The sequence below is a fragment of the Lagopus muta genome, chromosome 6, assembly GCF_023343835.1.
Source record: "Lagopus muta isolate bLagMut1 chromosome 6, bLagMut1 primary, whole genome shotgun sequence".
NCBI classification, from domain to species: Eukaryota; Metazoa; Chordata; class Aves; order Galliformes; family Phasianidae; genus Lagopus; species Lagopus muta.
Genome location: NC_064438.1, coordinates 59,378,899 through 59,446,428, shown reverse-complemented (window position 1 = coordinate 59,446,428; position 67,530 = coordinate 59,378,899). Strand labels below are relative to the sequence as shown.

At 44.8% G+C, this 67,530-nt stretch overlaps 2 long non-coding RNA genes across 4 annotated transcripts; one reads left to right on the top strand and one right to left on the bottom strand.

Annotated features, from left to right (window-relative positions):
- The first annotated feature begins 27,529 nt into the window (after nt 1-27,529).
- On the top strand, nt 27,530-33,376 carry LOC125695195 (uncharacterized). 2 transcript variants are annotated; one of them, XR_007377863.1, is made up of 5 exons: nt 27,572-27,595; nt 27,711-27,800; nt 28,335-28,431; nt 30,829-30,980; nt 31,136-33,376. It is a non-coding gene; the product is annotated as an uncharacterized LOC125695195 (long non-coding RNA). The 2 variants fall into 2 exon arrangements; XR_007377862.1 differs by lacking the exon at nt 27,711-27,800 and having other exon boundaries at nt 27,530-27,595.
- An 8,336-nt stretch (nt 33,377-41,712) lies between these two features.
- On the bottom strand, nt 41,713-45,786 carry LOC125695194 (uncharacterized). Of its 2 annotated transcripts, XR_007377861.1 has the most exons (4): nt 45,714-45,786; nt 45,052-45,241; nt 42,780-43,020; nt 41,713-42,158 (listed from the first exon to the last, which is right to left on the bottom strand). It is a non-coding gene; the product is annotated as an uncharacterized LOC125695194 (long non-coding RNA). The 2 variants fall into 2 exon arrangements; XR_007377860.1 differs by lacking the exon at nt 42,780-43,020.
- Nucleotides 45,787-67,530: the final 21,744 nt, after the last annotated feature.

Here is a 67,530-nt window from a genome sequence, read left to right as displayed (position 1 = left end):
CTAATTATAACAAGTAAACACAGAGGAGAGATTTGAAAATGACCAATCCAAAGGCTACACTGTTTTGTTCTTAGGATTTTGTGTATGGAGGAATATATTTTCCTGTACGCAGTATGAATTAACAACTGCAGATCCTCCCTGAGTTTCAGATTTTTCTCCCATCAGAGCATTTGGTTTTGCTGAATAGCATTTGGTTTTGTGGATACAGCTTAAGCTTTTTCCTAGCTTTTTACCAAATAAACATTTTAAAGAGACTCACTGTGTTCGCATACTCAGATGCTTTATGCTCCCTTTTCACTGCATTCAAGTTCTTAATGTTTCACTGACATGCATCTTTGGGAAACAGCAGGTGGTACAACTCTGAACTTCATACCCAGCTCTACATACTCCTCTAACATGAGAGCATTACAATATTTTAAACTTAAATGTTTGATGCAAATTCCACCAGACATGGAAAGAAAAACAACTTTCTCTGTTTTTATGGGCCCTTTACGGCAAGGCAAGATGGTTTTTAAACTACAGCATGTCTCTGTCAGACTCCATGGAAACAACAGAATCTTCCAGAGAGCCCCTGGAAGCACCACAGGGCACAGGGTCTTCCCAGGACACAGCCCCATGCTCTGCACTTCCTGCCCAGTCCACCTCCTGCAACTTCTGCCCCAGTCAAACCAGGCACGTGGGCATAGGAACAGCGCTCGGTCCTTTGGGCACCTCAAAGGAGGTGGTGCTTAGGACAGACCCCAGGCAGGACGTGGCATTCAGGCACTGTTCTGGGCACACTGTGACGTGGTGCTGAGAGGGCACTGAATGTGACCACCACTGTTGGAACGCGAGATACTCTCAGACAGTGTGATGGTGAGCTGGGCATTAATTTCATTAACATCTGCCATAAACGCGCCCCATTCCTACGCCTGGTATTTAACCAGATCCCTGTAAAAACCGTGGTGTCCCAGATCAGTGGAAAGTAGTCCTTCTTAGGGGTTACTTTAAACTAGCATTTCAGGGGGTGTCTGCAACTTCAGGGATCTCAGCTTTTGTTTGTGAAGGAAGCAATTTTCTCCAGAATGCACTCTTGCCCGATCAGCAAACATCACAAGCCTGTTTCACCACCAGCTGCCAACAGCACCTATGACAAATGATGTTCCTGCAGTTCATGTGGAATATTTTGAGAAAATGTTTAAAATAAAGGTCAAAAGATACTCACAAGAGGCAGTTTTTCGTTTTTGTTTTTTTAAGGTTTTTTTTTTGGGGGGGGGGGGGGGAAGGGAGTACTTTTGTGAAACTATGTGACACTAGTTATCATGTCATGGTGTAATTCTTATGACAATAGTGTGGAACTCAGCAAAGAGGTGCCAGAGGGAATGGGCCAGACATCCCCATTAGTATCTTAAAAACCATCAGCACAAGTGATATAACTTGGAGATTCAGTCACAGAGCAAAAAGCTCTGACAATTCTGATATCCCTAAGCAAATTAAAATGCTTCTGTAAACAGCAGCTTTACTCTTTGGGAAAAAACAGAGAAGTACTTTCAAAGTATAATGGTTTCAAGTTGCATTAAAGGAGGTTTAGATTGCACATTAGGCAGAACTTCTTTGTGGAGAAGGTGTTCAAGCATTCAAACTGTTGCCTAGAAGAGTGGTGGGGACCTCATCCCTGAAGGTACTTAAGAGACCAGTGGCCATAGCATAAGGGACAGGATTTAGTGACACATCAGGTTAAAGGTTGGACTCAGTGATCTTGAGGCTTGTCCAACCTAAACAATTCTATGATTTTTTAGCACTGTAAGTAATCAAACCTACAGCTCAGCTTATAAGCTTAGGCTTCGCCTAAGGAAAAGCAGACAGGCATTGCTGTCAACATCTCAGTATTCCCAGTTCTGTGTTACAGGCAGAATCCAGCCCCTCTCCAATGCAGGAGTGCTCCAGTGTCACTGACACTAACTGCTACAGGGGATCCCCTGGTCACAGCATCCCATACCTGGGTGAAGTGCTGCTGCACATAAATCAGCTCTGACTCCTGCAGTCTGTTCATAGTAAAGGTGTTTTTAAATGTCCAAATTAACAGCTTAGCAACACTGAACAAGTTGCCTTCCTCTACTTTCTCCTGCCCTGTTAACAGCTGCTTTCCTGTTTCTTCCACCCTCCGCTATGTTTAATATCTTACTGCTTTCCTTATGTAATGCAATGGAAAAACACAATAGCAGAGCATCAAGATCCCAGGCTACAGCAGAAGAGGGTTTTGCTCAAATGCATCAGCAACAGAGTACCAAAAACAAACAAACAAACAAACAAACAAACAAACAAACAAACAAACAAACAAACAAACAAACAAACAAACAAACAAACAAACAGCTTACCTTCAGAAGGCCTTAGATAGACAGGAATCTTGAGAAAGTTAACCTTACCTCCACTGCCAATCCTTAAATGAGGTCTGGGAAGAGGTGCATCCTGGCTCCACCCCTTCCATCACTCAGGTACATTGCACGCACCTGAGCTCCCCTGGGCTGGCCCTGCCTTCCCACTGTGTGCTCAATCTCTATTTCTAGCTGTGGCTTAGCATTTCTACTACAACTCCCCCTTCCCAGTGTATTCAATTAAAAGCAAATTAGAGTAATAAATCAGGAAAATGTACTGGGCTGGTGTTTCAAAGATGAGCTAGCTCTGCAGACATCACCAACCTGAAGCTATTGGCTTTCTCTATCAGGGAAGATTCTTCTATACATGCAAAATCAATGTAATTACTAACTAATTTTGAAAGCTAAAATGAAAGTTCATTTGTGGTCTGGAAGCTACAAAACTCCACAGAGATCCCTGACAAATCTGGATTTATTTTTAGTGCTAATAGCTATTTGGGCTTTGGGTTGTTTGTTATCAACTTGCAGTTCTCAGTTTTCTTATTGGTGTTTGAAGCCTTATTACATGGTTTTCTGCATTAATGCCCACAGAAACAACAGCTGTATTTTGGAAATTTTGTGTTTATAGAGCTTTTAAAACATACAATCTGCCTCAGAGAAAATTATTGTTTCATTCCTTATCATGAATTACTAAGAATGTAGCAGAATGTATTTCAATAACAGGTATAGAAGAAGAAAGTATTTTTAATTTCTGAACAAACCTGAACAAAATATTATGATTAGTTTTGTTCCCAGGTACCTGTTTATTTTCCAGATATATGTGAGCACAAGACTTCCCCCTGTGGCACTGTGCTGCTGTTTAACAAAGCAGTGGCTCAGCACCACACAACCATGCACTCATTTCCCCCCCTCAGTGGGATGGGGGAGAGAACTGGGGGGGAGGGAGTAGAACATGTAGGTTGAGAGGTTTAGACAACAACAACTTACTAGGAAATAGAAGACAGAAATAACAGAAATGGTAATAATATATATATTGGTGTACAATACAACATTCATCACAATTGTGAATACAAATACAAATATGAATTGGTTTGTGATTAATACAATTCGTCACAAACCAATGCCCAGATAGTCCCTGCAGAGCAGCTGCTTTCCCTGGGCAGCTCCCCTCAGTTCTGTGGTTATCTCACAGGACATCATATGCTATGGAATATCCCTTTGGCTGTCCAGGTTCAGTTCCCTCCCAGCTCCTTGCTCTCTCAAAAGATTGCTGACAGGTCAGTATGAGAAGCTGAAAAACTGAAACATCCTTGGCTCTGTGCAGCACTGCTCAGCAAAAATTAAAACATCGGTGTTTTAGTTTTTATCTATATTGTTTTTCTCTAAAGCCACAACACAGCATCACAGCAGACACTATGAAGAAAACCAACTCCGTCCCAGCTGAAACCAGGACACACCATCCGTTTGAATGACTCTTCTATGACTGTTTTAAAAGACTTAAAGATCATTTGTCATCCCTACTCTTTGCAGTTGGGTAGCAAAAGTGGCTGTGGAATAAAAATGGAACACCGCTTTTGAGGGAACAAAACATTTTGGATTAGTATGTTAATGAAAAGGACTCAGAGTGAAAGTTGGGCAGTGGCACTAAGAAGTAATAAGGTCAGTAGGCTGGGTTCCCAGGACGATCCTCAACACAGCCAGGATAAGAAAGCTGCTCATTCAGGTAAGAAGCTTGTCATTATGCATTTCATAGATGCAAATATTCTGACCTCTTTCAGCTCCTGAAAGCAGGCTGAAAACCAGACCTAACCCTTCAGAGCAGCCTTGTGCTGGTGCCACTGACAAAACCTGATGTGCTTTAAACAGAGATTATTTTAATTGTGGTGATGTTTGCAAGGCTTCCGTATGCAAGGGCACCGCAATGCCCCAGAGCTTGCTATCTAGGGGCAAAGTTGCTTTCTGATGACTTTTGTTCAAATGACAGGTGAGGTGTCTGAGCCCCGTCCTCTGGTAGGGATGGCCAAGGCACCTTGGGGAGATCAGTAGCTCCGCTGACACTGCTCCTGGTGCTCCATCTGCCCTATTTGTTCAGGGATGAATGAACATACAGAGCATGAGTCTTGTCATATAGCTCAGTCAAGTTGGTAGAAATAAATTTTACACTTGCAGTGAGTTCCATAGAAAGTGGTGACTGGGAGTGCTAGGTGCCCTGGTATCCAACACACGTGTTCAGATTGTTTCCTTTCAGAAGGCTATAATGCTTTGCTAAGTGCTTGCCATGCCAGCTACCCCAACAGTATCTCTGTAGGATGCAAACTTTTCTTCAGAACAGAAGTTGCCACTGTTACAGCTTTAAGTGTTAAAATATCTTCACACATTCTCAAGGGACAAACTGATTGAATTGACTGTGTAAATGGGGGAAAAAAGGCTGAAACCATTGAATGATGTGTGTTTGGTGAATATTTCTACCAAACAGACACTGAATGCACAGAATTCTAAAAACTAAAGCACCTGATGCCCGTATCCAGGCAACTGGGGATGCTGAGCTGCATAGTTCTGGGCCTTTCCCACTGTAGCTATGCAATTCTTCATGTAACGTTGCAAATCCTTAATATTAACACTATGAGAAAAATGTGGACCAAAAGAATGCATTAAGATACAGCAGACATCCATAAAACGTAGTTAGCAATTTCTTGTTCTAGATGGGAAAGTACATATTTTAGTTTTCATTTATCAAGAACTACTCAGAGAATACTTGTTTTTACTCATTATTCTGACCAGCTTGGTTCAGAAAAAAAGGTGTTTTCTGTGAATTTATAATTAGGTATGAGCTAAATTCTTTGATTTACTGAACAGTGATATTTTCATGGAAAAGATCATTCCATGAGGAATGACATCGAGGAATGATGAGGGCACATGTCGTAGCTGGCCAAAGCAGAGCCATCGCCGTGAGCGGTCAGAGCAAACTGCATGAGCGCCTCGGCTCCGAGACATTGCTGCAAGTCCTGAGAGGAAGAAACGCCTTGCAAATAACACCTGTTCTCTCAGTATTCATGTTCATCGATGCAAAGAGAACAATGTTCCGTGTGAACATCAGCTTCACATTTTAAAAAGTTAAGACTGATAATAACTTTGTCTCCTGCTTCCCTGAAGATTTTGTGGTAATGAAGACTGTGCTTATAATAAAAAGGCAGTGTTTGAAATTGGCAGTTTCATGGTATCCGGATACATGGCATTTATTTTCTGTTTGATGGGCCTGCACAGGTCATGGTTATTCTGCCATGTGTTTGATAACTCTACCTGGCCAAGGGCTGCCAGCAGGGAGGAATGATGCTGACTGAGCAAAGCTTGTTGGGGAGAATGTCCTGGGGAAAATGAAGCACTTACTGGAGGAGGGCAAATCAGCCACTTTATTACACAGTTCAGGGCTTAACACTGCTAATATAATGGATAGTGCTAGAAAAGGAAGATACAAAATGCACTTGACAAAATGTCTTGACTTTCAGTTGCAAAATGCTAATAGGGTGCACTGGACTTTTCTTCAATCACAAGCTTATTTTTATGAGATCTTGAATTATAATTAAATGTAGAATGCATTTGTTCTGAGTAAATATGATAATTTGTTATAAATGTTTAATGCTGCTAATTAGTGTGTGATCTCTTGTAACATGGAAATGTGTGTTCTGTCTCCTGAGCCCTGAAGATAGAATAATGTATCCCAGAAGTCAGCATTCTTGTGGTACCTGGGAGGAAAAGAGCATTGTTCCCTGAGATCATGCAGTTTGGAAAATCTGACAGCAAAGTAAGGAAGAAAAGAACAGCCTTCGCATGACTACATCTTTATCACTGAAAAGCTAATTATCATATAGTGATGAGATAAAATCTTTTTAAAATAATCTTTCTGTTCTTAGCATTTTTACCCCTTGTTGCATTCAGTGTTGCAAAAATATGAGCAAGGAGCATTCCTGCTTTGTATTCTGCCACAAAAGCTGTCATATATTTCAAGCTGACAATAATACTGAAGAAGCAGGAATATGCACTAACACATGCATATGTACACAAACACATTTAACGTTAGTTCAGCAATACAGAGTAAGTCACATTGGAAGCACAAATTTATGGGCTAAGAACAACAACTCTGCCTAACACCTGTAATACTTGGTATAGTATTATTAATTATTCATTCAGCTGTTCATTTTGTTTATTTTCAAGATTTGTTTGAACAGTAATTTTCACTTGACAGACATCCTCAGAAGCAACATTGAACAGTTGGAGACCATCAGCATTTTGTTCTGAATCAACGTTTTTCTGTAGCAAACCATCCTGAAGACACAGAAGATTTCACTCTGCTTGACATTAAGACATCAGTTTAAAGTGGATTTTATCCACTGTTACCTGGTCTAAGAAAAGGTGCCTTATCTCTTTCTTAATGAGTCAGATTTTGCTTTCCTTTCAATAGTCATTGATGCAACCAAAGATATCAACGGGAAAATATAGAGAACAACTTGATTTGAAGGAAATGTAGCTTTACACAAACCCAGAGTATATTAGCTCTCAGCTTGGAGTAAACAAGTTGTGTTTGATACACGAATGTGTGCAAAGTCTTGAGCTGGCTATCTGGAAACCAACAGGGTGGAAGGTTATCATTCCCACAGTGTGGAGAGTGCCCTGTGAAAGGTTCACGTGGCAAGCAATGGCAATAGTTGGGGCACCACACGAAGCTGCTGTAAAGAGACACATTGTGACAGTGAAGCTGCACAGCCATGCAGAAATATTCATCTTCGAATCCCACATAAGTTGTGGCACAGTTACAGAGCTCACCATGGAAAACCACTTGGGATTTTTCTTTAATGGATGAATAGTGGGCATGGTGTCTAGTTCTTCCTCTAACAATGGCACTCTTGTTGGAAGAAGCTGCAGAAATGATAAATAATACACTTCCTTTGGTAGCAAGCCAAAGACCTCTTCCTGGCTGCTGTCACTCTCTATTGCCACTTGCCTGTAGGCTTTCTCCTTCCGCTTCCCCACGCTCCTCAACAGCTGTGTTCTGCTGTGCTGCAGCACAGTGGACTTGTCAAACCACCACCTGCAAAGCATGGGCCACATTGGCAGGGCCCACTTATGTGTGCTTTCTGACTGGAGAAGCAATGAGCTACGTGGCCGGAGCGGGAAAGATATGTGGAGATGGGATGGAATGTTTTATGCTGACTTCTCTGCATAAAGATCTGCGCTGCATCACCTAAAGAGAGGTCGGTTTTAAGGAACAGACTGTTGGGTTACTGTTTCTGGGTAGTCACAGAAATGAGTAGCAGGTGGGACCTTTCCACTTCTAATAGTCAATGTAGAAAAATGAGCACTTGGATATATGGGTATCTTTAGATTGTCATTTAAAGTTTTTGTACTAAGACTCAGGAGCGGCATCATAAGAAAGCACTGGGAGCAAACCACACACTTGCTCTTTCATGAGAGTGTGGCAGAGCTGCAGAGGACTATATGGAGAGACTGCCAGGGTGGTTGAGCATTGATGCCGACTGTCCAGAGAGACATGGGAGCCTTTGTCTTTGGAGACAATCTATATCTGACTGCACACAGCCAAAGGCTGTGAGCTCTAGATGGCCCAGCTTGAGCAGGGGTTTGTATCTGGTGAATTCAGAGGTGCCTCCAGACTCAATTATTCTGTAATCTGGAAGCTTTGTGGGAGAGAGGGAAACAAATCTTGGCGGTAGTAATGAAAAGGTCGGTGATGCCATTTCAGGCACAAAGGTGAGAACACTGCAATTACCCAGCTGGCTGGAATAAAGGGGGAACTGTGGGAGCACCGAAATGAACTGCAGTGCTGCAGGAAAATTCAGTTCTGCATACAAAATGCAATACCTGCAGATTCTTGGATGCATGTGTGGATCTGGTACTTCTGGGCACAGGGAGCACCGTGATCCATTAAGAGAAAGACCTCTGCTGTTCTGCAGAACTCCAACCTCACAGGGAGTGCCAACAGCAGCGGGGCTGAGCCGGAGCCTCAGCTCCTCCGTGGAATGGTCCTAGTGCAACACAACAAAGCTCACAAGGTTGCACTGTGATGTTATGCCTTCCCAGAGCCCTGCCACACTGCCCACGTTGCACAGCACTCTGAAGTGATCTCCTGCATGTGCTGCTCCTGAAAAGCCCAGGTCAGAGGCACCATCAGGCTGCGAGCGCAAGGCAGACAGAGACAGAGGCATGGTGCAGGGAGTGCATTATCCATCAATACTTGCCCATTCAGCTTCATCACTTAAGAACAGCTTTAGAAGCAAATACTGTAGAGCATTGCTTTGCCAGTGTAGCATTTTTTTCTGCAGTACATTGTAAATCTGTGCATGTTTCCACCTCTGTTGCTCTCTCCCTTTCTCTTTTTTCTTAGTGTAATACGCTTCCTAAGGTAGATTTTTCTGTGAATTAGATTTTAATGCCTCCTTATAAGAGGCAGTTTTTCATATTTTATGTCCCCATCAATAAAGATTTCTTCCTTATCACCAGTAAAATTGGGGCTTTGATTAAATATGATCCAGCAGCACTAAGCACATAGTCTGTATTAATTTCAGTACCTCATTACATGCCAGTGGTATTTATGTGGGTTTATATATCAAATATACCGCGTGTATATAAGCAGAGACTTTCAGAACAAATACCAGTTATATGAACCATAAAAAATAAAACAGAAGAAAGCCTCTCACTGAGACCAGCCACAGGGCATGCGCTGCTCTTTCTGTGGAGGTCATGGAGACAGCAGATGGGAAAGGAGCTTTTCAGGCAGCAGGAGAGAGAGGGAGCAGCAGCAGCAGTGAGACAAATGCTCCTCACCCCAAGGACCAGAAGGTGCAGGAACCTGCGGCACTGTGCTCCCTGCGGTCAGTCCTCTGTGCTTCCAGAAAGTCGTGAGTGGCAAACATGACAGAGAAATATCCCTAGAAGCCATCTGTCCATTTAACACAAATGGTGCAATGTTACCATGTTACGCTTAGGTCTGAGGGAATCCTAGTTCTGTGAGCACTACCTAATGCGAGGCAGTGCCTGTCAGGGACCAGTAAGACCACTGGCACCTCTGTCCCAGAACTCTGCACAGATGTTCTTGTGGGTCTGACTGAATATTCTTTCCTGCTGAGAAAATATTGTTTCTTTATCACTGGAGTCCAACTGCACAAACATTATAAAAAGGTGTGTGAGTGGCCCTGGTGAAGTGTGCAGCTCCTTGGTTTGGAGAGATATTCCATGAGAGTATTAAGAGAGAGAGAGGGACCAGAGGAGATGCTCTGTGCCTGGTGTGGGAATACAAGAAAGAATATTCAGAGCAGAAGCTCTGGAATGACATAAACAGCTTGAGAAAGCAAGGCTGAGAGCCAAGGACATATCCAGAAGAGGAAAAAACAAAGTCAAGTAAGCAGCATGATGCTGTGTGACAGTGACCCTAATTGGAGGAAGAGAGTGTGGCCAGGAACTACTCACAGCTCTGGATAAGCGTCTCATGCGTGGTTAAAGAGCATTTGTGGAATGCTTTGTTGACATGTAAAGGCAGGTGGGAAAGTTAAAAGAGAAAATCTGTGAATGTACGTAAGGGATGTTAGAACCTGCAATAAATGGGAGTGCTTCCCATTCACACCTCTGCAATCTGTTCACGATTAAAATTTGCTTTTAGTTAAGATTGACAAGAAAAATCCAGACGATTAGAGGAGAAAGAGATTGAATTCTGCTCTTCCTGATACAGTTCCTGTCTTCTTGTATAAACCTTCCTTAACCATGTGTGAATTGGTCTGACTAGGAGCAACAAGGTGCTGCTGCCTTCAAACAATTTGCATCTGGAAATGCTGCTGGAATTTGTAGGGACTCTGTTCTCCTCTCCCTTTGTGTTTGATGCAGCTTAGGTGAGGTGCAGCCCCTGGCTCACATGGAGCTCATTGAGGTGAGCAGGGCAGAGAGACAGAGCTCTTCCACCTGTGGGTCTGGACTAGGGCAAGGATGGGTGGAGTGGAGGTGTGCAGGGTTACTGCCAGCTGCGCTTCCTGTAGGGCCTCCAGAGATGCTGCTCATCTGTGCCTGAGCTCCAGTACGGAGCTTGCAGTCACCGCATCTCCTTTTTCTTTCCACTTCATCTCCAGGAAGCATTGTCTCAGCTGTGCCATCGGACAGCAACTGTGAAATACCACAGTCAGAGAACAGAGGGATGCTTTTCCTGCCATTTCGCATTCCCATTAATAATGAAGTCGCTAAATCAGACAAAACTTCTCACAACTGTTTGAAAAAATGTGCAGCGTCCCTGAAAATGTTAAATGAATATGTTAAGATTTACTGTTCCCCATTTTATAACGACCAATGGTTATAATGGGTTATTTCTGTGGGGCATTCTGCAATTTTTACTTTCCATGAATCACCTTATGCTTATCCTCATGTTTATAACCAATATATCCGAAGAACAGAAAGGAAAGCAGAAAAATCAACCCCGTTTGAAACACATTTATGGCTCAGGTGAAGAGAAATGTACAAATTGCAGATTATTTACATCACAGGTTATAAGCGCATGCACAGTAATGAAAATTTCCCTTATCTGAGTTTTTATATTCAGTATCTTTTTATTTCTCCGCTTGCCATTATCAGAGAAGAGCAGAAAACAATTAACTTCCAGCAGTCCTTGAACCGTCTCTCTGAGACGTCTCTGCTTTACTTCTTTAAAACAAAAGGTGGAGGCACGGCACAGCCTCGGCGGGGCTCCTCCACGCCTCCAGGAGCGCAGCCTGCACGCAGCCGGGTGCAGACACCACGAGGCCGAAAATCTGCTCGGCGTGGAATTGCCGTAAATCCGTCCCGGAGATAAAAGCTCGCAGTGGCTGCAGAGTTGCTAGGGCTACCCCTGCCGTGGATTTTTTTTCCTGCTTTCCAGCGGGTACAGCTCTGCTGTGGTGGGATTGGAGCCGGGATGCACAGAGAGCCGAGGGAACGCTCCCTCCCTCGGCGGTTCCCACTGCGGAACTCACTCAGGGGCTACCGCTGTCCCTGCTGCCTTCGACCCAGAGAAGGGCCGGCTGCCCGCAGTGCCGCGGGCCGGGCTGCAGACCCCCCTCTGGGGACGCACAGGGCAGCCCCGGGCCGCCACAGCGAAGGCGGCTCTGCCCGCTCCCTTCTGCGTTTTCGATCACCCACTCGCCGTGGACGGCTGCCTCCCCTCCTCGTCCTCCCCGGACGCCCCCGAGCTCAGGGCAGCGTTCTGCTCAGCCGAGCCTCCCTGCAGCTCCGCGGCGCTGCTCCGCAGTTACCGGCGCGGCCCCGCGGGGCTCCCGTTCCCTGCAGCGCTCCGGCCCCACTCCGACACCCCTCCTGCGGGTTTCTCTGCTGCGTGCAGCATCGTCAGCTTCTTGACTTCAGATTATTTAACTTTATATGAATTTGAAAGTGATTCAGGATATGAGATGGAATCATATATGCTAGAAATAAATGGAAAAGCATTGATTTTGGAACGAGTATGCTGGCTTTTAAGACTACAATGGACAGATTTGACTTTGCATGCAATACCTTCTACATTTTCTCTGCTTTTTCCTATTCCAAATCCCAGTCTCTCAGATATTATATAGAGACAGCCCCTGAAGACAGCCAATCCACAGTAACTCACACCAAACGTACATCCTTCAGATCTACTGAAGCAATAGTTAAGCAATTAGTGTTTAAAAGATATCTTATGTCTAGAATAAATACCCAGAATAAAATTATGGTTTTGAATCCTGTAAGGCGCTGTCTATGTGTCATTATGTGTCATTAAAAAAGAATAATTTAAAGTAGAAGATGATTTTCCCATGAGGTTTTTTTTTTAACTAAAAATTCTAATCCAATGGCCAAAAGAAAAAGAAAGAGGTCAGGTTCGAAATTTTCATTTTATGCCAGGATGTTGCAGAAGAAACCAAAGTAAAAATTGTCCCAAGTGGTCTCAAAACTATTAAGTAATATATTGACAATGCTGTGGCTGTAATTTTACCTTCTCGTCGGTGACTGCAGCAGCAATTCCCACAACCCCTCGTAAATCATAGTGCCTCATAAAAAGAGGTCTTTTTTTTCTTGAGCTCATGCAAGTTTTGGAACCTGCTTATAGTTCCAATATTCTTGCTAATGAAACTGACCATAATTACGGCGGGAGTGGTTTCAGAGGTACTTTGCATGAATATTACTACCTCTTTTTAAATGCCCATGTTGGTTAACCGAACAGTCAGCCTCCTCGCAGTGGACTGATGGATAAAGAGAGAAGGGAAGCCCAGGGAGTCCTGCATCCTCGGGTGGGGCACGGCAGGCAGCTGCCTCTGCGGCACATCGCACTGATGGCAGGGTTCTGCCAACTCCCAGCCCAATTGCTCTCCAGACACCCTCAGTATCATAGCACAGAGATGATTTAGCAAGGGGACGCAGTGGAGGAGCATGGGGAGCTGAACTGCTCAGCTCTGGTGGCTTCCGGAGAGCCCACGGCAGAGAGGCGCAAGGACCATCCCCGCCATCCCAGCGCAGCCCGCGGTGAGGCCCGGGCTGAGCCCCGCGGCTGCTGATCGGGCAGCGCTGCACGCGGCCGCTTCCAGCTGCAGGCGCTGTGAGGCGGCACCACGAGCGGCAGCACAGCGAGCAGCGAGCAGCAAAGTATGAGTTAGGAGGGGGTGGCAAATGGTTGTTCTTCCGAGTGATGCCTGCGGGGAGGACGGGGGAGCTCTGGCGGAACGGGAGGCTGAAGGCCTCCAGCTGTCAGAGGGTCCAGGCTGACACGAGGTGGCCGGCAGTCTTACAGGTTACAGCGCTAAAGTGTTATGTATGTGCACAGCTAATAACATCAACAGAATTCCCCATGCATTTTTGCTTCTTCTCTGCCTCTTTTTCATATTTCATTTTATGCTTGCGATATATTCCAGGAGGTTGAAGTATGGCTCTTCATCAGGTATCTGTCTCAAGGCAAAATTTAACCCCTGGAAAAGATTATCAATTAGAGAACTTGTGCAAAGATCAATACAGAAGACAATAGTAATTAAAGTAGAAGCTTATGGCTTGCTTTGATGTAATGAAATATCCATAACAAGATGTTTTCTTTCTTTCAAATAACTTAATGAAGTTCTCTACTGAGAAAAATAATTACTTGAGCAAAATGTTAATTAAGGAAAATTATTTTTTTCACGGCACAATTCTTCAGTTGAAATAATACTGAAAGAAATGACTGAAGTTTAACTTGATTAAACCAGCGTCAGTGCCACACAGACTCACAGTGTGCGCTCTGCAAGAGGCTGAGCTAAAACCTCACTCAGCGCTGCTGTTATAGATGGCTGCAATCACTCCTTTGGCCCTTCTGTGCAGTGACAAGCTCAGATATCACTTGCAGAAACTATTTTTAAATGGGAAATATGCGTTTATATCCTTATGTTTCCAATTTCCCTTGCATTCTTACGTATTTCATTGTGATTTACATTTGAAATGATTGTCTAGCCCTAGTTCTCATCATCACATCTATGTCAAAGAAAGCCTGATAAGCCTTGGTCTTGGTGGCCAGCATACTCAGTGCCTTTTTACCATTAATAGCCATAGTGAATCACTGTTATTATTCATAACCATTGATACTGAGCTCCACACGCATAGCAAATGGGAATTGACACCCTCAGAGCTATTAGCTTCTATCAGAAAGTAGAAAAGTCTGGATGATGACAACCAGTGGGACACCATGCAGGAAAGGGAGTGGGCCTGGTTCAGCAGCACAGCATGGTGTGACAGCCACCCAGGTCCTGATGAGAGGAGCATCATCCAATAGTGAAGGATACAGGAAATGAAGGAATGGCCTGGATCTGGCTGTCACTTTTCTCTCTCTCTCTCTTTTTTTTTTTTTTTTTTTTTTCTTACAAAAATACTGGATTACTGGCAAGATTGGAGGTAAGTTGATGTTTATTCTGTGCTATGTTTTGAATTCGGCACAAATAGAAATTCCTTCTGGCAGCTGAAAGCAGCTGAGCCACCCAAGTTACAGATGATACAGAAGCAGAGACATGTATGTATACAACATTCTTGGTCATGCACTACAGCATTGATAAACTGAGTGCATAAGAAAGGACAAAAATTGAAAATGCACTTTGTCTGTTATCTCACAAAGTGAAATATGGGACCACTTAGAAATTTTCAGATAGCATTATTCTGAATTGAAATAAGCTATTGAACCTCACGGGGTTCAGCCTCTTGGAGCTGCAGTTTAGTAGCACCTACCTTCTGCAGCTCTTTCCTTGTCATCTTGCACTGCTATTGTTCCTCCTCAAACACCAGCACACCTCTCTCTGCCTTAGACATTGCTGCAGCTCCCCTGCCTTGGCTCTAACGCTTACTGTACTGGAACTCCCTTGCAGTCTCTTCCTCCTGTGTCCCTTCCAGTGTTTGCAGCCTGGTGGAACTGCCCAGCTGCACGTCTCTGTCTGGAGCTGCCTCACACCTGAACTGTCCTGCTGCCAGCTCAGCTGCACCTAACGGCACCATCCTGCTTCTGCCTTCTGTGACAGCTTTAGTGCTAAAAAATAATTCAGTGATTTTGACAGGAATGAGTAATGATTACAAATTATGGTATGCCAACACATGGACAAATACATGAGACAGTAGCTGAGCAAAAGTACATCTCTATAGACAAGTTTTCAAGGGCATGTGCACCCCTTTGGGCAGCACAACCACACACCATTACTTGGACATCTCACTTCAGTGAATAATTCTGGAGATGAATTCCCAGTTCTCTTACTTCCTGGTAGCAGCATCTGCATGAGTAAAGTGTAATGAAGGTGAAATAAACTCTCAGAATAAGCTACTTAGCAGAGAGCCAGAGAAGGAGTATTTCTTTGATTTCAGACAAATCCTTCTGTCACTGCTCTGCTTTTGATCTTTGCATGGAAAGGTGAAGCTTATGTAAGACAAATGCCTATCAAAGTATTACTTAAAAAGCATGCTTTTAGCAGAAGGTGGGGCACTGATTAGCTTTGACAAGTGAAGCAAGGCGATCTACACAGCTATGGAATGCATAAAGATGAAAGCAAGGTCTCACATAAGGAACATTGCTGTTTTATTAGGAGGTACAGGCATTTGCACGATGAAGATTGGTGCTAATAATCTGTGCTGATGGATAATGGTCAATATTTGGGCAGTTGTGTTTTTTTTCCTGCTGTCTTTTTCAGTTAATAGAGCATGACAAGATATACAAGAGACACTTCAACTCTTCTACTCAATGTAATTTGGGGAACAAATAATCGTTATCTGTCAGAAGCACAATGTCTGACTATTGGGGACCATTGAGAAATTCTCATTTACAGCCACAAATGAGATATCTCAGAGCACCTGGGGTCTAAGGGTGCAGAATCAGTTGCTCATGGCCATAGCTGTGTGCCAGCAAGCAGCAACTCCACAGGGCTGGGAAGATACAAGCAGACCCTGAATGCTGAGCCATGGGAGCAGCAGCCAGCAGAGGGGCTGTTTTACCTGACTCCACAACTGCCTTAACGAACCTCATTCACTTCACAGCAAGAACAAGAATGAGCTGGAACGAATTCCTCAGGGGCAAGCGCAACCTTCTGATACCTGCTTAGTCTTAGGTGCAGTGTCCTGTGCTTTTCAAGCCCAGTACACGTGTGCTCTCATTTACAAAAGTTTGCAACTGTTCTAAGAACCATGAGAGTTCATGTCAGTGCTATATTACATTTCTTGTTGACTATTATTTCCTTTTGTCCAATTCATTCTCTTGTCTAGCAGCTAGAAATGTCAGAGTAGTGTTTACTGCTGTAAGAACTAATAAATTTTCAGCAGAAAACAGATTTGAACTTTAAAGAAGATGACTGATTCACAGTGTATCAAGCTGTTTCCATTTGTCTATAATAAAAACTATGTGTTCATGCCTTTGCACTTCTATAGGTCACAGACGTAAGCAAAATCATGTGAATCTTCAATTAATTTCCACATCAGATCATTCTGACCACAGACACAATCTGCATTTTTAATCAAATGCTCTTGTCCTGCGCTATTCTGTTTCTGTGGAAGCGTGAATGCAGGTACCATCACCTCCTGCACGGCTTCATTGCACCGGTTCCTTCATGAACATTGCTGACAGGCCGTGGAGACTCCCCTTCAAAAGTTCAGTGCCCTTAATGACATGAGCATTGCTATTTCCAGCTCCTGAGAAGGCAGGGCCCAGGGCCCCATTGTGCAGGTCCTCAGCTTTTCTGGTGGTCAGCCAGGTAAACCTTCCTTCCCACCTCATCTCCTCAGCGGCATAAAGCCTACACAGCATTATGAGAGCAAATAACGGTGGCATGAAGATCACGCCCAGTATTGGGGTTCTCCTTGGGGAAATGAGTCTTCAGCCCATGGACTGAAACCAGTCACGGCCACGTCTTGAGATGGCAATTCTGGCAAACCAAAAGTCCAGTCATTAAAGACCTCAACATGATATAAGAGGCCAAAAGCAAATAACGTCAACAATACAAGTGTGAAAGCCCCCAGTGCTTTGCTAAGTAAAGGCTCACTGTAAGAGGCTCCTGCAGCGTGTGCAGGAATGGGTGCAGAGCACAGCTCTCCCTGCTGTGCTCTCCCACGCAGTGGCCAGGAACCAGGAACGTTCCCGTTACGCAATTTTTTCCCCTGTGAAACAGAAGAACACTTTTCCCAAATGAATTTCACTCTATGGGCAGTGGTAGCAGTAGCTTCCCATGTGGGAAACCCTTGTCGATTTCCCTTTTAGCTAGAAACAAGAGCTGTAGGAGCTTTCTGTTCCAATAGAGGCAGCTGCCCCACCTGTGTGTGAATGCCACTTGGGGGAGCAATGCTGCTGCTCACAGCTGAAGAGGGGTTGTGCGCAATGATGAGTCCAGCCTGTGGGAAACTGCTCTGCTTCTCTGGTAAAAGCATCAAGAACCAAATACAGGACAGTAACTATGCAAACAACTTTCCAGAGAGGGCAGCTGTCAAATGGCTGGTGTGCTTCCAGGGCCATTGGCTGCAGTAGGTGCTGCTTCTTAGCAAGACCACAGCAGCTGCAGAAAGCATGGACTGCATAAATGGCACTAGCATGTTGCTAGAGGAAATACAGCCCCATAAATCACCTCAAGAGTGCTCGAATACCAGGTATGATGGAGGCAGCCAGATCATTGCTAATCACAGAAATAACAGCCACCTTGGGAAGCAAAGCAGGCAGGATTTCTCCTCCATATTTGCACTGATAATCAAATATTTCTCATACTGAACAGAAGTCTTCCTGTTTCCTCCACGTATAGAGTGGACAGAGTAAGAGAACAAAGCCACGGCTGCACAGTCTGCCTGTGCTGATGAACAAAGCAGCAAAGGGGCCCTGCTGACCCAGGAGACCGCTGCACCCCTGGTTGCACTACATGATTCTGGAGATCTTTTCCAACCTCACCGATTCCGTGATTCTATGATTTACTTAGAGATCTAATATTGATTTAATAAAAGAGAACATCTATGCCATACGCTCATCTGGTGAAGTTAGTCACTTGGTCAGAATGCAGAGCCCAGAGGAGTTCCTGTCCAGCCTGAAAAGCAAAGCCAAACAGCTGCTCTCAGCAGCTCAGTGTGCTGTCACATTTCAAAGGAAAGAAGATAAATGTATGATGGTCTTAGCATAGATCACTGGATACACCCACCAAGGGCTCCATAACTACACAGACATAAGGGACAATTTAATGTTTAAGGTTTGTGTAGAATATCATTTTCACCCCATGCACAGCAACAAGACCTACATGAAGGAAAGCGATCTGAACTCAAACTCCTTAGAATCTCTTTATTTATTGGATTTACCTATTTATCTTGGATTATACTGCTCTACAAAAAAGAAAAGATACATATTACAGTCTTTTTGTTAACTCCAAGCACTCGCTTTAATTCGTCTCCTACTACCATGTTAGAAGTAATGATAAGCTCCACCTGCTTACTGCTATTAATAAGGCACATTTTTGGTTGACTTGGGCTAGCAAACATATTTCTGCTTCATCATATGTGCATTCTCCGGAAGTGTTTATGATGGGAAGGATACTCCCTACATCAGTGTTCTCCATTCCCTGGCATTAACCAGTTTGTGGCTGGTCTAGGTTGAGAAAAATTAGTGTAACACGTGAAAGAGTGCTTGAATTTTCATTACTCTTTCCTTCCTCTTGCTTTCCATTGCCATGGAAACAGCCCCTTCTTATTCCTCAATCATTTGGTTGTCGCACTTCCCATTAATTAGATTTACATATTTCTGGTGGTGGCAGTCACAGCCATACCTGCCGATTTGCAGACTGCTTCCAACACTGGGACACAGAGCCCACAGCGCTTCCGCAGCCAGCAACAGGTGCTGCTCACACTCTGCAGCAAAGCTGTGGGGTGTGCAGCCCCAGCCCCTGGGCATGGGATTGCTGGGGAAGGAATGTGGCATCCCTGCATGCTTGGAGCAGAGGGCATGCACATCACTGAGGTGATGGGGAGAAAGGCAGCTCTGTGACATGCACAGCAGGGTACTTTACAAAGACACAAAACATTCCATGAATAGGCCCACAAGTGTTATAAGCCAGCGGAGAAGAAACAAACACATGAGCAAGGCAAACAAACTGTGCTTTCATAGGGTGTTTTGCCTTCCTTCATGCTCCACGTGCCAGTATCCATACAGACACAGCTGCAGAGGAGCAGGGCAAAGCAGACACAGATTGCTGGGGGTGAAGAGGTTGTGTGCACACAGATTTTCTCCAGTTTCTGTTAGAGGAAGGCAGAGACTTCACTCTTTGGTCACAATGGATCAGAGCCTCCTTCCTGGGCTTTGCTCCCTCAATCGTCTCTTCCTGCTAATTGCACATTAAGATCTACCTGGCCTATCAGCCACACACCCACAGGTCTTGTAAACGGAGGAAAAAGCAGCAGCACAGGAATTTAAGCACACACTTAAGCTAGCAAGCTCTCAACACACAGATCTGGATAACGTCTCGGCAAGCTGTAGTGCTGCAGGCTTTGGGAAGTATTTCCTCTAGAACTGTGAGGCCAGCTGAGCAGTGCATGCAACGCTTATTGCCCCCGTGTGCTCTGACTGAGCACTGCAGGTGAGGGATGAGTGCTCTGATAGTTGTGCACACCTTGCTTCACCCCCTCACAAAGGCAGGGATTTCCTCATCAAGCTTCTGATAAAAACAGAACACAAATGTTTGAAAAGTTCTGATTGCTGAATAAATGCTGGTAATTACATTATCAGTTCATTATCAGTTTACTAGATTAAAAATCTCAGTAATTGAGACACACCTGTGCACATTTCTTAAGACATTTCTGTCATGTTGAAGTTTGCTAAAGTATTGTAACAGTGAAGCTAGGCTTGCCTTTTTATTTTCATTGTTTTTGCTTCTCAGGTGATGATTAATGTTCTTATTTATCATCACATTTGAGTCAGAATCTAAGCTGATTAATGTTGTTCTTTGTGCTTTACCTCCCACTCACAATTCCCAGCTCAGTCCTAATGCTGATAAACCTGGGACTCCCCATTTACACACAGATCTGCTTAGCCATGCTTAATAGCTGCAGCAATTAAAGTTGTTTTCACCGACTTCTCCTGGCTATTCAACTTTCAGTGCAATTTTGGTATGGCAAATACTTAAACATTCAGAAAAATAACAATCACAGAGTCACAGAATAGTAGGGGCTGGACAAGAGTTGCAGAGATCATCCAGTCTGACCCTGCCATGTAAGGACACAGCTTCTGAAAAGCCAGACATGGTATGCATGTCACAGTGCTGTGTGCAGAGATGACAATCCTTAATAAGCATCTACATAGGGCCATGTACTTAATGTGCCTTCAAAAGCAGAAATACAGAAAAAGTAGAAAAGAGCCCGTTCACTGAACAGCAGGGAAACACTCCCCGAGTTGAGCACATACAATGCATTTTCTGTTTCACAATGGAGGCAGACAAATACGCAAAACTGACAAAGCTCGGAAGCGGCAGCAGTTCCCTGCCCCAATGGGAAGGAGCAGGCCGAGCTGCAGGGCTGCGGTCTGGGCAGCCTTAAGCAGCTCCTGTGCTGCATGCCCACATGGCTGGGCCCGGCCCAACCAACGTGCTACGCTGCACTGCCATGCGATGGACCCAGCCGTGCTCCCACAGCTGCTCCTGGAGTCCAGCACACGTTACCGCGTGCATGCAGCAGAGGAGACTGTGGGCAGCACTGGCTCCCAGGCCCGGGATGAGGGCTGTGGCTGACCACAGGTTTTCTTCTGACTGTGGCAAAAGTTTGACAGCAGGCATCAACAAGCATTTTGCTGAAACTACAGGCAACTCGTGCCTAAGTTCTACCTTTTCATCTGTATTCCTTTATCCTGAACAATACTCAAGCAGAAGTTCATTAATGCACAGAACAGAGTATGCAGGGAAATGCCATTAAGAAGGGGTCTTTAAAAGCAGTACTTTAGGACAGCCTTCGCTTCTGAGCCTGCGGGGATGATCACGGATAGCATCGTTCAGCCTGTGCTCTGATGCATGCCACACCAACGACCACACTGTCACACTCAGGGGCTGTTGTGCGACCAGCAGAGGTGGTCATTCACTCATCCTCATCAGGTCAATTTATGAAGGGCCACTGACTTGAGCTCTGTCCCTGGCACAGGCAGGCAGTTAGCAGGAGGGCTTCCAGAGAACCTGGTGGTTCTGCTGGACTGGGGGTTACCCATCCTGCCACAACAAGGCAGGTGTAAAAATATGAACAAAATGAAGATGAAATCCATTCCTTGTGGAACAGATGTTCTGGGAGAAAATAGAAGTCCAAGTTTGCAACTGGATAGAGCCTCCCTACTCAGGATGTAGCCCCTATATGACAGCTCAGCATTAGAAACAGCACCACCTCCTGTCTGAGCACATTTAATTTCCTAGCTGTATTCCTGCCAGTCCTGCAAAATGGGGGGATGGGGGACAGAAATCAGAAGGCAGAGGATGATCAGTAACACACATGCACTCTACAGTTTCAAAATGGGATATCCTTCAAAGTTTTTATTGTAACAGAAAGTTTATTCCTATGTTTACACAGCTTGAGCATAGGACTAGCACAGGACTGATAGCCCTATTATACTCGTCCCAGACTCTCCAGTGTGGATGCCACACAGTGAAGAGCTCTTGCAATGCAGACGTATTAATTTCACTCAATAATATTGTTAACCTCATTTACTGTATAATTCTAGTCAAAGGGGTAATTTAAAGCAGAAGGCAAATGCAAACCAATATAATGAATTGAATTTTGTTAGTATAACTTAAGAGACTTTCATTCTGTTTCAAAAGTCAGAGTCAGTTTTTAAAACCTGACAGTTGAAAAACATGAAAGTAGAGTGATAAATCTAGTAAAGACCCTACAAATCTGTCACACGTGACTGAAGATGTGTGTGCATTTAGGCATTCTAAGAGCTACGATTTCCTGTCTCGTTTGCTCTCCCCCAGTAGATCTGTTTATGGGAACTTACCATAAAAAAATCACTGAATTGCAGATGCCAGAAATACCCCTGAAATTCCTTCAGTCCTGCCCTCCCAAAGCAGTTCCCCACAGCAGCTGCGCACAAAGCATGCAGGTGGTTTGGATCCGTGCAGAAAAGGAGACTCCTCCACCTCTCTGGGCTCAGTGCCAGGGCTCTGCCACCCTCACAGCATAGAGTTCTTCCTTATGTCCATACAGAACCCCATAGGCTCTGGTCTGTGCCCAGTGCCCCTTGTCCTCGTGCTAAGCACCACAGAACGGAGCCCAGCCCCATCCTCCTGACCTACCCTACAGATATCCCCCAGCACTGCTCAGATCCCCTCGCCTTCCGCTCCTTCACATGCACAACCCCTAGGCTCTAAGCCTGTCACACAAGAAGGTGCTGCAGGTGCCCCTGCCATCTCTGTACCCTCCTTTGGGCTCTCCTAGCAGTTCCATCTCAATGGAGCAGTGCTCCAGATGTGCCTGACCCAGGACAGAGCAAATGGGAGCAGAACCTCCCTTACACTGCTGGCTACAAATAGAAACTTTATTTTACCTTACCTGCCACAGACAATAAAGTCTACCCTCCAAAGTATCTTCCTATTACTTTATCAAAATATTTCTTGCTACAGTTTTTTCTACAAACAAGTTCCTTCACTGCAAAGTACATAAATAACATACCTTTGTGTATAATCAAAGAATACACAGATGCTACAATTTAAAAACCATACAGAAAAGTTAGGCTGAACAGGTTAACACACTAAAAAAGAACGGATGGAAAACCTACCCTTGTCCTGGGCTCACTGAGAAGACCCCAAGAGAAGCAATCTCCAGAACAGATCCTTCCCCACTGGCAGTCAGCTCTCAAATGGTGTCTAGGAGAGCTGCAGCCAGGCTCCAGCCCTTCCAGTAGCACAGGAGAATTGCCTCCACCTGTGCTCCCAGGGCTGACTCAGTGCTCGCCTCAGGTGCTCAATCAGAGGTTCAGTGGTTCAGCAGTTCCCATACAATTTGTAAGTCAAGAAACATTAATGGTTGCACTGATCATACAGATTTTGTTTGTTGGACCCACTGGTTCTCAGACTCGGCGATGGATGGAGCTGCTGCCCATGCTGCCGAAGAGCAGCGCAGAGACATCGTGTGGCTGCACAGAGCACGGCTGAGCCAGGCTGACAAACAGGGAGACAGAAACCTCTTACATATGATATGTTGCACGATAAGGTTGGGTATTGTTTCTCCACTTCAGTAAACATAAACATTTATAAACATTTTTTAAAGCGCATTGTTTCTCTTGGTGTTATAAACACTCTTGCTTGCATTTTAACTTAGCCTGTCCTAGGGTGCACATTATTTCAAGTAGTTTGGATTTCATGTAGACTTTCTTTGTTAATATTTACTTTCTTTTTAATTAATTCACATTCTTTTTTCCTGATTGTTGAATTCGTCTCTGATGTTTTCCCTTATTTTATACGTTTTTAAAATACGTCCCATTGTATAACCAAGACGTTATAATCACAACACAATTGTGTATAATCAATAGATATCAAGATGTTATAATTGCAATATAATCAAAAGAGTAAGGCAAAGCAAACAAGGATCACAAAAGAGAATAAGTAGAAGAGCTTACCCTTGGGTTGAGCTCACTAGAAGATACCAAAAGAGGAGGATCTCCAGAAGAGATCCTTCCCCTCTGGTAGCCAGCTCTTAAATATGTCCAGGAGGGCTGTAGCCTGGCTCCACCCCTTCCGGCAGCACAGGTGAATTGCCTTCACCTGTGCTCCTCTGGCTGACTCATGGCTCACCTCAGGTGATTAATCAGAGGTTCAGGCCGTGACTCAGCAGTTCCCATACATCCCATACAACTACTTGGTACTGTTGGTATGCAGTACACATCTGTTGCCATGGCAGCACAATCAACTCATCCTAAACTCACTCCAATTTAAAAATCTTTCATCGTGTCTCAAGGCATGATTAACTGCATGTGGAAACCTTGTCGGTGTCCTTTTGGTACAGATTTCTTCAAAGGAAGTAAAGAGACAACAAACATTTGTCTATTGCTCCATTGTCAAAGCACTGTGATTATTTCCCACATGAAACCAAATGCAGCTCAGCATTAACTTGCTGCTTTTGCAACTCAAAGTAAACTACCGGTGGACAATTCGGATCTCTGTTATAGAAACAGAGCAAAGCAGAACACTTTTGGAAAGCTAAGCAGCATTCGGTGCTCTCAGAGTGTGCTTGGAATTCTGTGTGCTTTGGAGAAATGGGAGAAGAGAGACTGCAAATTATGTCAGGTGTATCTGCAGTTTCAAAGAGCAAATTGTCTCCTCAGAGACCTGCTGCAGGCAGATCTCACAGGGCTCTCTTTGTACTGGAAACTTCTTGAACCATGGGCTGAAAAAGCTGAAGATCTCTCATCCGATATCTTTGTTTGCCACCAGATACGTGAAAAAGACACACACACTCTCAGTGGTTATTGCCTTGAATGTTTGTTATTTAAAAGTAATCCAGGCCAACCAACCAGCAAAACAAACAAACAAACAAACAAAAAAGAAACCCAACAACCAGAAAACAAGAAATGTTCATATCCCAATGTTTTTGTTAAGCTCAGTGCTCAAAACAAGCAGAGGGAAGAGCTCCTTCCCCTCTACTCCACCCTGGGGAGGCCATATCTGGAGTGGTGCTCTTATGTCCTCTGCTCCCCAGTACAAGAGAGACACAGAGCTGCTGCAAACAGTCCGCTGCAGGGCCACCAAAGAGGTGCAGGGGTTGGAGCAACTCTGCTACCAGGAGAGGCTGAGGGAGGTGGGGGTGTCCAGCTAGAGAAGGGGAGGAAAGTTCAGATTTTGGAAAGCACCACATCAGCCTTAATGGAGTGAGCCAGTTCCAGGAGCTCTGCACTGCTGAATAGACCCTTGACTCCTCATGCTTAGCACAACAAACAAATAATGTTTAAACGGTGAGGCCAATGCATCCCATTCCTGTGGGAGGTTGTGATATGTGGAGGAACTCAGTACAACGAGGTACCTTTGGAAGAGCATGTATAAAACATTAATTGCATCAATCAACAAACTGTATGAGTGAATAACTTCTCAAATCCATTTAGCACGTTTCTTACTTCTATCACGTTTTTAATTCTCTTTATAATACCAACAGAAAAGAAGGAAAGCACTCTTTCAGCAGTCTGTTTACTAGAAAAAGAAAATATTTCATTTAAAGCTTTTGCAGCTCCATCTTATCCATTCCTTTCTGAAGGATTTGATCATGAATTATACATGCCAGCACAACATGAAATATTTAACTCATGCTCTTCAATTCCTTTTCAACTTCCCAAACAAAGAAATGAGTTTGAGCACAGGAAAATTTGAGTATACAGCTGTGAATCCACTGATGTCTGCAGTAGCTTTCCCCTGTTTAGTGTCCGGATCAATGGGACAGGAGCGTCAGAAGACTTCAGGTTGTCAGCACTGCTCTGTGTGCTTTTCAGTTAATTGCAGGAGAAACCTGGCTGAAGCAGATGCATTGTGCAAATATGAATTTAGGCTTGGCGCTCTGAAAATATGCCCACAGATTTCTAAAGGTTGGAGGAAAATATGTCAGGTCTGGAGTTGTAAGCGAATGCATTCAATTTAATTTTAATAAGTGTGCAGATGATTATAACTGGAAAGGAATAGAAACTAGAAAGGAATTCTGACTTAGTTTCCAGATACACGAAGGTGGATACTGTGTGTCTACACAATGCCATTAGCTCTGGTTGTCCAAACGGTGCCACAGTTACTGACCAGTTGGCATTGCCTTAGAGAAAAAGAACAGAGGAAGCCATGAAGGTAAACACCTCAGTTTTTCAGCTAACTGAATGACATGATTTTTTGTTACACAAAAAAGGAGTATAAAATAGTTTTGGAATTATCTGAGCCTATGGAAAGTAAAACTTCAGCCTTGGAACAAAACAAAAGGTTATCTGAACCACAGTCTGGTATTTGCAATTACATAACGAATCCTGTTTATAAGTTGAAGAGCACATTCCCTAACATTTGTGGCAGAGGAATGAATGCCATTAGCTGTGCCATTTTCTCGCAGCTGGAGCACTCGCTGCTGATCTAAACCTGCTTCCTGTGCTCGTGCTGTGACACTGAGCTGCTGGATCCTGTGATCCTGTCTGAGCGGATCAGGCATCGCACCTGCACTGATCCTACCCCAGCTTAGGGGACCTGGGCTTCCCTCCTGCAAGGGCACGGGGGGGGGGGCACCACTCCATGGGTTGAGCAGCCGTGCAGGGGGAGCTCTGGGAGCTCAGAAGGGCTGGCTCTACTTGGTGTCTGCTTATGGCTCACAAACTGCTCCAAAGATCTTCATGTAACTTCATGTAACTTTATACAAAATCTTACTCTGACCCCTAAATTCCCTGAACTAAAAAAAAAACCAAACTTCTAAATATGTGAAGATCTGTAAACTTAAACTCTTCTGATAACTCTGCTTTGTGTGGAGGAGGATGGCTTATTTCCAGATCCCTGCTACCTGTGGGTTGGGTGCTTCCAAAGTGTGTCAGTGTGGGGCTTTCTGGAGAACGTAGTTTAATCCGTATCTCAAGAACTGGGGTGAATACACTGATAGACTGCTTACGTAAAGCCACAAAAGAGAGAAATGAACATATGCAAGGAAAGCTGAGGAAAAGCAATGACTTGTTGTCGAAGGGTTATTATATAATTTATGCTCACTTAGTACAAATGAACTGGGCTTTTAAAAATGCTTAATAATTAACATATCATTGTTTATGGCATTAATGCATTAATTTTCCATCTTAAATAGTATGCTACATAGATGCATGAATACATCTATGAATTATATGTTATACATCTATGAATATAAATTAAATAGATGCTACAAAAAAGCAGAAACTAAGATCAGACACAAGGAGATTGGAAGGTCTTTCCTACCCTCGCTTGTTTATGAATAAATGAAAAGCTGAAGGCTTGAAGTGACAGAGCAATGATTTTTCTTTTTTTTCCTTTTCACCCTGGCACAGATATATTAACTGATCAAAGACTAACGCGAAGTAAAGTTGAATAAAGGCACACCGAGCACTTAATTCAATAAGGATTTTAAAATCAAATGATCAGTGTAATGCTTTGAGAAAGGAACTATTACTGTTCTGAAGCTCAGCTCTTCAATTAATCACTTTAGTATAATGTTCTGTGTAATCTCGCACAGCATTTTTCCCTGACGTGGCAGTGCTGGCTGCACTCTGTCGCTGCTGTCGCTCTGGCAGCTGACCTGGTGTCTTCCTCTGCGTGTTTCCCTTTCCTACCACTGTCCCAGCACTGGCTCTGGGGCTGCTGACCCTGCTGTGAGCAGGACCTAGCACTTTCTGGGGCCAGGGTGGGCTGTACCAGCACCCACTATGCAAATTCCATGTAGAATTGATCCCTCGTCCCAAGAGAAGCTCCTTTCTTTGCCCAGGCCTGCAATAAGTGGCTGTGGTGAATCGCACACTGTGCACACGTACACTCATCCACCCTGGAAATGCAGCATTTGTCCTAGAGCTTTTCCTGAAATACAGCTGTAGCAGAAATGCTGTCACAGCCTGAAGCAATGATGGAACACCTGTTGGGAAGGCAGGGCCAGCCCAGGGGAGCTCAGGTGCATGCAATGTACCTGAATGATGGAAGGGCTGGAGCCAGGATCCTCCCCTTCCCAGACCTCATTTAAGGTTGGCAGTGGCAGGGACAGGATTTTGATGGAGGTTCCTGCTTACCTGAAGCCTTCTAAAGGTAAGCAGCTTTTTTTTTTGCTTCTGTGGCTGTTGGATTTGGGCTTGTTCTCATTTGCTATAGCGTAAGGCTTTGCCACCCTGCTGTTATTGTACTATTTTCCATCCCACTGTAGCGTTGCATCAGCTCTCTCTGCTGTTCCAATGAAGTGGTCTTGTCTTTCTCTTGATTCAAGTAATGAACATTTCTTGGCTTAATGAAGGAGGTAGGTAGTACTAGACTAGGTATTTAGAGCATGGTTTTGCTGTTGTCAGCAGCTTTATAGTCTAGCATTTTCCTTACTAAAACTGTGGTGACTTTGCACTAGGAAGGTCAATGTGTTTAGCCTGGTGCTGTATTGCTCTCTACCTTGGCTGTGTGGTGGCAGAAGGTTTTGTTGTGGATTGTCTCTATGTGATGCTGTAGGAGACAGCAGGATTTTGCTTGTCCCTTCCCCCTCAATGTAGGGCAAGTCTGTGTTTGTTACAAGACGACTGCAGTGCTCAGCAAGAAGCTTTCATGGGCAAAGGGCCATGGTAGAACACCTGAAGCTCTAATTAAGATACAGCTGTGATCACTTAAAAGCCAGGTCTACTGCTGAAGTTCCCTCAGTGCTGGGGCGGCTTTTAGCTGATGGCTGGATGTGTTGGTGGGTGGTGCTGGATGTTGCAGGTGAGTGTTCAGCAGGATGTAGTATGAAAGTAATGGAGGACCTAAACTGTAGTTTCTAATAAGGAAATGTTTTTTCAATTCTTTAAAGGATCACTGGAGACAATAGAGCACGAAGAATATCATATACCAGTAAGGAGATGAAAGTAATTATGACACAGGAAAGTAAGTCTTTGAAATGCAAAAATGTAAGTATTCTACAACTGATTAATGCTGTTTCTTTAATTTTTAAGCAGAGTTCTTTTATTCAGTCCCACCTGTTCAGTGAGCTGTCAGCAAGACCAGTTTCTTGTGAGTTAACAGAGCTGCAGCAAAGCAACAGCAGTTGCAGGGCTGCCCCAGTTCATTCTGCACTTGGAGGTCCTGCTGAATTTTCTCAGGTGGAATAATTGTTGTGGGTTGTGTGTAAGGATCTCGGTGAAGAAGTTGAATTTGGTTTTATTCCTGTTTTTCCTTAACCTGCAATTCTAAAGCTGCATGTTACGAATGGTCCTCTACTGAATTAATCCTGTCCTCATGTAATGCTTATTAGATTTTCTGTTGGCTTTCTGGAATTGCTCTAACCTTATTCTTCTAGTCCAGTGTATAAATCATATATTCCCACAAAAGCCTGTTGATAAGCAGTACTTCTGCAGGTGTTTCCAGAGGTAACTGCAAGCAAAAATCAATAGTGACCACTTGAAATGTTATCTGCTGCAATGTTTTGAGGGCAGCATGCTCTGCAGTTTCATTAAATTAACAAGTATTTGTAGTTTGTTCATGGGGACAAGAAAAGCAGGAAGGGAAGCCCTTAAAATAGCATCTGCATTTGTGTAGCTGAGCAAAAAAAAAAAAAAAGTAACACAAGCAATATTGGAAGATGATTCTAGAACACAATTTCCAAGCAATCAGCTAGTTTTGTTTATAATACAAATGTGTTAGGTATAATTCTCTCTTTGAGAAAAACAATGTCGTTGGTTTTCTGGTGAGTTTATAAGTCAAATTGGAAAACATCTTCTACTGAAAATAATATATAATGAAGTGCTGATGGATTTTTGTTTAGTAATACTTTAAGAGATTTAGAATACTTTGCTTGGGAGCAAGTTTGATTTGTGACAGGCAGCTGATGCCTGTGAAGGTCTCTGTCTTGCTGGCCCTCTCTCAGGACAAGAGGGCAGACATAGGCTGGAGCTGGAGGTCTTGCATGGTTTTACTCTGGCTCTGCTGGGATGGTGCTTCTGCAGATGGCCTCTGCTTAGGCTGTTGCTCTTGCAGTGCCCATCAATCTGACTGAGCTGCAGGTGTCCCTGCTCACTGCAGAGGAGTTGGACCAGATGGACTTTAAAGGTCCCTTCCAGCTCAGATGATTTGTGATCTGCCTAAATTGGGATTCCATCTGAGTAATGCCCAGGATGCTGAACCTGAGGTACATTTGAGAATTGTCACTGAAATCCCAGCCGGTTATTTTTTTCCTCACAAGGTCTCTTGGTATGTTCTACTTTTCCTCTGGAGTCAGGAAGACTGAAGGAGCGAGCTCTTACCTTATCTTTTATGGACCTTCACATTTCTCCTCAGGAAGCCCAGGAGATTACAGTTAATGAAGAAAGTGACAGTAAAACTTCCTCATAGCTTTTTCTGAACTAAATACAAAGCATACCTTGTGCAACAGTTGGCTTTGCTTGACCTCTTTCTTCCTAACTTCAGATATATTAAGGATGTGTCTGTTTGCATCTGCTTTCCAGCACATTTGTTTGGCTGGCTGTCAATACACTGCTGTTTAGTTGGCTTGGAAGACATAAATTACACATTTTGCCAGAAATAACATGTAAGGAAATAAAGTAGATTTGGATTTTTAGAGCAACAAAACTTCAGGCATCATCTACCTGACACCTGAAAATGGGGATGTACCCATAATGTGAGAAAGGTCATTAATCTGCTGTGGATTTTTGTGGGCGCAGTGCAGCACGTCCTCCATGTGCCATCTGTCTCAGAACAGGTTCGCTATAAAGTGAGATGAAGTTACTCTGGCACGGAGTTTCACATACAGATGCTCCCGAGGCAGCTGGGCAAAGGGGGAAGCTCCTTTCAGTGGTGAATGGGTTCCATTCATCTGAGCAGACATTGTCATTTATGTGCAGGAGGGGGTGGGGGATCATGGACTACAGCCTCAACTGCGCTGCTCAGGCAGTGCTTCTATTTGAATGCAGGGGAAACCAAGCCAGGCCTAGTTTTGAGTTATGCTGGGAAGAGGAGAATGGGATAATGGCTGATGTTATGAGTGTGGCATTCCCTGGGCATCTGTGGGGACACTTCCAGGGAAAAGCTGGAAATGAAGTGTAGAATCTCCTGACTGTGTACAGCACAATGCTGACTTGTGCTGCATCCGTGTCTGCAGTAAGATAAATGCAGTAGTTTTGCTGCTTACTAGCTAGTGTTCAAAAGATAATTCTGGCTTTGGATACATCTTTTGGGATGTTCCATACAGAAACAGAAATGAGTTAACAAATTTGTTGAGCCTGATCCAGTGGAATTTGTTCAAATCCACTGACAAGAACATTCTTTCACTATTCTACCTGTCTTCTACAGCAGTTTTTCTTCTGTTACAGAAAGCGTTATTATTCTGGCTGTCTGTATGCATCTCAGTGACACTTCCTCCTGGTATTTTTTGCCTGAAAGTTGTGTATCTAAGAGCCCACCTGCCACAGGAAATCCTCTAACTGATGTATTCCTTGTGCAGTAACTTGGAGGCTTTCTGAATGTAAGTCTTCCCATTCCAAGGCAGTAATATTCCACAATATTCAGCTCTTGGAAGTCTTTGAAACAGGGGCTACCAAAATGGATTTTAGTTTCTTGGCATAACAAAAGAGTTTCTCTAGATTTTTCTCTAGCCTTCTAAATTGATTTCTTCTGCAGATAAAAGGCATGTGGAAGTGTGTTTTAAATTTAAACTGGATGAGATTTCCCAGTGCCCTGAGAGTTACCTTTTGGATAACAGACGTTCAGCTGGATGACAAGATGCCTCTTAATGGCATCGCAGCTGTGATAATCCAACCAATAGAGATGTCTATCGAGGGTTCACAACAGCCTGCCCTTGAGCGGAGCCGGAGCCGCCTGGGCAATGCGCAGCGGTGCCAGCAGAGGGCGCTCGTGGAACGCAGCAGCTCCGGAGCTTTCAATGGAGAAAATCCCGCCGCTCAGCGCGGGGCTCCGCTCAGCTCACCGCCGGGAGGGCGGCTGGTTTGGCTCCTGCGCTCGGCACAGCTGTACCAAGGGCATTAGCCTGTGTATCTTAACACGGATCGCCTGCTTCTGGGCAAGTTGCTTCTGACTCACCTACCTGCGTGCCCCGAAATGGTTTTACGTGCCCGTAACGTGTCTTGTGATCCCATTCTGCAGGGGCTGCTTCTGTGTCCTGGGTCCGTGCTTCAGCAGCGCACAGCTTCAGGATGAGTGCCTCCGAGCTCCTGACCGCGCTGTAGATGCCCCTGTTTACTGCAGGGAGTTGCACGTTAACGGTCCTTTCTGACTCAAACCATTCTTTGATTCTGTGAAGATATTCCATAAATGGGCTGTGAAATGCCTGTGTTATTTGGAACGGAGACATTTCCCGGGTCTACAGGCGAAGCGTCTGCGTGAGCAATGCGGAAACGGGCAGCCCCCAGAGGCGGGCGGCCGGAGCGGCTGTGCGGGGCTGGGCTGTACGGAGCTGGGAGCTGGCTGATGGATGGGGTGCCTGTGGAGGAGGAGTGTCTGAGGGAACTGGGGATGTCTGGTCTGGAGAAAAGATGTTGACCACGGTGATCCTTTCAGTCCCTTCTAACTCGGGGTATTCGGTGATTCCATGAGGCTGAGGGGAGACCTGCAATTATCTGAAAGGAAGTTACGGTGAGGAGAGTGGCAGTTGCTTTTCTCAGGTGACGAGAGAGTGTGAGAGAAGGTGCTCATGCTGCACTGGGGATTTTTTGTTGTGGGTGTTTGGAATAATTTCTTCAAAGAGGATATTCAACCATTGAGATGGGCTGCGCCAGGAAGGGTTGGAGTCCCTGTCGCCAAGGACATCTAAGAGACGTGGACATGGCAGTAGGAGTTGTTTAGTAATGGAACCCAGTAGGTCAGGTTAATGATTGGACTCGATGATCCTGAAGGTCTTTTCCAACCTAAATGGTTCTGCGATTCCAACCCTTCATCAGAAGAGCTGGAGACAGGGGTCAGTCTGAATGCCTGGAGCCTGGGCAGTGCCTTGTCAGACCTGTTTGAGAGCTCAAAACTGCCCTTGTGTGAGCAGCTGCACAGACTGGTAGCCCTTCCAACCAGTGCTTTTATGGTTGTTTACTACCTTAGGGAAAAAAGGAGAGAGCTGTTAAACTTTCACAGGCTGTAACTACAAGTGCTGGACTTTGTGTATTCTCTGTATTTTCTTAATTTGCTTAATGTGATGTATGATTCATAGAATTTAAATTATGAAATAGTACATAAAATTTAAGGATATGATTTACCTACAATTCATTTTTATTATGAGAATTCCTGTTCTGTTCTTCCTAGAATAGGCTTCAGGAAGAACATTTATATTAAAGCCAGAGTCATTACTAAATAAAATGTTTACAAGCATTTGAGGCTCATGGAGGATACTGATGTGATGATCCACAATTTAAAACCTGTACACACAATTTCTCAAGTGACACGTGCTTATAGGCCAGTTACTCCTATCAATGTGAAAACAAGGCATGTTCTCTGCATAATTCAGGCTCTGCTAAAATATGCATAGTGTTCCTGAGAATTTTCTACAAATAATGCCTATGAGAGACAATTGATAATCCTCTGGAAACAGGCTTTAGCTGAAAATTACAGGACCATTAGGAGCATGGAATCCCATGTTGTAAGTAGACACGTCGGTCTTGCTGTGTGTAGATTAGCACAGTGCCTTTTAAGTCAACCACTAATACCTTATTAAAACATTTGCTAGCATTCTGCACACATGCTTCAGAGCATTTGTGTCTTTCTGATAACCAGTGTTGTTTCTTCGTGGATCCCTGCGCAAGCAGTTTAGGTCTTCTGCTTTAATGCTGTTTTGTTGATACAAGAGTTCAAGCTCAGATAAATGGGGAAAACCACTTGGCAGAGATGGGGTGGCCCTCCTGAACCCCAGGAGGGTAACCGGGTGCAATGTAAGGCCAGTGAGCTTTAACCTGGCAGTGCCATCACCAGCCAAGCCACCTCTCTGCCCCTGGAAGAACACCCATATGGGGTGCAGTGTGCCAGACCCTTCCAAGCCTTTTTCTGGGGCTCTGGGTGTTAAGGTGGCCCTTTGATGCAGGAGCATCCCTGCAGCCAGGAGATACTGTGCCCTTTCCAGAGGGAAGAGCTGACAAGTTGAAGGTGAGGCTGGAGAGCACTTTGTTTTCTATTAACTGTCTCCAAGGAGTATTTCTCACACAGCTCCAGGGTGGCAGGGTGCTGGGGCAGCAAGGCGAGCAGAGAAGAGCAGATTGAAGAACACTGTGGTAGTAGAAAGGTCTGAGCATACAGTGAGGGAGAACAGCTTGTCCACTGCCACTGCAGCATGATGAAATACAATGTCCAGTTGTTCCATCTCTGAATACAAAGCTGTAGCTGACCATGTAAAAGCAATTTCATGGCCAAGTCCCAGGAATGTGGCTGTTTTGCCTGTACAGAATGTCCTTAGATATCACGATGTATTTGTGTCCTCCAACTTCTATTTATGTTCAGAGCTCATTCAATTTGGGAAGTTGATGTTGTCACCTGTGCTTTTATTTGTGAGTAACATGATTTTGAGAGCACCAAAAGCCTTAAGGAACAAAGATCGTGTGGTTATTACATTATGCTCATTTTTAGGCCGTGGCTGTGCTGCAGAAAACGTCATCCTGTTCCGTCGACTTCAAAGCTGAGCACATGTTCTGCAGTGCAGATACGGATGCCCAATTGAAAACCATCTCAGAGGGATGGAAGGCTGCCCTCAGCTGGGAGCCTGATCCCTGCAGTGCGGGTATCCCCTGTCCTGCTGCTGACCTGCTTGTGCCAATTGTTGCTCAGGGCCGAGCTGGGAGCAGTGCAGTGCTGGTTGCCTGGGAAGTAGCTCTGCTACTGGCACCTTTGCTGTAAGGTCACTCTTTCAAAAGTACCTCTTGTTTTGTTTTTTTTTTTCCAAATGTAGTCTCATGGGTTATCGAGGTGTTTCATCTAAATATTCCTTCTCTCTTTTACTGTTTCTGCCTCCAAAAAACCCCACCCAGAACCAAATTCAAAGCAATCAAATGGAATCGTTGGCTAGAAGTATCTCTTCCTGGTGCATTTTAATGATGTATTTGTAAGGGTTCAGTTTTGTTAACAGCTTTCAATGGCACATTAAAACTTACATCCTTCAAAATCATAGCTTCTGAGTTAGAAATCATCCTTTGTGTTGTTTTTTTGGTATCTTTCTCACAGATATGTGAGGCTAATACCAAATTTTGTAGATTCTGGCATTTATGGAATACAGTAACAGCCACGGCATAGAGCAGTGCAGATGGAGTCCTGTATGTGATATTGCTGAAAATGAATAATTTATGGCTGCTACTACTTGAGACTGGTGTGAGATCACTGTGAGACTGGCCAAGAACACAGGTTCATCGGCTTCTCTTGGCTTGTTAATGTGTGATAAGCATGGTGAGCACACTGGGGCAGCAGCTTTGGTTGCAGCGTGGAGCAGCTGGTGATGCAGTGGTGGTTGCAGCCCAGCTGTGCAGGCAGGGGCTGGGCATGAGGCCTGGGGCTGCCTCTCCTGACCTGTGCTAGGATGGGAGCAGGGACAGGAATAGTTCAAGGGAGAATGTTAATCTGCGTCAAATAGGGACTATTTTAAGAGTAGGAATAAGAAACTGTGTTCATAATTTCATTCCCATGAGTGCCTCTGTGCTTATAAATACCTCCTATTTGCATGGAATTGTTTATTGTAATAGCTTTGGTGTTTAGAAGGCACAAATAACATCTCCACTGGGAATAAGGAAATGTCTTCCCTGACATCTAAAATAATCTGCTTCATCTACTTTTGAACTAAGAAGTATTTTAAGAACAATTATTGAATAGTTTTCAACAGCTAACGGGAATTCAGGCTTTGATGTACGAGTGGACAGAAGTTCTGAGCCTTTGCTCAGCTGCACAGAGGCTGCTGCAGCCTGTGCACAAAGGCAGCAGTGTGCAGGAGTTGTTTGTGTGCTGCGAGGTGGCCAAGAAGGTTTGCTGGGCACTGTTCAGGGATGACTGACGTCGTGACACCAGCTGTGTGGCAATGAGAAAGCTTCAGTGAACCAGTTCTCTGCTGTTGTCTATTGGTTTAAACTGCAATACTGAATGAAGAAATTGCCTAGTAAATTTATTTATTAGGCCCTTCAAAATCTAATAACAAAATATGTCAGGCATTAATTTACCTGGAAAGATAATCAGAGACCTTCCATGTGGAGCAGGCAGTCTGGACAGCGTCTGTAAAGTTAATGGGTTATGAAATGAGAAGCTAGGAGTCTGCATAGCTTCAGTCTCTCTAAGGTTCTCTTAGGCCGTGAGCAGCTCCAATACGCTGCTTGTCTCCAGAAATGCTGCCCAGGCTCCCCCCACTCCTCAGCTCCCCGCATCAAATGAAAACTTTGGGAGCAGAACTTTTGCTGGCCTGTATGAGGAGGGGTTGGAGTGGGAATGTCTTGAGGTCCCTTCTAATCCATATGGCTCTGTCATTTCTTGGCCCCCGTTTCTGAGCTGTGGGTCCCAGCTGGAGGCACACAGTGCAGTACGAAGAGGGGTTCAGGAGAGTTGTGGCTGCTGGCAGGTCAGGGTTCTTGCTGCAGCAGCCGGGTGCCCCAGGCACGTGGTGCCTCTGCACTGCAGTCATGGGGCTCACAACAGAGCACCAAGGTCTGTTGCTGCTGAGGTCTGCAATGCAGGTCGTGATTCCTGAGCTGTGTGAAGCCTACTCACTCGCAGCGAGGTTAAGTGGCACTATGCTTTAACTTTTTAACTTTACTATCAGATCAGCAGCTCAGAGGCCCTTAGCGTTTGCTAGGCAGAAGCCAAGATTTTTCAGGGCTGCTGAATGCCACAGTACGTCTCTCAATGAGCAAAAGCTGCCTCAATCGCTTTATATGTGGGTCCTATCAGATTAAATGCTACAAGAGTATCTTAGATGTCAGGATCACGGGATCCAGGGCTGGGAATGGACCGCTGGTGTCCCAGCCCATGGTTGGCGTGCGGTCAGCTTTGGACTCAGATCAGGTTCTCAGGGCTTTACCCCATCAGCTCTCAGCACCCTTCGGGATGTAGATCCCACAGCCTAGGGCAGAGGAAAGGTTTCTTCCTACATCAGCCCGAACTGCTCCAGAAGTGATGAGCACTGTAGCTCCTGTTCTCCTGCCACTGCTTTATTCTTGTTCTGTTCACTGCTTGTTCTCCTTTACTGCTTCTGGTGCCAGCCCCATCCCTGGTAGCACTTTCTGGGCTCAGGAGTGGCTGTCAGTTCCTGCCTCATCTGGGGCCTGTCCTCGGAGGACATGCTCACAACCAGTACCTTGCTGGGGATGCTCAGTGGTGCCGACAATGGCTCTGTGGTTCAGTACCAGCCTATTTGAGGTATGTAGCAGCTACACTGGTAATTGGGAGTGTAATGTATTCACTCCCTGCACAGCACAACTGATGCCTTTGTTTGTCACATTCCTTTCTGTGGTTTACACAGCTGTCACAGAGCGAATAAATCGATTATATTTCTTCAACGTTGCTTCCACAAAGCTAGGCTGTGTGATGTATAAATCAGCAAACAGGATGCTTGACCGCTCTCTTAGCTTCTGTGGAGCATGTTCTGATTAGTCTGGATACAGCAGCTGAAACAGGTGTGGAGGCTGTGAGTTGGGGGTGCTCTCTCAGAGGGGGGGAAAAAAAAAGCTGTGTAACGCTGTGGGTGTGCAGCATATAGGGAGAAGTGAAATATGTTGTGATGTTAAATGAGCCTCATTCAGTGAGAGGAGATTGTCCAGTTCCAGCTTCTTCTCACACCAGAACGAAGGGACGCAAACATGATATTTTAAAATCTGGGATATCTTACAGAAACGGAAGCAATACAATACAAGGTAAAGTGAAATTAAATAAAGCACGGATTGGGAACAACAAATACACAATCCGCAGGCCAGATGCAGCCTTGGAACGTAGTCTGACTATGGATTTAGAGAAATTTGTTTTGTTGTGCCTGCTCTGCGTGCTCATACCTCAGGACTGAGAGAAATGCACTCTGCCCAGCTGTTTGTTAGAAGCAATGTCTGATTGTGATGGAGCCTTCCATTAAGAGTGTTTCTGAAAACGTATTATCATCCCACTGTTCTCCATGTTATGTCAGTACTTAAACATTCTTTCTCCCTTCTCTGGAGACGGTTTTCTCTCTATAAAGAAAAAAGCACCAGTGGGAAATTAGCTGATAGCAATCTTACTTTACATGCTCCTTTTTCTATATCTACAGCACAACAGAACGTGGAGTGGGCAGCTTTGCTTTCCTTCAGCAGTCTGCTGAACCGTGTTTGCCAGACATGCTAGGCCTGGTGAGTCCTGCACCCAAGGGCCAAGCAGCGCTGCTGAGCAAGCGTCTGCCCAGCCTTTCCTTTGGAGTTGCACTTTCTTTGTGAACCTTATTCACCTTCACTGGAAGATACGCTTTTGCTTAAAGTAGTGACAGCCCTGCAGAAAGCAGCGGAGTTAAAGCTAGAGACGGCTCTGCTGCGTTCAGTAAAAGCTGATCTATAATATTGAGAGGGGTGCGTCACTTTCCTGCACTGCTCGCAGTGCTTCTCTTTGGTTACTGCTAAGACTCCTGGCTCCATTGGCCATTAGCAGCCATGTTTGTTCTTTCTCATTTGTACTCTCACTTCACTGAAGTTCATCTGCTTGCAGGAAGTGATCAGACTTCTCAACACAGAGGTCTGATGAGATATGAGCAGAACACTCTCTAACTGTGGCAATCAGATGTAAAAATTTTTTCTGCTCAGTAAAATCCCATGGATATTGCCTAAAATCCTATAAAACCTGTGAGATGAAAAATGAGACTTCTCTGGCCTCTTCTCCCTCTCTTGTAACCACACTGGACTGGATGTGTCAGGTCTGACTCTGCTGGTTCTCATGTGGATCCCGGTTGCCCCAACTCAGTTTCTTTCGTGCTAATCCTGGATGGTCCTTCTTCTTCTATTTGACTACCTGACTTCACATTCTGCCTGCACAGAGCCTTACTCTTGAGTGCACTGTTAGCCCTATAGAAGAGAGCTGGGTTCAGCTTGCAGGATTTGATGCACACAGGCTGGAGAGGTGCTGTAGTGAGTTGTTCCATGTGGCTCCCCGTGACTCTCCTTGGCTTCTCCAGCAGTCAGGGAAGCAATGAGCGGAGAGAAGAACCCCAGAGTGCCTTGGCCCCCTGTGCAGGGTGCAAAGGTCCTGAAGGTGGGGATGGTTGCTCTTTGGCTGCTTGTACCCAGCACCCAGTACCATATCTGAGAGCTTTTGAAGTGCCCTCCCAGCAGATGAGGAGCTGGTGCTACTCTGGCTGTGGGACTGTCTGCAGGGTTAGCAGCCTCCAGTGAAGTGCTGGGATGTGCAAAGTTCTCACAGTGGGGAAAAAAAAAATCTGCATTTTTGTGCTGAATTTTAGCCATGCTTCTGATCCCCATGATAACTCTGAATTCTGCATCTTGTCTCAAAATAAGAAAGCAACAAGTTTCTCATTTAAACCAAAATATGTAAATAAAATAGAAGCTCTTGCTATGGAAAAAATGCTCGTTCATTCTCCATGATGCAATTTTTCCTGCTAAGATTAAAAGGGTTTATATATCTTCAATTCTACTCTTGAATTGCCTTTTTCAGTGTCACAAGCTATTTGTATGTATATATGGAAGGAGGGAAGCACTCCTTGTTCTCCAAACATGCACTCTTTCCTCTTGTTCCAGGAAGTCTCAGCCATGCTTGGCATGTTAGAAACAACAGAAACAGCTCCAGATTTCCAGGAATGGTCCAGTGAGTAAGGGTTTCTTACCACCACAGGCTCTGAAGGCACTGGGCTGCTTATGATCCTGCCCATCCAGCATCCTGTGTACTGGGTTGTTTTCCCAGTGACTTGGTTGTTCTGTTTAGAACTGTAGAATCCTTAGAGTTGGAAAGGACTTCTGAAGGCCATCTAGTTCAGTTCCCCTGCAATGAACAGGGACATCCACATCTAGATCAGGTTGCCCAGAGTGGTCTCCAGGGAAGAGGCATTTCATACACAGATCCTCTCATTTCCAGCCCTGAGGATTACTGTTCTGAGGCTGCACTCACCTGCCCATGTAGTATCTCTCCCAGCACATCACTACCTGGGTTTTCCCTGGATCCATGTCTTAAGAATGGCTCTCCTACCCTGTGGGCCCCATTCTTGTTGGCTCTGTGTGCTCACATCCCAAGTGCTGTGGCTGCCTGTGCCTCACATCCCCCGCTGCTCCTGGGTCTCCCAAAGAACAGGGCAGTGGGGACTTGACTTTGCTATGGATGTGACTGTGTCTCACCAGGAGGAAGAAGTCCATTCATGCTCCTGCCATGTACAGAGAAATGCTAAAGACGTTTGGGAATTGCACAATAGCTCAATGAAATGACAGCCTTTTTCCTTAAAGACAGATATTGCTTTGATCAAGTGCTCACTTGCTTTGCTTGAATAAGCCAAACTCATTCCAAGAACAAAAGGGCTGCCACTGCAATAGCCTGGCTTTTCAATTTCAAACTATCTGCAGATTACCGAATAAATGAAATATTCAGCATACACAAATACTGTACGGAATGATATGATATGGGCCATTTCACTTCCTTTCATCCTTTTCCAACTTGCTGGCTTTTATGTAATGGATAGACCTACATCAAAAGCCACACTCAAGAATAAACAAATACTTAAAGCACACATTACACATGGCATTCCTAAGCCATCTGTAAATGATATAGAATTATTCTTTGAAGAATAGAGAGGCAGAGTCTAATATACACTCCTCCATGAGACCAGACCATGATGCAGTGACAGAGCAGCGTTCCTGAGTGCTTGGTGTATGTGAGATACCAGCTGCCTTTGGGGTGCGTCTGTATTTGACAACACAAATAAGGACAGTCTTTGCTGCTAGGACCCCAGAACAGAGATGCATCAGATGCATCTTCCAACTCTTTTTAATCCTATCTGTCACTCCTGCAGTGAGGCGATGTGAGCTCCATCTCAGGCAGTTCATGGTAGCAATCTTCAGCACCACACTGCCAACTTGTCAAGCAATCTCTTGTGGTCCTCTTGTAATGTCCCTTACACCTGGGACATGCTTTCAGTCTCTGAGGGGCAATTTCACTGTCCGTCTCTGCCTGAACATCTTTTCTGCCTCTCAGGGTGTCAGCAGGCTGGAGCATTGCCTGCTATGCCCATGGGATCCTGCTGATCTCCAGCTGGGGACGTCACTGTGCTCTGTGACCCACCCTGGCTCTGCAGGTCAGGAACCAGACGTATATTTACAGCAGTCTTTGGGAAGGACAGATGCTCTGGTCAAAAGTGCTGTGAGAGACAATACCAGGCAGACTCTTTAAGTATGGGATATACCCTGCAGCTGGAAAATTGATATGCATCCAGAAGAAAACACCTGAGCTGTTTGCCCAGCCTGTGACACCAGAGGAATGCGCACTGCCCAGTGCCTTTGGGACTCAAACTTGGTCCGTACCGAATATACTGAGTCTGATTAGTAGCTCATCAGGCTGGAGCAGATGATCTTCCATTCGTATCTTCTGGCTCATTAAGTCCAGACAGTCACTGACTGCAGCTGTGATCCTTCTCTGCTTTTATTCCTATGGGAATCTCTTTCTCAAAGTTGAGATTTCAGCATTATATGCCAAACTTCATTGTCAGTAAGGCCTGTACAGTAATGCTCGTGTTTTCTTAACATATGAGTTCTGTACAGTAATGCTCGTGTTTTCTTAACATATGAGTTCTCCCTTATATACACTTATATACGCTCATTTCAGTCATTTATAGTTACTATTCATGATTCAGCAGTTTTCTGTTATTTCAGGTTCTCCATGCCACTCATGCTGTTTTCCAAACTAAAGTCACTGCTACTTTTTGGACCAGAGATTATGTTACATATCCTGCAGCCAGTCCACACTGCCATTTGAGCCACCCATTCCCCATCTATTCTAGACATTTCTCACAATGTCACAATTGCCAATATGAGAAAGGTTTCTCTTCATACATGCACCTGCCTTGCTCCACAGCCAAGTGTCACCACTGCCCACCCTACACCTCCTGGACAGATTTCCAGTGCTGGTCTTTAGTAGAGATGGAAGGGCTCCTGTGCCACCCTGCTGGGACTTCTTGTGTACAGAGATAACAGAAAAAGCAAGCAGAATCTCAGCACCGCAGGGAGATGTGTGACAGCATTACAGCACAGCAAAACCTTCAGTGTTTTATTACAATACTTCAAATGAGAAACACTTTTCCCAGTGGGAAGTGGCCTCATCCCCTGCTCTCAGTCCCCCCTCCCCTGGCACACGGTGGCTCCCTGGTGCACGTCCTTGCCACCAAAGCTAAGCTGATCTTTCTGTTTCTCCAGAGGTTGTCCCCAAAATGCCCATTCCACATTGGTATCAGCTCTGTTTTCAGCATCACAGTGCAAATGAGTCAGCCAGGCTCTTTCTAGGAACTCCCATCTCTCTTCTCACGTCTTAACCAAGTTGAATTGCAGTTCTGATCTTGTTTCAGTGCCCATGAAATTGCAATGAAATATTGTTAAGGTGCCTCAAATAGAGTTTTATTTTGCTTTCAGAGGGTACTTTGGAATATTTTTCTTTATTTTATCTTGGTCCTTCTTTATAAGTAGTTGAATGGCAGCTTTACTTGTCTCCTGTGACGCCTTGCAACGTGACACACACCCTGTGAAGTGATTTTTTCAGAATTGTTATCCTGCATGGTACATATCACACAGTTTGTGCCCAGCACCTCCTCCTACTCATGCCACCTTTTAGTGCTAGCAGGTCAGATTGCATCCTGAGCATTATACCTTGTCTGTTGTGTTCTTTCCACCCACGGTACCTGCTCTCATCTCTGATTTCAGGACCTCAGGTCCTCCATTCTCCCCTGTTCCTGCTGTTTTCTCAGCAGCACAACCATTTCCATGTTTCTTACAGCCAGCATCCTCTCTCTAAATGTTGGTCAACAGTAGCTATCATCCATTCAACTGCTGTTCTCAGGAAGAACATTGTGCATTTCTGGCCACTTCACATCATTTACCTTCTAATGTTCTAGGTCTCATTGCTAAATTCTTATTCATTCTTTCTACCTTTGTATGAAAGTGAACATACTGATTATAGCGCCTCTCTGCTTTTTCCTTTCCTTTCTCCAGCATTAATTTCATTTCTGTTTTCTACTCTCAATCCCAGAGGCAAATGCAGGGAGGATGCACCTTTCTGTGAACACACTCATGACTATCCTCAGTCTTGCCCTGCACCAGTCTCAAATCTTTTATTTCTTTTCCTTTTCTCATTGCATCCTTACATTACTTCCTTAAGAGGGTGCTGGGCACCCAGGTCTCCTCATTGCATCTTCACACTCCATCTGCATTCTTTGCTCTGTGCTAGCTGGCATCTGGCATTATCAGTCCTTCCAGTTTTACTCCTTGTAGTCAGTCCTCCTCTTTATTGGTTATGGCCTCTAATGGGTCACTCAGTCTGCTGTGATTTATGGTATCTCTCTCCATAAAGCATTGTGGAAGTGGCACATAACTCCGTAGGCAATCCTATTCATCAGAGCAGATTCAGAGTAATCACCTATTTATCTCCTGTTCAATAGACTTGCTACAGCACTCATTATGAATTCATTTAAACTGATGTACAGTGTCCCATTATGCACTAATGGTGATGAGAAACATGACAAAACAAATACCATTTTAAAATTGGGAAATGAATCTGTGCAGCAAGATGTACTACTACAGCTACTGACAGATTCTTACTCTTGGGGTCTTCTGCAGCACACACTTCGTTGTCTCCTCATACCTGGGCTATACCCTGCTATGATGCCTCGGGCAGAATCAAATCCCTTCCTTCTCCTCCCCCCCCCCCCCCCCCCATATGGCTGCCAACACATGGTGAGGCTGCACCACTCCCCCCTCCCTGCAGCACACCTCTCAGCACAGTCCCTCTGCACAGCTCCCATCGTTGCAGTGCCTCTCCCACAGTCCCAGAGCACTGGCACAGCCTGGATCCATGGTGCTGGGCTGGGAATTGCCCAATGACTGCAACCGTGCTGAGTGCACTAACTGTGCTGCACTGCACCACGCAGCCCTGCTATGGCTCTGAATGTTCTTCAGGCCTCTTTCGTGTTTGTACGTTCAGGAGAATGAATTTCGCAGGGCTGTTGAATCCTTTTCCACAGGACTTGAAGCAATACTCACGTTGCTGTGATGTCTCAGAGCACCAAGGGAAGAACCTTGGCTTTAAACAAAAAGAACCAAGTTCTGTGCTCCTATTAGCTGGCGATTGGGGCCAGCTGCAGTGAGCAGCCGAGGGCCACTGTCAGGCAATGGAGCTGAGTTTTCACCAACACACTGCTTGCCCCTGCCCCGAGCTCTGGAGGCAGCAGAGGTGGCTGGGGCATGCTGGGGGGGAGCAGGAGGGAGCTGCTCTCCTAATCCTATCAGAATTTGAATCTTGAGCAATTCCTTAATGGTTTCGTACAGAAGCAGGCTGGGCTAACAAGAGAGCACAAAGAATGTCAGACAAATGCTTTGTGTCACTGAGGGAAAGGAGATTTTAAAATATTCATCCTATACTGAGCCATTCAGCACAGCCCTGGGGCGGATGGTGCAGTGGGCTTCTTTCCTGAAGACTGCCATAAACTTTGCAACACAGTGCCTTATTGCATCACTTACTGCATCTCAGCCCCTCCATGCAGGGCTCTGTTGCAGGCAGTGCACTACTGGGGCTGCTGTTTCCCTCAGCAAAAGCATGCTTAGAATCATTGTATCATAGAATCATTAAGATTGGAAAAAGTCTCAGATTAGCAGGTCCAAATGCCAACCCATCCTCACCACACACACTGAATCGTGTCCCTTAGTGCCACATCTCCAGTTCTGGAATACCTTTTAGGGAGGACAATTCCACCACCTCCCTGGTCAGCCTGTTCCAATGCAACTACTCTTTTGGAGAAGAAATTTTTCTTAATATCCATTCTGACCCTTCTCTGGCACAACTTGAAGCCGTTACCTCTCATCCTATCACTAGTTACCTACTTCTCCCAGACAGTTTCCCTAAAGCAGTGGTTTGGCCACAGCTCTGTAATGTAGTGCTGCAACCTCCTGTAGGAACAGGCCCAAGGATCCCAGCCACATGTATGACTGTCCAAGAAGCTGATGTCTGGAGGGGTGGGATGAGTCCAGAAGCCTGTGAACTTCCTTGCCTTCCCCTTAGAGCCATAGGTTTGAAGACTTAGATCATAGCTTTAGTGGAAAAAAATGCACACTGGGAGATGACGGCAAAAAGACTTCTCCAGAAAAAGAATCATGTGAAGAGCAACCCCTCCTCTCACTGTGTTGCTGATGCTCTGGGTGCTGCTGCCCCCAGGGTAGGCTACTGTTCATGTGGAGTTGTTCTGGAGCTCAACCCTGGACAGGAGTGTGTCAGAGGCCAGCAGACCCAGCGCTGTTCAGTGGGTTCAAGCCTGGGCCAACCTGGTACAGATGGTGGGGTGCTATGATGAGGCCTGTGTGACCCTCCCTTTCCCCCTAGTCATATCTAGGCTGTAAGAACAGATGTGGAGGTTGTTGTTGTACCTGTTATGATGGCTCTGAGTCAGGATGTCCCACAACTCGCTGCATGCAGCATCTCCTCCCCACACTTCTGACTTTTAAGGGCTTCGGTTCCAGTGGAAACCTCTCTCAGTGTTTTCAGTGAGGAGCAGGTTGGACACAGTCCCAGAATGGCACCAGCAAAGTTCTCACGAGTATCCAGTCAGAATTCATCCTGAAGTGAGATCACAGAGATGATGCAAAGCAATCAGACAAAAAACATAACCACAAATAGCTGTCAGTTTTTTTAGAACAGAGCTTCCTTTGCCTCAGAATCACAAAAGGATTTCTTTATGTGTGCATGTGGCCTTGTAAATCTGCAGTGTCTTGGAGGTGTGTGTTTAAAACTGCGTGAGCAACGCAAGGCTCAGTGTCAGCATTCACCTACATTAAATCCACCTTTGGATAAATCCACACAGCACACGGCCTCCCCAGCTGGAATTGTCTCCATAGAGCCTGTTCTGAGCTGCTGTGTCTGCACCTGGAGCAGGATCCTGTGCTTAGCCCTACAAAGGGCTGTCCCCACAGTTCACAGTATTTTATCATAACACCCAGTGACCCATCTGTACAATCAATCAGGGTACAAAGGTTAGGCTTAGCAAGATTACCACGATGGAAAGATAATCGAAAGAAATGGAAATACTCACCAATGCTGTAAGCTTGCAGTAAACTCCACAAGGAGCAATCTCCAGAAAGAGACCCTGCCTCAGTGGCAGTCAGCCCTTAAATGGGATCTAGGAGAGGTGCAGCCACCCTTTCTGGTAGCAAGGAGAATTGCTTTCACCTGTGCTACTGCGGCTGACTCAGTGCTGACTCAGGTGGTCCATCAGAGGTTCAAGCTGTGATCAGCAGTTCCCATACACCCGTCCAAGCCTGCTTCTCCAGCCCAACATGTCTGTGTGGTACAGACGTGTGCTCCTCATGGCTGTTTGCAGAGGTTTGCTCTGAGCCCTCAGCTCCAAATGCAAACAACGACAAGTCATCAATATGTCTGTTATTATGGAATTCTTTGCTGGCAACAGTTGTCCTGTGTTGTATAATTAAAACCAATACAATGTCTGGAGCATTATTTAATAGGAAATAATCAGTGCTGTACTTGCACACTTGAGCTAATCAATCACTGCAGGAATGCCAGTGCTGGCCACTTGCTGGAAAGCCACCTGTGTCCATCAGGGCACCAAAACGGTCCTCTACTTGTTGTGGGTTCATTAACGGAACTTCATGAAGAAATCTCATTTTCATATATGCCAGTCATCTAATAAATGTTGTAGAGCTGTTTCTTAATCTAAGCTTTTTATTTTATTTTTGATTACTCTATAGAAAGTAGTTTGGGAATGTAATAAAAACAATTTAATAGTAATTTAAAAAATGAAAATGATAATACAGTGTTCCTGACTTGCCTTAAAAAAGACCCTAAATTAAAGAAATAATTTAAAAGTGCAGAAGAAAAAGTGCATCCTAGAAAGCCCATATGTGTGCTTTGCAATGGGGGCCTTGTTGGTTCTTGGCTGCACCCCTCAGCCCCAGGCAGCCCCGTGCTGTGGTGCTGGGTACTGCCCAGAGGTGTTCTGCCATCCACTGCATCTCATTGCATGCGGAGATCACCTGAGCACTGGGAATCTGCAACCCTCTGCATCGTTATTTTATATGTAAAATGTTTCCAATAAGCTTCAAACAGATTAGATTGGGCCTGCCTGGAGGGTGGCTCTGAGCACTGTGGGGGGCTCCAGGCTCAGCTTCACGTCCCCAGGCTGAGCCACAAATCTGGGGTCCCTCCCACAGCCACAAATACTTATTGATGTCTTGTGAAAGAGAACACCTCTTCCCATTTTGAACTCTGGATGAGAATTTCGTCATAGGGAAGCATCTTCAGAGCAGACATTCTCACAAGCTCATTTCTGGCTCTGTTTGCAGCAAGGCTTTACGGCCTGCCCTTCCAGCAGTATCCCCATGTTGGTCAGTGGCTTTTTGCCAAGTTGGTTAATCATTTCTGTTAACTTCCTTCAAGCCTGAACAATTTTAGCTCCTCCGAATCCCTTGTTATTCCTTATTGACACACTAGCTACTACTGGTGAAAGATGACTGATTGCAATAGCTGTGGGCAGAGCTCATGCTGATTAGTAAACCACTTGAAAACAATGCTTTTTAGCCATTACAGTTATTAATAGTATGTTTGCTTCCTTTCTTGGGACATTCAACATTCAGGGAATTAGCCAATCTGGAGAATGAATCTTTTAGCTCATAGTGGACACCAAACTCAATCTCCCTGGCTGGAAAGAGGCTATACAGTCATTTTCAAGACTCCACAGAATTTGGCATTGTAGTAGAAACTGAATAGCTTGAAGTATTTCTTTGACTGCCTTCAGCAAGATGAGCTGCTAAGATGAGAAGCTGGTGGAGCTGGTAAGTGGGTGACAGGCCACGTGCCAATCACTGACCTGGAAGATTCTGCACTAACTCTGACGGCCCCTAAACAGCGTGCCTACTCACTGTGCTGAAATCCAAGGGTAGATCTTTTCTTGGGTGCTGCTATTTCCTAGGGTTAATAGACCCTCTTTCTGTGCCTACATTTCCATATGCAAATCCTTTCAATATACAAATATCACGTGGAAGAACAATATAGATTTGAAAAGCTTTCTTTCCCACTGCAGTGAATACAATTTTGCTTTACATTTGTGCCAGTAGCGTGTTGTTTTGCTGTTGATCTACATTGAAAACTGATAGAAATTTTGCATACATTGTGTTCAAATTATCCTACACATCATTTAAAGCATGCAAAGGGGAAGGGAAACACTTTGGTACAGAAGTGCTGCTGCTGCTTCCCAGGCCTCCAACAGTGCTGCAAAAGACACTGCTGTCACACTGAGCCTTGCCTATGGGAGCCTGGTCAGAGACAGCAGGTGTTTCTAAATGAAATCTCCATGCTGCCTGATTTTGATGGGTCCTTTACCTTGTAAAACCGGGAATTATTAATTAATAGTTATGCTTTGTTTATGAGTTAACGGGTAACTGGGTTGGGTAAGATTTCAAACTGTCCCTGGATGATCTACTCATTCACACTGGGAGTAACTGTCATGCAGTGCTATTAAGCAACACAGAGCAGAACTCACACGTAGGATATTCTTTCTTTCTCTCTTCTTCACTTTTCTTTTTTCTCCCTTTTTATTCTCTCCCTCTGTGCATTGTATCATAGACTGATGAGTAAGACTGTACTTCAGCCTCTCTAGAGGAAGGTGGTTTGTGGTAAGAAGGAGCCCAGCAGCCTCTGGTGTCAATACTGCCCAACTACCAAAGCTAGCTCATGTGTAGGAAGAAAACAAGTGCCTCTGGCATAGACATGGTCTTGCAATGCAGAGCAGTGTCCACAATGAAATGGTTGTCTGGGATTGAATGGGACTGTGCCTGTAGCATGAACCCAGTCTAGGTCTAACCTGGCATAAAAGTCTACAGCAATTAAACAAGCAGCTGTTCATTTTGGTCTTTTAAAGAATTTCATCATATTCTGACACTGTGACCCTTAGCAGGAAACTCAGTAAGTGAAAATAGTGAAGTAATGCTTGATTTGATCTGATTTTTTTTCTGCTGATTGCTGTGAATATCACTATGCATTTCAAATACCTATATTTGAATTGCATTAATCTGCAGGGTGTGTGTGCATCTTTTTAAAAATTGAGCAGCAAAATAATGTCTGCCTGGCATTTAATAATGGCAGATACAACAATATTCATTTAAATGGGATGACTGTTTTATGTGCTGTTCTGTCCGTCAAAATAAGAACCAAAAACCATGATGATGTGCACATTCCATACAATCACCATAAAAGGGAATTGTACAGCAAAATATTCATCAGAAATCACTGTAAGTAAATGATGACTCTCTTCAGAAAAATCAGGAACATTCTGAGCTATAGTCACTGACTAGAAATGAGGAATAGAATGAGGTGAAATGAAGCAAACCAAGAGATCACTCGTGGAAGTATTAAAATATTACAGCTACAGGCTTCTAAATGAAACTGGTTAAACCCTAGAATTAGAGATGCTTATATGGCAGAAACACATTTTGTTAGATTGTGGGTGACATGCAAGCCTGATTTCCTTTAGTTCTTTTATAAGAAGTATCACTGGATTCAAAAGATCTAGGTGTGGTTCTCAATCATACTTCCATTTTACAGATACATTTTCAGATCAAGAATACTCACAGTGTCCTGTGAGAAATAAGCAGCTACACAGCACTGTATATGTGCGTGTACAACAACTGATGCATACATACTTATCATGCACATGACAATCCATGCCGGAGGGTTGGAATTAGATGATCTTGAAAGGTCCCTTCATATCCAAACTGTTCTGTGATTCTATGATATATTCTAAATGTGTAAATACAAAATAATTAAATGTTTATATAACACAGGTGTAATATATACGTATATTTAAGAACGGCTTCCTTGGGCTCTGGCACAGTGCCTGACCACCCTCTCACCAACAGCATCTCCTGCATGCTCAAAATGCACCTCCCTTCAGCTGTGCCCCCTGTCTCTTCTCTGTCCTTCCATGTCCATCTGCCAAGGGCCTGGCAGCCCAGCGGGCAGCTGGAGGGAGGAATAAAATGCCCATTCTGCACTTCTCACCCAGCTGCCAGCACTCATTCACACAGCCTTGCTTCTCTCCACCCGGTGCCCATCATGCCTTGGTTTCTAAGTGCTTCAAATTAGGAGCTTTTGGAAAACACAAAGGGTATACATGTTGAAAATATGTAACGATAGCTGGCTATAGAGCTCCAATTAAGCCTTTTGTGTGTTTCCGTAATACCCGGATTTTGTAAGGTAAAGGATGATTTGCAGTTTCCCTAGCAGCTTACTGGCAGTTTGTGTTCATGGCTCGCACGCACCACAAAGATCTCTCCACCTGCTTGTCGTATCTTTGCAGACATCATTTAAAGGATGAACTGTACTGGAAAAGTTTCATTCTGTGTACATTGCATTATTCACCAAAAAAACATTATTTCCATACACTTCAATTAGTACAGTAGCTGTCCACAAATAATAGAAATGATTCAGTGAAACTTCAATGTATTTTGCCATGAAATTTTCCATAGCTTTTCACAGAATACACAGTTCCACAGTTCCACAGTTCTCTTTCTCTCTGCCTTTTTTCGACTCTCCTTCAACAATCACTTGTAACTGGTGATATGTTTCCATTGAAAACCATATTGTGATACAAAGCAGTGTGACAGCTGCAATTTTACACAACCAGATATCAGCTGAGGAAATTGCAAGGAGCATTTCCCTGAAACTGTGATTTCAAGAACAAATCAATTACCTCAGTGAAGCTGCTGCTCAGAAATTAAACAACCCTTTTTATCCTCAAGTAAAGTTCAGATCTGAGAGACTCACGCTGAGACTCACTTGGAGTTAGCAGAAAATCTTTGTTCTCGGGCAATTGCAAGGAAGGGAGGTTGTAATCCCACACATGACAGGGGAGGTTTGGGTTGGATATGAGGAGGAAGTTTTTCCCCTAGAGGGTGGTGAGGCAGTGGCACAGGTTGCCCAAGGAGGCTGTGGATGCCCCATCCCTGCAGGCATTCAAGGCCAGGCTGGATGTGGCTCTGGGCAGCCTGGGCTGCTGGTTGGCGACCTGCACACAGCAGGGGTTGGAGCTGGATGAGCACTGTGCTCCTGTGCAACCCAGGCCATGCTGGGATTCTTTGATTCTATGTTGATAAGAAAAACTATTATTTATTACAGCTCCCTCATGGCAGCTCCTCATTTCAGACTGCAGCTACCTCGTGGTGACCTGCAGCCCCTCATGGCACCCTACAGCCCCTCATGGCACCCTACAGCCCTCATGCCATCCCTACAGCCCCTCATGTCATCCCTACAGCCCTCATGTCATCCCTACAGCCCCCCATGTCATCCCTACAGCCCTCATGTCATCCCTACAGCCCTCATGCCATCCCTACAGCCCCTCATGTCATCCCAACAGCCCCCCATGTCATCCCTACAGCCCTCATGTCATCCCTACAGCCCTCATGCCATCCCTACAGCCCCTCATGTCATCCCTACAGCCCCTCATGTCATCCCTACAGCCCTCATGCCATCCCTACAGCCCTCATGCCATCCCTACAGCTCCTCGCAGGGAGCAGAAGGGCAGCCCTGAGCTCTGCTCTCTGTGGCAGCCGCAGGGCCCGAGGGAACACATGGAGCTGTCAGGGGAGGGCAGGTGGGGGTGAGGGCAGGGCTGTGCCCAGAGGCGGTGGCACAGCTCCCAGGGCAGCAGCACAGCCCTGACTGCTGGAGCTTGGGGAGCGCTGGGACGCCGCTCTGACATTGGGTTTAGTGCTGTGGGATCCTTGTGGGTTCCTTCCAACTCCAGACCTCTTGTGGTCCTATGGTGACCTCAGCACACAGCTCCTGGTGGCCCTGGCACAGAGGCTGCCTGTAGCACCTGTCCCTCAAGAAAACCTTCCCAAATCTTTTTCCCAAGCTGCCCCTGAGGAGGGCTGGGATCCTGGGTCTGCTCACCTGCATAACCCTAACCCAAGCGTAACACAGTAAGACACAAACAGATGGCAGACTGCTGTGCATGACAGAGCTGTGCTGGATGATGTAGCACAACCAGTGACATCCCACAAATCCTAACAGTATTAAGCAGCCATGCATAATTTTGTACCTAAATTCTTTATTAAATTTGGCTGTATGTTTGAACTAGATAACTGTTCATCTTGCTCATAAGACCTGGGGATGCTGGGTGAGGGTGCGGCTTGCCTTCTGCACTTCTTACCTGAGCACTCACAGGAGCCATTTTTAGCCACACTGTTCCATACCTTGTTTGCTCTGGGTGCATATAATGACAGGACATACAAAGGGAAAGACAGTTAAGTAATGAGGGAACAGAGCAAGAAAATGTGATGCAATAAACACAGGGAGAAATTTTTACAATAAACAGTTTAAAAGAATAATGAGAATTAAAAAAATGCCACCATCAGCAGAGCATCAATCACAAGTCAACCACTTTAGCTCCACAAACCACTTAAATTGAAGGATGTGTTTGAAAAGAGTTGTGAATCCTTGAAAGAAATGAGTTTACTGAGGTTATGACATACCTTGAATAGTTGCCAAGAAACTGCTTAATGTGTTGCACTTAAACTATAATTCCACGTAATTCTGTAATTAATTTCATTGCACGTGTGATATTATACATGCCAAACATAAAAGCTTGTGCACAGATGCACATTGCTCATAACGCGGTCATTAATTCCTCCACTGTTGACAATCAGCTCATGGAAATAAACTGCCAAATCCCAGCAGGACTCTGATGTTCAGGATGTGCTCCTTTCTCATTGCAGATGAATATCCTGTGCTGAGTGCTGTGCTTCTGAGCAAGCAGAAAGCAAAACTCTTGTGAATGTAATGGTGTCATTTACTTCACAGCTAATAACACGTGGTTTTGTTCTGCTCTGGGTTAAGTGATATTTTTTCAAAACTTATAATAGGAAGAAAAAAAAAGAAAGAAGAATATGCCTACTCCATAGAAGTCTGTAGTCCTGTGAACAGGACCCTGACTCAGCTAAGCCAGGGCTTGGCGACTTGTATTTGCAAACGAAGGGGGTGCTGGCTGTTGGTTTAGGACATAATTGGTGTTGTTAAGTCTGGAGTGTGCTCCGACAGCTGCTATACCCCCAGCACACGGAGCACAGAGGAGGACCCAGGGACGAACACCATGCAGCCATTCTCCCTCCACCAGCAGATTCCCCACTGGCTGTGTGAGCCCCCAGAGCTGCCCTACACAAGGCAGGGCAAGAGTTCAGGAGTTCCAAATAGCTTCAATGGTTTCAAATTTCTGACTCAGAACATCAGTGTTTTTGGTCAAAAACTGAGTTCTGGCAATGAGCTTCCAATCTCTACTTTTTGCAATTGCAAGTAAATAACTAAACCGAGTATTTCATTAACAACCAAGAAATAAAGCTGGACAAGCACTTGAGCTGCGCACTCACAGGTGAGCACTCACAGCAGTGTGAATCCAGACTGTGTGCAGAACTGAGCCAAACGTAGTTTGGGTTCTGCAGCCCTGGAGGGAAGATGCTCCCCACTGGCTCTCTTATTTATTACTCAATTTGCCTCAAGTGAGACAAAGAAGAGCAAATCAGCTCTGCATGCAGTCACCAGAAGCTGCCTATTAATGTGCCTGATTCTCATTAACCTGAAAATTATGCTTATCTTGTCCAAGTTCTTATGCAGTTCTTACTTTGTATTTTTTAAATAAATCTTTTTTTCTATGAAGTCATAGCAAAGCAGCCTGTGATTTTTTGTCAGAAGCACTTTTCTAAACGAAACAGTGACAATGTATTTCCTCTTCTTCTCCTGTCAGTTCACACATAGCCTAGTGCATCCCCCCCAGTGATGCACTTCCCCTGTGAGACAGAAATGCAATGAGAAATGTCATTAAGTGACATTATATTGCTATCAACTGTGAGGTCTGGAGGCTGCCATATGAAGCACTTCTGGTTGGGAATGAGGCACTGAAGAAAGCTCTCATTTTGAAGGGCTTTTATCCAGTTACAGTGGGCTCATAGTTTCTCTGATGATGAAAATATAATTGAGGAAAGTGCTCCTGTCAGTAAGACTGATGCTAAAGTGCTCCCAAGCTTGGAAAGTGTTTTATTGTTGTTCCATTGTTATTGTAGCTCTAACAGACAAGAACGGGGGAGATGGCCAGCAATTCTTTCCGCTGAACTTATGCTCAGTTGTGGCTGAGGTTCCTTCTGTTTGAAACTCTAAATTAACAGTTCAGGTTTAGTTCTGACAATAGAACTTTTAAATAATAGAAACTGTTCAAACCATTCACAGTGCAGGCCGAGTTCAACTCCCTGGGAAGCCTTCTGTACAAAATCATGTATGAAGGAATGCTAAAAGTTTGCTTTTCTAGGCAGAGTGTACTGCATAAGGCAGTCTTTAAAGCAGCCATGCCTATGAGATCATGTCAGTCGTCTCAGGCTCATGGTGAAAGCACACCGTGAGGGCAGGAGCCAGTCTGACCCTGTGCCTTCAGAAATGGAAAGGATTCACTGAACATTTCCTCCAGAGAAAAGAGAGCTGTTGTTCCTTTTAAAGACCTGTTTTATTTCCGAATTGCTGCACTTCAGGCCATGACCCAGTATTTGCCTTAGGATATCAAAAATAGCTTTCTTTTTAGTGCTCTGTGAAATTTCAGATTTTCCTTTTCTCATTCTCTGTGTAAATTCAACATTGGCTGCTGGCTGCCAGTGCTATGCTAACTTGTTTCAGAGATAATAGACGTTGAACACTGAATCTTCTCATTTGCTGACTATTTCTAGTGGAGCACTCAGGAGTATGATTTCTTGTAATTTTCTTAAAAAGGTGGTCAAGAATATACAGATGGAATATAGAATAACAAAGAATATACAGATACTGCCTGGGCGCTGAGCCCAGGCAGCGCCCCGTCAGCACTGCCAGCCCATCTCCATGGGTTCAGATAAAACTTTCATGCTTTGCAGTCTCTAAGGGCTGAAAACAATCCTGATATAAATAATTTATGTGAGAATGTCGCGCAGACAGATTTTCAGTTGTTTTCATTCCTTCTCAAAACATGAAGTGGTAAATGAGATAGATTTGCTCATCTACGCTGCACTGCTCTCCTGCACTCCCAACCCCCACCAGCGAGGCAGGATGCTCTTCTGAGAATCACTGCAGCCCCCAGGACCGGCAGAGGGGATCCATCCTTCTTTTATCACAGCCAGAGCAATGTAATCACCCAGCGGGAAGGTCTGCTCCTCAACCTGCACGCAGTGCTCATCTCTGTCCAAGGATGCTGTCTGTGGAAGGTTGGCTTTGATCTTTGTGTGGATTGTATCAGCCAGAGCTGGCACTGCAGACTCCGTGGGACCATTGTGCATTGCTCTGCGTCCTCTGCAAATCTTCCAGAAACGATGGTTTCTTCTTAGAGAGAGGGAAGAAGGAGTTCAGGCCTCCTTTACTCTGAACTAATTCTGAATTGTTCTTCTGTGAAAGTGGGTGATGGAGTAAGGCCTTCAGTATATGCAAAGACAAAACAAAGCGACAAATGCTTCACAGCCTTTGTATCCCCTAGTTGTACATAGCGGGATCTTCAGAAAGATGAGAGGAACCCGGCGCCTGAATGCCACAGCAAACACAGCAAACATTCCCTTCATTTTGAAACTAAATTCCAAACTCATGGAATGGAGCATTTTTCTCAGCATGTTCCTAATTCATCAGGTGCACTAGGATCAATAAAACTATTTCTCCTGTGCTTGGAAACAGCACCAGAGCTCATGAGCATTTGTCTGATGTTAAATACGAAAAGCAAGATCACTTTTTCTCATGCTTAATTTACCCAGAAAATACTATGGTAGCTCGATCCAATATATCTTTAAGACACTGAAGCAGTCTCCAGTGTGTCTGTTCTCCTGTGGAGAAAAATGGAAAGTCTTTGATCAAGAAAAAAGATCAAATTTGCAAAACTTGACCAATAAAACCATCGCAACGTAAATCACTTCATCGGAAGCACTGGTAACATACATGGAAAGGTCTGGGAAAGCACTGTGTGAGGATCACCTTAGGTAACATCTGTGTAATTTGTAGGATGAATTCTGCACCTGTCAGCTTTCTAATCTCTCTCAAAGGAAGATTGGAGGATGGTGAGCTGGCACCCTGTGGTAGGTGGTGGGACAGGCGTAACCTGAGGCTTACTTGCTTGCAGGGTGGGTATAAATAGTAAAAACTCTCCTAGCTAGGTATAATGGAGAGATTGTACGAGTCCTTGTATTCTGAGTAACTCAGAGACCTCATTGCAGCCTTCCAGTATTTAAAAGGCGATTGCAAAAAGGAAAGGAATCAGCTTTTTACAAGGGTAGACAGTGATAGGTCAAAGGGGAATGGCTTTAAGTTCAAGGAGGGCAGATGGAGGTTGGATGTCAGGGGGAAGTTGTGTGCTGTGAGAGTGGTGAGGTGCTGGAACAGCTGCCCAGAGAGGCTGTGATGCCCCATCCATCCCTGGAGGTGTTCAAGGCCAGGTTGGATGGGGCCCTGGGCCGCCTGGGCTGCTGTGAAATGTGGAGGTTGGTGGCCCTGCCTGTGGTGGGGGGTTGGAGCTTCATGATCCTTGAGGTCCCTTCCAACCCGGGCCATTCTGTGATTCTGTGATTCTATGAGTATTCAGTTAATTCAGGTATACACAAAGCTTCTCATAGAAGCATAGAAGTTCAAGTTAATATTGCAGGGTATTTTTGAGACAGGATATCCAGAACTGATAATCTCAAATATTTGTATCTGGGAATGGGTCCTGAAAGTCCTTTGTAGACTAACACAAATTGAAGACTGGTACACATTTCTTTCATAGAGACACAAAGTGAAATCATAGAAATAGGACTGATTTATTCCAAATAAGTCTGATTCTGTAACTGCAGAAGTTATTCAGGTCAGAGAAATTATCAAGCAGAAGAATGCTAGCAGTATGTAAGGAAACTAAACTTATAACCAGAAATTTGAGAGCAAGGAATATGGGGGTAAATATATGCAATATAAAGGTCTCCATCAGACTCCATCATTTAAAAATATCCCATTATTATACTTAATCTACACTCATAATAATAGAAAGTATCTTAGGACACATTATTCCTGTAAGATTTTGTGCATTATCTTTGCATTATCCTGAGAAAACTGTTCCCAGGCCTGCTTGCTTCGTTCCTTTGCTTGTTCTTGGCTCTGGAATAGATGTAACCCTAATTGAAGTCTTGGGTCGCTCTCTCCTAAATCTGAAGCAAATGAAGAATAGAAACATTTATTTTCTTCCAAGCCATTGGTTCTTATACAGCATTTTGAACTCAGCTTCACAAAGAAAGATGAGTATTGCATCAGGCAGCTGTTTCTTAGAACTGCCCTTGGCCTACACTGTCTGCAGTCAAGTGAGCTCCGCATTCATCATTCGTGGTGCAGTCATTGGTTTCTCTGGTATTTTGCAAGTGATGAGTTGACATTATTTCTGATCTGAGTTCACAGCCTAATGAAGGACAAAATAACAGAGACACTTGTGGCATTCAGGGCACAGGACTGAATTATGGCAGAATTACACACATCACATTCAGAAGTGTTTCCTGGCAATGTCTGTTCAGAGGGAGGATGTGAAAATTTGCGTTCACCAGATTGGAGAAGAAGAGGAAATAACACAGTATTTTTTCTGCAGGTGAAAATAATTTTACAGTGATTTGCAAATTTGGCATAATTAATCCTGAAAATGGGTCTAGAGTTACAATATGTCCAATCTGGCAAATTATGGGACTCAGCTCTCAGGTGAGTTAGAATTCTTGTCTCCCCAGTGTTAGAGGCTCTGTTTAGGGTTCCCACCTCGTTGTCAGAAGACCTCCTGAAATCTTTGTCTCTGATCTCACAAGAAACTCCTGACAGCAGGGTGGAACTGCCTGCACAGGCTAATCACGGTGTTGCTTTATTTGGCAAGGTTACGGGCAACAGATGAGATCAAAAGAATTCAGGCAGGCAAACACTTTGATCCCAAACCTTTCCCTCACAACAAGGAAGGCCACCATGCCATTGGGAGCCCTGCTGTGCCTATCAGAGGCATCTCACTGCCTTCATCTCCACGTGGAGCCACCAGAAGCCAGAACAGGGGCACAGGACCTCACCACCTCTCATTAAAGGCTCATTTTGTTGTCGCCCTCAGTGCAGCAGGTTCTGAATCACAAAGCTCCCAGCTGCTTGGCCCTCCATCCTGGAAATGTATCTAAATTTAACAACAGCGTGCGTTTTCCTGCAGGTTGTTGGGTCAGTAGCTCAGTGAACCCATGCACAAGTTAAGCACGTCATTGAGGGGATGGCAGGAATCACCCTGAGAAAGGGCAGCATTCAGCGTGGTGCAAGGGATCAATATTCCTCTTTCACAAAAAGCAATAAATGCACCAAAATGACAAATTAGTCACAAGAAAGCAAAGAATGCTGTTTCAAATCATGCCAACTAATACTTAACCCCAAATTTCCAATTAATGTCAAGCTAGATAGTTATAATGGGAAATTAATTCTCATGAGGTTCAATAAATGCAGGGTTTTAGAATCATAGAATCATAAAATCCTTAGAGTTGGAAGGGATTTTTAATGGTCATCAACTCCTCCTCACACCTGTCTGGTTTGATATTTTACATCAAAATTACATGCATTAATCCTTCTTATTCTAAATATATCACTGATCCTATTTGCCTTTCCTGTCTTAATTCATACTGCCTCCAGCTGGAAGATTACTTGCCAAGCTACACTGACTGCCTTTCATCTGTTTTATACCAATGACCAAACACTTGCAGACTTTGTCCCACCTGTTCTGTTAGTTTGATTCCCCGAAAAGAGAGCACGATGGAGAGGGACGGACTCCCTACAAAAGCCCAGTGAGTAATCAGCCCATCAGCATGAGCAATGAATGGGCAGTTGATGCCCTGCCAGCCCATCTCTCCCATGTATTTGTCAACTAATACTCAAGCGTGGCACTGTTTATGCCATCAGCTATTTACATGTCACTGTTTCCGTACCCACCTCTGCACTCTGTCATTGCAGAGTGCGCCTGAATGTGTTTGGATCCAGCTACTGCCTTGAATATTCATCTTACAATTGTCCACCCGAGCAGGTTGCTTCACATTTGCCCTATGGTCTCCATTCTGCTTTCACACCTCGGCCTTTTATAATGCTCACACCTAGGCTAACCTAGTCCTAGGTATATTATCTGTAACTCCATTAGCCACTGAAACTGCTCATATGAAAATATTGGAAAAACTCCCCTTGGATGAATTCACACTTCATCTCCTATCCATCTTCCGTTATATCGACCGTGAATCTAAAAGCCAAATGAGTAAATTAGGTTTTGTTTTTCAAAAAACAAAACAAAACTGACATAGGATTCACTGTTTGAAATATGGCTAGTGTTTTCTATTTCTGATTTCAGCTAGATGTGTTGTTCCAAAATGAATCTGATGAAACTAGCAGGGAAAAGTCAGGCTCATATGTCAGTTTCCTGAGTCAGAGGGAAAATGGTTCTGCTTTAGAAGAACTACCAAGTACCTCCTGTCATTTGCTTACTTAAGCACTTGCTAAATCTCAGCAGCATTTGGCAGTATAAATGGTTACTTCAGTATGATAACAGGAGACCGGGGCCATTTCCCCTGTCCCTACCAGTTTCAACATCCATCTGCTCCTCATGCATGCAAGATCCCTTGGCACTGGGCAAAGACCATCACTGTTAAACTGTGCCAGGTGCTTTGGGCAGGACCTGAGGAAATTGGGAACTCCTGCACTTTGGAAGAAGTACAAGAGAATGCCCAGCAAGGCTTCTTGGTGGACTTGACAATAACTGGACCTGGCAGCAAGGGATTCCTTCTGTACAAGCTTCAGTCTGTGACAGTCTAGTAGGTCACATCAGATTCACAGAGCAAGAAATTCAATACGTGCACATCTGACGTTTTCAGTGAGATGAAGGGCTAACATTTTTTTTTATAACTAAAGATACAAATTGTTTCTGAAACTGTCTATTGCCACTGCTTGTGGACAGTCACTGCAATTTTCACTTTAAAACAGATGCTGTGAGAACTTCCTTGCTGAGCCAGATGGCATAATACTTGCATCATTTCATTCCAAAATGTGGTGATTTATTCATTCATTTTTTAAGCTATCAAGCCATAGAGAAAAAAAAAATCTTCAGTGCTTTAACTCCTGTTTTTGTTTCATTGCTCTATGTCTACACCTATGGAGCAATAGCGTGTTTCCTGTTGATGTGGGTTGCTCTCAAGCCACTGATCCCTTCCAGCCCCATATGTGAAACTGCTGTTACGGTAGTAAGAGTCACTGGATAAATGTTTCTTTTCTCACACTCGTTCATTAGGTTAATACTGTATCCAAAGATACCACATGTAGTATTTAAAGAAACCACAAGAGAAAACTAAAACTGCTTTTGGTGTGAAAGGATGCAGATCCAGAGAATGTTCTTAATGAAGTGCCATTTGTAACACACTGCAGTACTGAAGATGCAGCAGACCCTCGTAGGCAAGCGATGTGTAATGGTCACTGCTGGGAGGCCAGCAGGAGCAAAGGAAGACAAAGGCATTACTGGACAAGGACAGCCTGGGACTTGGTGAGACACAAGGAAGTTGTGCTGGGGGGAGGTGGTGGTGGGTGTGCGTGTCAATGGAGAATCATACAGCCCATCTTGTGCCAGACCCCAGCACTGGGATGCCCAGCATCAATGTGCTTTTAACTTTGGTGATTATAAAACCAAATAATGTCATTTACCAAGGAATAGCAGAGAACTTACAGCCCCAGGCCTTCTGTGAAGGTGGAAATTTGCCTTTGGCCACCTGAAGAGACGGCTGGGCTTTAGGGAGGTGCAGACAAGGTAATCAAATGACAGAAAGACAAGCACCCAAGCAACCAAGCACCCAAACTTTCACAATGTTCCTAGGTAAATTAGAGGAAAATGCACTCCTAAGCTAAGGGCTTGTGAACTGTTCTGCAGCCAAAACTACTTTCTCAGAGAGGAGTCCAACCCTGCAAACATAGTGCAGAATTAAAATACTTAAACAACCATTACAGCAGAGATGTGAATATGCTCCTGTAATTATACAGCTGTTTGTTCATTAAAGGAGAAATTTAATGCAATTAAAATATTTACAATCCTGCGCACTAAAAACCAAAACAAAATTAGTGTGTACCAGAGATGCAGGCTATGTTGCCTCTCCTCCAAATTGGTCTTTAGATACCAGGGCTTACAATGGACTATCTGCTTATGGAGTGAGCAGAAATTTCCCCTTCAGATGATGCAACCCAGAGTTAAGAATTGAGCTGTGACTGAAGGGTCGCTAATAATCTTTGAGATAGCAGATTTGTCTCAGACATGCCATGTAAAGTTCTTGGGATCAGAAACCACAGGAGAGAGGACCCTAGCGCAGCTATACAGAAGGGCACTGGAGCTGCACTGCTTGCTGTGCTGTGTTCTTGCAGACTGGCGCACGGCTGTGTGGGATGGGAAGACATGCTGCTCAAATTCTCGCCCTCCTGCCTGCTCTCTGAAGGCTGGAGCTCTGACATTAAACAGTTTCACTCCTCTGTTCAAATGAAAACAGAATAGAACAGACCAAAGGCCATCCCTACCAAGAGTGCGAAGTGTAGGCACAGGGAGACACAAGACCAGAGCAGACAGAAGTGAATGCAAGCTGCAAGCAGCGCGTTTGGGATCCAGCTGTAAGGAGAATAGAGAAGCACTGCTTCCTTATACTCTTCCCACAGGACCTGCCCCAGTTTTCACTGCCTGTGCATTTTCTTCTTGCTCTCTGCTTTGCCCAGCAGGTCCCAGTACAGCTATGCTGTTCTCCTGCCTTCCTTTCCTGACTTGCTACTCCTGGGGATGGAGAGGTCTTGTGCTCTGAGGAAATCTTCCTTAAGGCTTTCTCTCACTCTTCTGCCATCAGAAATCATTCAGTGATGAGAATCAGTGCTGAGATGGCAGATGTAGAAATTGTAACTGGCAGAGCTGAAGGGACAGAGAAATGTGAATGAGCCATCAGAACTTTCCACCAAGAGTGGCTTAATAGAAGATCAGCTCTCAGCTGAAGATTGCGGGGCAAGCTGAGGAAAAGCTGGAGCCACAGCTTGGACAGTTATAATACTTAACTTTGTTCTAACGCTGGTTACTATTGGAAAAGATAAATGAATAGCATACTGAAGGCTGCACTTCTTTAGACTGCTTTAAATGAAGTGTCTGCAACCAAAGCATCTCCACTACATCATTCAGACTGAATATATGCTAACAGGAAGTCGATTAATCTCCACCAGCATTTGTTCTTTTGAGTGTGAAACTGCTTTAATGAATGTATTCTCAGTGGTCAGTCACTGCTTACTCTGGAAGAGCCTCACACATTCGATAAAGCACTGTTTTTAAAAAATTCCTGTTGGAAAAGTGACAGTGACAAATTTTGAAGCTGAATTGCTTGGCATATGTGATCAGTTAACGAAATATCTTCCTCATCCCTATTATTTAATTCATTTCCTGTTATTTTTCCAAATTAGGCAGCAGTCTTCTGCCTTTGGCTCTGAGTCCACAAGCAAGCATGCCATGTCACCTGACAAAATTCAATTTGTACGCAAGAAAATTGCTTTAGTGGAGGTGGTAGACACCTAATATTTACTCATTATTTTCTATAGTCATTAAAATGTTTGAAATGAACAAAAGCCATGTGCAGCCTAGGGAGCGTCCTTCGCTGCAAACAACGTGGGGTAGCAGAGCCCACTGCTGGATGGAACAGCTGCACCAGGTGTGTGAGCAGGGCACACCTGCACTGCTCCAGGCAGAAGCCAACGTATGGGAGGGAGAATTGAAGTGCATGGAGTCTCCCATATGATAGTAATTAAAAAGAAAAAACAACCAAGCACGAAACAAAAGAAAGAAAACCACTGAAAAACTGAAAAACACCACAACCATGGGCCCATGTCACTGTCTGAAGCTTCCTATCAGCTGCAACATTTGCAGCCAGATAGGTCAGAGGAAAGCTCCCTGACTGCACTTGTTTTCTCTGGTGTCAGTTTTCTCAGTTACGCTCAGTTGCTGTATTGTGTGATTGTGCACAGGCAGGTTTTGGTACATAAGAAGAATGCAAGTCTAGCTTCTGCTTGTGGCACCACAGCTCACAACAAAACAGATGTGAAAGAGATCAAAAGGGGGAAGTGTGGGTGAACTTGTGCTCCTGCCTTGCAGACAGGACGTGTCAGCAAAGTCTCACTGCTCTGCTGGACAACAGAGCTGCCAGATGTGCCCACAGCAGTGTCTGCTTGGCTGGCATGCCCTGGGGTCGGTAAGAGGGGCATTAGGAAGGTGGTAAGCAGAGAAAACAGGATGCCTTTGCAGCAGGTGCTTACTCCTCTCCATCTTACCTCTGCTTTGCTTTCATCCGCACCTCCTGCAGGAGCTGCCTGCAGGTATTAGGTGGCTTTTCTAAGCAGGAGGTCAAGTGTTGCATGATTATGGTGATGGATGTAGGACTGCTGCACAGCCACCCCTGCACAGGGAGTGGCAGCATGGTGAAAGTTCACTGATGTCCTCCCAGTCATAGGGCTTTGTTGGTGGTGGTTGTTAATTTCCCCTTCAGAATAAATATAGTAATCCAAGTTTGTGTTGACAAAGTCCTTCAGCCTTCTGCACGTTATCACTGTTCGGAGGTCTGTGCTGGGAGAATGATGTTCTGAGCAATTCAGCCCCAGCAGGGGGGCATCCACTGGCTCTCACCTGGCCTGCCCCAGAGCAAGGGGCTGTTTCAGGTGTTTCTCATTTGGAGCCAAGGGAAGCGATCTGAGTCCTTCAGGCAAGAGGTGGCTATAAGAGATGGGAGACACTGCAGCATGACAGGACAAAGTGTACTAAGCTTCCCAAGTAAGAACTTTGCAGTGGCAGAAATCACCAGTGTAGGAGTACTTGGAGGAAAAGTCAGTGCCGTGGTTTTCAGCAGTGGTTGTTCTGAGGACATCCACATGCTGCAAAGTTAAAGGTGTTTTTCTCTGTTCATGGAAGTGACAGGAAAGGAAGTAGGTAGTTAAACACCTTATGGACATAGCCTAAGATGGGGAGAAAAAGATGATTTAAAAAAAAAAAAAACTTGCATAAATGTTAATTAAAATATTAATAATGAAAGATTTCAATCATTCATATATAAATGGAAAGATAGTAGTACCGTGGGGACAGGGAGCAAAGCAGAGCTCTAACCCCCAGCATGTGCTTCACACACACCTTCTCTGTACACATGGCAGAAATCTGCAATTTGTGTGGCCATAATTATATTCTCAGTGTCTCTCCTTAAGCTGTCTTTGACAAGTCATTTATATTTTGCCAGCTTTCAAGAGCTTTTATAGAAAAAAAATGTTAGCGGCAGTTCTCTGCTATCCTGCCTGTCTCTTGTTGTCTGCCTGATGATTGATTTCCAGTGGGAGTCAGTTTTGATTCTTGAAAGGATCCAGACTGTTATTACTGCACATGTGAGTGGTGTGATGGAGGTGCCTGACAGCCAGACGGGTATCTGAGCAAAGGGTTCAATGGCTGAAGGAAGCTCTGCACCATGTGCAAACCACTGCCCAGTGCCTTGTGTCTGCATAAGACAGATAATGGAGCGAAGACAACACCAGAGGAGCAAAATCACACAAAGGGAAAAGAGCACAAACTGAATATTCCAAAAAAGTTAGGGGAAATAGTAAATTCTGTGAAGACTGAAAAATACAACTGACAGCGGGGTGAAAAGTATTGATCCTGACCTATGTATCTAGGCAAAAACCCCACTAACAGAGAAGAGACCATGGAACCCCCCCATGTCTCACTGCCTGTGTCAGGCACACAGCTGGGCTGATACAACACTCACATTGCTGCTCCTACACTGTGGAAGGGAAGGCACATGTCAAATGTTAGGCTGTGCTGTGCCCTCAGCAGCCAACAGCTGTGAATCACGAAGGAGCTCGCCTCTTGTAGCCTGGTGGGCAAACACATTTCCCCTCTTAGGGAGCCACGGGAAGGACAACGGCCAAGTCTTGAGGCAGCGAATGCACAGGGAAGTGCCACTCACACGTGCAAAGAGCCATCATCACAGCAAGGCACTGTGCTTCCTCACCACAAATCAGTCCTGAAGCCTCACTCTGTTGCAACAGCAGTGATGCACGGTGCGATCTTGGCACTGAGCGAGCAGAGCAGTGAGTGGGGATGGCACTGTGCAGGAGTGACCCAGGGAGCAGTGCCTGCAGCAGGGCTGTGCAGTGTTCTGCAGGCTGGGGAGAGGTCTGTCTGGACCTTATTGTCATCAGCCCCAGGCATGTGCTTCTTTTGCTGGGCTAGTTACAGCAGGTGCGTTATTTCTGGGGGTAATTACTGTGTTCTAGTACATCTCATCAAATGACTTAATTGATTCAGCAAATAACTTAATTGATTCAGGTGAGGGTTGGCCCCTTCTCCCACATAGCTAGCAATAGGATGAGAGGGGACGGCCTCAAGTTGCACCAGGGCAGGTTCAAGTTGGACATCAGAAAAAAAATATTCTCTGAAAGAGGGGTCAGGCACTGCAGTGGAGTGCAGGAGGTGATGGAGTCATCGTGCCTGGAGGCAACGTGTAGATGTGGGACTAAGGGACATGGGTTAGTGGGGAAATACTGGTGGTAGATGGATGGATGGACTGGATGATCTTGGAGGTCTTTTCCAGCCTTGGTGGTTCCATGATTCTACAATTCTATGATTTTAACTCGTTAACTTTTTTTCTTTTTTCCTCACAGGAGGATTTGTCTACTGATAATATCAGTGCCAGGTGCTCTAGCACCCCCGTTTGCAGGGTGCTCCGTGATCACACATGAAGACGTTCCACGCACTCCACCATCAGCTGCTGCTCTCATTTACCTACTTCCAAACTGCCCCAAATCCACCCTGCTCAGAACCATAAAGCAGAACAGGATTCCACTAAACTGCTCCATGTTTTGATCAGTAGAAATCTTCTGGGACGCTCATAACATCTTTTCACTGTTCTTTGAACAAAGAGAAGAAAGAGGGTTTGGTCCTCCCAAGATCCTTACGACCAGAAGAGGTAAACAGCTGTGCAGAAGAAACACATCGTCCCATCCAAACACAGAGACAAATGCTGCCAGAGCCCTCATTAGCACTCTGCTTTGTTTTTCACTAATCAAGTCAGCGTGAATGATGCTGCTCGTGATTGTGCTTGATTGTATTGGTGCTACAGATTGAACAGTCCATTTTTTAATCTGCAGAAAGCAGCAGCATTATCACTGAACTATATTTAGAGACTTCGTAGATAGCACGCTCTGTTCTCTTACTGCTTCATTGTAACAGGATCTTACACATAGAGCCCCAGGGAAAAGTAAGCGTGCTTTACACAGGTAGCTGTAAGGTAGCTTTGCATGATGAGCATGTACATTTCTGAGTCAACAGTCACTTCAGGCCCTCCTGTCTGACCAACAACACGCTGGTTCCATACAAAAATACTGCTCCCACGGATGCTGTGGCAGAAGCTGCACCAGTGGTGGAGGCTGAGGCAAAGCCTAGCAGATGCTAAACCCCAGAACCCTCTTCAGGGGATTAGTAAAGCCAGGTCAGTAATGCAAATGAGAAAAGCAAAAATTTTATGATTGCTGTTTAATAGTTTTATTAAACTCTAGTCAGTTTCAATGCCAGAAAGACAGAAAATTCTGTATGCTCTCAGCTCCCACAAAGGTGATGAGAAGATTTTCTTAGTCCCAGCTTTGTTAGAAGTCAGCAAGAAATAATGTCAGTAACTGCACAGAAAATAATCCTGCCCCGGTTTTAAAACCACCATTATCTCAAATAGCACTTTTGGTTTGGTATTTTTGGATTCCTAAAATAAAATTAGGTGGGGTTGATAAGGAAGTGCACTCAGGCTACACGCTCACTGATGGAGGAAAAGATAAATGCTCACCTCCATCACACCCTGAGTTCAGAGCTGCTAAATAAAGCCCAGAGGTGGCACTATAGTTTTAAACCTCATGGACAAAATTACGTTTTGTAAGTTGCACCCACCTTGCCTGCACTTATGCTACATCAGAATGAACGGAGATGTTTTCTGCTCTGGTGATAAAAAATAATTTATATGTCAGGCCTGCAGTTATAATTGCAGACAAAATATATATGAACATGGGAAATAGATTTCTAGGTAGCTTTAATCCTCAGCCATGGTTCTTCAAGGCCACAGAGGCTTGAAGGCGATGGTGTAGCACCACTGCAGCCAGAGTGGGATCTATGGGCAGCTCCACATAGTTTCCAAGGGAGGGGAACAAAGGCCTTGCAGCCCCCTGGGGCACAGCTGGAACATCGGGGGCCCCCACCCCCCTCTCTGGCCATGGCTGCAAGCGTCCCACAGTGAGGGCTTGGAGCGGAGGCACTTCTTGGGGGAGGGGGGGAGGGATGGCTCTGATATCTCTCCCCCACTGACAGCCCTTTGGATGGCTGCCAGCCCAGAGCCCCACTGACATGGCTCTGTGGGACAGCATGCAGCCCTGCACTGACCACCAAGCACCTGCACCGCATCCACGTCACATCCTGCCCTAATGCCAATGGCGTGTAGAGGTACGGCTACCCTGGGACCCACAGCCATACTTAATGGCAGCCATGAGGGAAATGGAGCGCTTGCCTCACTTTTGCAAGGCTCCAGCTGATCCATTTGCACTAAGTAAATAGTTGTGTTTGTTTCCTCCACAGACAGCAGATAAAGAGCCAAAAAACAAACAAACAAAAAAAAAACCACAGCCAGAGCAGTACATTTGTTTGCTTTAAGGAGTGGAGTCCACAGTTAAGATTCTAAACCATGAAGCTATAGGATCCCTGCAGTGACATTAGTTGAATGGTTCATACATCTGCTCCACTGAGAGGAGGGTACTGACACGTGCGACAT